The following is a 72,089-nucleotide window of genomic DNA, read 5'->3' on the forward strand; positions in this document are numbered from 1 at the left end:
ATTTAGGCATTTCCTAGACGAGAAAAGAAATTTTCTAGAACATGTAAAATCGTTTACTCAGAAAGAGGCCAAAATTTTGCAGAAGATTGCCCGTGCTGAGACCGCTGATTCCAAATTACCGTTTTATGTGGTGCGGTCCTATTACGAAACTATCTTCTACACCATTCTGGACCCCACTGACAGCGTCTGGGGCCATCGCCTCAGACTAGGATGCTACAATGTAATAATGTGACCAATTCAGTGGAGCGTATTTCTGAGTCTCACCGTTGCCTTTCGCATAACATCTGTGTAGGGTTTACTGGTAATCCTCGGGATATGTCCGATAGATATCGTCATACGTTCAGCACCGATTAGCCTGAGCCGTGAGCAGTATCATCGTGTGCATGAAATCATAGGAACATATATTACTGATAAACGACATTAAGAGCCTAGAAGTTAGTTGAATGGCAGTCCGACTGGGGCACTAGGAACACAGCAAGGCGTGTTAACACCATATTCCAAAGCAGGAACAGGATCAAACCCCGCGACGCTGCTCCTACTCGCGGTATGATGCAGGTATTAACAGGTCGCGATCCGTACCACAACCATCTGAATCGGGATCTGCAATCTGTGAATGCGGAGAGAGAGGTTCGGCTGGTTAAGTCGTTCTGATATGCCCCCTCTTTCAGGTAGAGAGAGAGAGAGAGAGAGAGAGAGAGAGAGAGAGAGAGAGAGAACAGAAATGTGACCTGTTGTTGATTACTGATTGAGTGTTTGGGAAACTCACCAGCTGGAATTAAACGAAATCATCGAAGTAGTCCCTAGGCTTGCTGCTAGGTTTGTTATTAGTAGGTTCGATCAACAAGGAAGCGTTACGGAGATGCCTTGTAAAGGCCGTGGGAATTCCTGGAGAAAGGACGACGTTCTTTTCACCAAGCACTGTTGTGACAATTTAGAGAACAGGTATTTTCAACTGACTGCAGAACGATTCAACTGCCACAAATGTGCATTTCGCGTAAGGACCGCGAAGGCAAGATAATTTAGGGCTCATGCAGAGCCATACAGGTAGCCTTTTTCTCGCAGCTCAGTTTGCGAATGTAACAGGAAGGGAAATACTTAGCAGTCGCGCACGGTATTTTCCACCAAACGAGTGCATGTGCTGTACCTGTGTGAATGTACGTAAATGTATATGCAAAAGATTTCTGTTGCAGTCTTGAGTCCAGAGACTACTCTGATGCAGTTTTCCATGCTACGCCATCGTGGGCAAGCATCTCTGAAGAACCACTGCAACTTACTTACTTTGAACTTGCTTACTATATTCATCTCTTTGTTTGCTTCTGTAATGTTACTTGATTTTTAGTTCATGTCTCGAAGTGTGTCCTGTCAACCGATCCCTCCTTCAAGTTACGGCACGATTATCTTTTCACCCAATTTCGATTCAGTACTTCCTCATTAGCTACGCGATCTACCCACTGAATTCTCAGCATTCTTCTAAAGCGACACATTTTAAAGGCTGTACTCTCTTCTTTTCAGAATTGTTTATCGCCCACAGTTCATTTTCGTACAAGGCTACATTCCAGACAGATACCATCAGAACAGACTTTCTTACACTTAAATGTACATGGGATGTTAACAAATTTGTCTTCTTCACACACTCCTTTATTACCATTGCGATTATACATTTAAATCCTTCCTTTTTCGGTCATCATCAGTTATGTCACAGCCCTAATAGCAAAAGTCATATACTATTTTTTGTGAAGCAGTTGGTATTTCCCTAAGCGTGGCTGATTTAATTCGCCTGCGTTTCATTAACCTTGTTTTGCTTTTCTTGACGTTCATCGTAAAGCCACTTTTTGACACATTGTCCATTCCAAAAAAATGGCTCTGCGCACTATGGGACTTAACATCTGAGGTCATCAGTCCCCTAGAACTTAGAACTACTTAAACCTAACTTACCTAAGGGCATCACACACATCCATGTCCAAGGCAGGATTCGAGCCTGCTACCGTAGCAGTCGCACGGTTCCGGACTGAGCGCCTAGAACCGCTTGACCACAGCGGCCGGCTGCCCATTCCTTTCAGTTACGTTTCCAAGAAGTTTGCCGTCTCCGACAAATATCTTCGCCATACCATATCTCCCATGTCATATTCATATATTTCCTCATCTCTTTCTACAGTATTAACTTCAAGTTCGCTTCCCTTGTATAGACCCTCTATATATTCCTTCCACCTTTCAGCTTTCCCTTCCTTGCTTCCCCATCTGAGCTACTGGTTTCATACAGCTGATATTCTTATCTTCAAACCTCTCTTTAATTTTCCTATAGGCGTTATCTACCTTTCCCCTAGTTACACACGTTTCTATGGGCTTGCATTTGTCCTCTAGCCATTCGTGCTTAACCATTTCACACTATCTGTCCATCTCATTCGTTACACGTCTGTATTCCCTTTTGAGAACATTTTCTTCTTTTTTATTTTGTCGTTTCATCATGTAAGTGGAATATCTCCTGTGATATCGAACGTTTTGTACTATCCCATGTCTTTTTAGCTATTTTATATAACATCGGAGAAATCGATTGGCCTAAGTCCCACCTCCACACAATGGATCACCGTTAGGATAGAAAGTCGATTTTGATCAACACTTTAGCGGCCAACATCAATTCTCCATATGGTTTCGTCTCCAGATGGAGAACAGGCAGCTGTTCCTACACAGAAATTCAGACACCTTATTGAAAGTGATGTCATCAGAGTTCAAGTCGTCATAAAGTTGAGGGATGGACACACGACATGTTAACGTCCACCAACAGGTGATAGGTAGTGTGTATTCCATGTACACATTGATGACATGCTTATTCTGATACGACTGAAAAAGAGCCTAATTGAATGCTTTAAAAGTAACTATTTTCATTGATTCGTAGATGGTGACTACCACACATTTCTGATTACTATAAGAGTTTGACTTCTCTTTCGATTTTGGCATCTAATATACGCTCTAAGACACAAAAAAGACTCAAATTGATCAAAAATTGATATTCATATAGGTCTCGAAGGAAAATGAAAACTTGGAAACTTTGGCAACCAATGGATGAGTGTGGGACGCTGGAGCACAATTTCACCTCACAGCTGACAAGGACAGCAAACAAGGGTAATGCTCATCTCAGGGCATAAAATATATGCGAATTTAGTTAGTGAACAATATCATCAGATGTCAGCATTTGAATGAAGAAGTGTAGTTTAGTTCAGAGAAACCGGATGGAGTAATCGACCCGTTGCGCGACATTTGAATAGGATCCAGGCAATTGTTCAACGATGCTAGCGAGAATGGGCACACCATGGACGAACACAGCGTCAAAAACGAAGGGTGAGCTACAGAGACGAAAGAGGGCTGAGCCCATGGCGCCTCTTAAGCTGACTGCTATCGACCAATGTACAAAACAAGTCCGTCTGCACCGGTGTTTGGCGCATTCGGTCTGGGATCACATTGGCTGGAGTGGAATTGTCTTCAGTCATGACTTTGGCTTCGAACGGAGCCCCGATAATAGTGATGATGTGTCTGCAGACGCCCCAGACAGCATTGGGCTTCAATACGGCCCGACAACCACAAGTGATAGACTGGGGTGGCATTTCTTTTCGTAGCATAACCCCTTCGGTTGGCACCTGCAGCATCTTTACAGCACAGAAGTACGTTGACTATTTTCTACGTCGCGTTTTCTCGCCCTTAATGGCAAACCATTCTTGCTTTTCAGCAAGATAAAGTCCCTTCGCAGACAGCGAGATTATCTTCGTGGTTACCATACCATACCTTGTTCAGGAAGGTCGCCGGGTCTCTCCCATATCGAGAACATTTGGAGCATTGTCGGCAGGGCCTCCGCCCATCCATGAATTTTGCCTATCTAAAGAGTTAGAAAGAATTTGTCACGATATCCCTCAGGATTACATACAACAACTCTATCAATCAGTACCAGCCGAATAGCTACTTGCATAAGGGCGGGACATAGACCAAGTCCTTATGGACTTCCTCAATTCTTAAGTTCTTTCTCGTGAACAAACTGTGCAGTTTTCTGAAACTGTACTCCTTCGCTTGTCTGTACATGTGCATCATATCTACCAATTTCCGTCCATTTCGTGGTGCGTCGTTATTTCTTTTTCGTTTTTGTTGTTATAGTGCACCTAATATTTTGAATTTTTACAGATGAAACTGGTGCAATCATTGCGTCGCCACACACTGCTTCTTCGCAGCAACTATAACATGCTTTTTCCGACAGCAACATCTGAGAAAGAAAAATATTGTTCTCCCTTTAGGTGACAGATACTGTATTTTGTGTCGGTGTATATCTCGGACTGGTTGATAGTATCCTTCCTGAGAAAACAGCAGCTTCTTCTGGATGTGGGCTGCAGTAGTTTTCAATCCATGATTTGGTTATAACAGCTGGGAGAGCAGCATCAAAACAGTCTTCGGACTGAAGACCGCAACAGCAACAAGAACGACAACAATATTTCTTGTGCTACAGATTTAATAGTTTTAGGGAATAGAGGATAAGAAGTAAAGTTTTTGTGTATGCTTTCCAGAGCATTATCCATAGCACAATCCCGTTCTATGATTTTATCATTGTTTCCATAAAAAAGGAAAGTTTGTTTAGTGTATTTTTATTCCATTGCTCTGACGGGTACTGTTAGGTTGAAAGGAGTTTATGTTCCACAAATCATTCAAATGTATTTAAAAATATTTCCGAAATGTACAAGGGAAATCTATTTAATGTATAAATGTAATAATGAAACTGTCATCAACATGAAAGTTCGTTCTAACACCGCAGTAATTTACTAGGCATGGTCTTGTTGCTTCCTCGTCCTTGTAACGGATTTAGCGAGTCTTACAAGTGGCCCTGCAGTATGACATAGAATACAAACCATGGACTGACCTCGAATTTGTCACATTAAGGAATCATTGTCGAACGTGAAAGAAGTGATAAGTGTAAAAAAAGTCTTTAGCCCAACCGGCATTGAACCGGTGGACCTTTGACATGTATAGGCTGATACTTACCCTCTGAAATGCCGAACAAATTTGAAACGATAAATTACTTATACTTTTATTAGTTACCTAAAGAGACAGTCTAACATTAATAATATTAAAAATAATGTGTTGCCTTTCCAAAGTGATATATGCATGTTATTTTTATGATCATAGTGAAGCTCTTCATTGCACGGCACTTTACTTTCGAGCGTCCCCGTGTAAGTTAGTAATAGGATGGTATGCGTACGGTGACAATGGAGAGGGAGCAGAATAATTGGAGCTTAACTAACTTTAATATTTTGCTATATACCACTGTTGTTGAGATGTAGACTTTTCTATTCTTATCTAACTGCAGGTACGATTTGCATCAGCTGCGTAGGTAATTTCACTTTTTAGTAATTTCTTAGTTTGATAGTTACAAAATCGTCTTATTATCTTAGAAGTTACATGACGAAGTAATTTTTGTTCCGATTTTCGAGGAATGCGATTAATTATCTGCTTCACTGTTCTGTACAAGGGGCCTCATTAACGATCTTATAAAGAGCACATTTACGCGACGTTATTCCTACATAACTGAATGTTTAGCTTTTTTCCATTATTTCGTAGTATTTGAATTGCGTCTGTAGAACTGACCATGTGACAGTAAGGATATTGAGACACCTGGCTCGACATCACAGGGGTGACCTTACGGAGAATCTACGCAGCTTTCTGGCTAATATTCGCAAACCTGAGAACCCAAGGAAAAGTTCCAAGACGCAAGAGGCCATTTCAGAGCGACATATTAGTCATTTGTTCTCTAAGCCAGCCTGGCTTAGTTGGGCAATGAAAGTTTACCGTCTAAAATGGTTCTTTTCAGGAGAACACAAGTTAAAGGATATAAAAGGCATTACAGAATACTTTTATGCGTTAAATGTATTGATGAAGTAATAAAATACATGGATGAGGCCAATAAAGCACTTATCGCTCATTTGATCCGTCGCATTGACAAGTCTTCAATTTTTACGATGAAGGGATTAATCAAAAGATATAGGAAATTTATAAACCGTGATACAGGTTAGTGGTACCAAACAAACATCGAAGTCAGGTGAAAGTCACATGCGCTGAGGGAATCAATTTCTCTGCAGTGTAGAAATATTTCAACATATGAGTAAGTGCGAGATCTAAGGTACGAGCATTCGACGTCGTTATGATTCGATGTCATTCTCTGAAAACCTGAAGTATAACTTTAACTATTATAAAATTTTATATCCGCGGTCGTTTAACCATTGAAATCGACGTTGCTAAATAATGGATGCTGTACATTTACTGGGGTTGCTGTTTAATACAGATCACGGTGTATGCTAACAACAATGACACCGCACGAAAACCGTCATATACCGTTGCCTAGCAATTACTTCTCTATTCTCTCGAGTACCAGAAGTGCCTATACGAATTCGCTGTCTGAGTTACTGAGTGTCAGAAACTTTAGTTGTGAACTAAGTATTGAAGTGTTGAATTTTCTGTTTCGAGAACATCTAGCGAAACATTTGAAAGTTCTTGAGGAGCTTTAGAAGCTTTCAGTGAAGCGAACGCCAGGCTTTAGAGGCGAGGAGCGTTGTGCTAGCAAGAGGTATGAGACATTAATTTAAGCATCACCTATTTATTTATGGTAAAGAATCGTTTGCTGTTAGAATATCGTATAAGCTTGTAAATGGCTGAGTATGTAGTGGAGAAGAACTGGCAAATTGACGCGTGTGGTGGAGAGTAGTGTGATTTCAGAAGATGTAGTTGTTAACGGCAACTTCTTTATGCGATTTCAAAGGTTGGATGTTTACTTGTAGAGGCAGATTTCTGTACTTAGTTTTTGGCGATGTTCATGGTCTGGCATCATTTATTATAAAATTAATTGGTTCAAATGGCTCTGAGTACTATGGGACTTAAATTCTGAGGTCATGAGTCCCCTAGAACTTAGAACTATTTATACCTAGCTAACCTAAGGACATCACACACATCCATGCCCGAGGCAGGATTCGAACCTGCGACCGTTGTGGTCGCGAGGTTCCGGACGGAAGCGCCTACAATCCCTCGGCCACACCGGCTGGCATGTATTTCACAAGAGAACACATGATCGACCTAATCGTCGGTCTCAGTAGCTGAAGGTCTCCCTGAACAAGGTTCATCTCAAAGTGTTCTCAGCTTTCCAGAAATGATTTTTGCCCCCAAGAAACTTGGACTATTAATAAGGAATGTTCCCCTTAGGATTGCTTCAGCTTTTCAACCGTCACACTCGATGGCGTAACATTGTTCTGAATTCTGCTCTTCCACAGTTGTAACACACTACATCACTTTCGTAACACTCAAACAAAAAAACAATCATAACTTTCCTGATGGCGCTTTCAAAAACGGCTGTACTGATCTGAAACCCGTACTCACCACATAGAAGAGATGACAAACAGCTCTACACAAGTGTAACAACAAGGCGATGCCAGATCGCTCGGTTTGTTGTCAGTCTCATTACTTTTCTCACGCGCTTCACAATGTTAACTATTAAATCCATTGGGAGTTTATCGGCTGTTTGGGCCTTTTCATTATTTAGATACATCTGGATATCTTTCAATCTCAATAATTATATTTCGTCTTACATAGATTAAAATTGTTTAAAATTTAACTCCAGTGCTTGTTTGACTATTGATATCGACGTCCCTAAACAATAATGCGCTCTGCAGTTACCGGGTTTGCTGCTTAATGTTCATCACAGGGTATGCTAACAACAATGCCATGTCATCTAAATCGTCGAGGACCGTTGCCTAGCAATTACTTCCGTATTCTCTGGAGTACTCGAAGTGTTCATACGATTTCGTTCTGCTAGTTATTGAGTGTAAGAAGCTTTAGTTGTGAGTTAAGTACTGCTTTGTTTTATTTTGTGTTTCGAGCACATCTAGCGAAACATTTTAAAGTTCTTGAGGAGCTTTAGAAGCTTTCAGCGAAGCGAACGCCCAGCTTCAGAGAGAGGTATATGCTATTGACTTAACTGTTGCATATTTATTGACCATAAACAATCATCTGGAGTCAGAATATCGTAAAAGCTTATAAATGGCTGAGTATGTAGTGGAGAAGTACTGGAAAATTGAAGCGTGCGGAGGAGTGTAGTGTTACATCAGTACATGCAGTTATTAATGGAATATAACGTGAAATAGCACTTTGTTTTAAATTTCATGGAGTTTCAGACGTCATTGATTACTTGTAGAGGTAGATATCTATACCTAATTTTTCTTAAAGTTCATAAAATTTCGTTCTGTATTCCCAAATTAATTGCTTAGTTTAACAATGACAACAATATCAAGTGCTCTGTCCTATTCTATTCGTCTAGTTTTATCCTAGATGTCGTGTGTGACGTCATGACTTTACGCTGCGAAAGGTGTGAGCGGCCTGTTATTAAATGTTCTCTGCGTTTGTGTTAGTTACTAGTGTAATCTACAGATTTTGTAAAATATGCTGTTTATACCAAACATGACATACGACGGTGTTGTTTGTTGGATAAGTTGGGGGAAGGGAGGGATGGGGAAACTTGAGACCACAGGTTAAATTGTCGATGCAGAAATTAGTTGCGATTATATTTTTGTTTTGTTTGCTGACATTTACTTGTTTCTCTCTGTATTCTGCACGATTTCCGAGTGTGTGGGTAGGCATAACCTTAAGAGCGGAATACAATCTTTCGCAACTAAAGTGATTAGATATAATTATTACCATGATGATCGTTTCAATTACTTAGCTGTATTTGCAATGTCGGAGACTTGTGTGTGGAGAGGTTGGCAAGGAACCTAAGTTCATTGCTGTAATGGTCTTGAGATGAACGAGTGGTAATGTTATTCGTAGTATTGAACTTATTAATAATTGGCCGGTTTTTTCTTCGAATATGACGTCGCTGAGGGTCTGCGTATATAGAGTCGACTCTTTTATAGCGTTCGTTTTATTGTTACCGTTGGCTCACCCTGTCGATGTATTATTGTTTTGGTGCTGTGGTGATTGTAATTGTTTAGGTGAATGGGATCGAGTCTTTGGTATTTATTAGTCACTTACATGTTTTCGGTTTTTCACCTGTTTATTTTCGTTTATAGTGTGATTCCAAATTTTAGTGTTTATTTTCTCACTGTTTATTCTGGAAGAATCTGTGTGGGTTACTTTTCGATTAAGTCGTTGCAATGTGGAGTTTTTTCTTGTATCACTGTTCTCGCTTAAGCAATAGAGTTTACTCGAAATTTACTTTCTCTTTCGCTTTTTTCGGCTTATTCCCAAGAAATTCATGTGCGTCTTGTTCTTTGTGTGTGTGTGTGTGTGTGTGTGTGTGTGTGTGTGTGTGTGTGTGTGTGTGTGTGTGTGGTATAGCTGTTCTCCATTGATATGCAGGGTGATTCACGAAGATATGCAAATATTTTAATATATTATTCTACAAGTAAACTTAAGAAAAATGTTCATGTAAACATAGGTCCGCAGATGTCTAGTTACGGAGTTACGGCTAAAAAAAGATTTTTCCTGAAATTTAGCAACTTCGCTAATATGTACCCATCGCAAACTGTACGAGGTTAAAGTAAAGCACGATGTCCACTTATTTTGTCGTTATTGATACGGTGAATGTAATGAAACATGTCCCAGACATGTATCTACAGTAGTTTTCCAGAACATCCAGAAAAGCAAAGAAGTAATTTCGTTAAATTTTTAATTCATTAACTACTTGACCAAAATTCTTTTTTTTAAATTCCAGGCAATTGCACGAAGTTTTCGACAAAAGTAGTAGCGAATTTAATTTTGAAAAGTGATGGTAATAATGTTAACTGGAACGGTATTAATTTTTCAGATAATCTGCTTGAATTAATACCACAGCACACGTAAATTCATGTTAAACTTGCAACAACAAAGCTCAGTGTTAAGGAAGTTGTACAGCGTACGTACAAGATTAGAAAACGACTGAAACAACTGACTAATGGTTGTCAATAATGACAAACTTTTCTATATTCTTAATGAAAAGTAAACAAATTAGCTTCTATAATAATCTTTGCTTCTCTGCATGTTCTGGAAAACTATTGCTAATGCACGTGTGGAACATGTTTTATTAGATTCACCAGACCACCAACAACAAAATAAATGGAAATGGTGCTTTACTTTAACCTCATACTGTTTTGCGATGGCTTCATATTAGCAAGTTGCTAAATTTCAGGCAAAATCCTTTATTAGCCGTAGCTCCGTAACTAAACGTCTGCGAACCTATGATAAACTTCTTTCTTTCGGCTGCATATCTTCGTGAATCACCTTGTGTATAGGTTCATTGTACACTGTGATACCACTTATGTGATATTTTTTAGTTTTTTTGTAGGTTTGTTGTGGTATGGTTCCTGTCTTCTCCGAAAGAATTAGTGTGCGTGTTTTTTGTATTATGTTGTTGTTTTGTGGATGTGTGTCTGGCATCTCTGACTTCGTTTGTTCTGCGTAGATCAAGCGAATTATTCGAATCCAATTTTTTGTTTTCCTTATCTTTTCGTCGGGCTTATTCTAGATGAATTCGTGTGAGATATTATTAGATTTTTTGGTTAGAATGATCTTAGCGTTATCAAACTTTTTGTTTTTAGTCTGTTGCTGTCCAAAACTCTCTCATTCCTGCAGCTGTCCCGTTACTTTGATTTTATGTGCTCTTCCAATAACTTTGAGTGCTTTTTTATGTTTGTAAAGAACTGCATTATGAAATGCGCAACTGTAGCAGTACATTTTATTAGAAAGTATCGATTCCGATGGGGATCAGGCCGGCATCAAGTTCAAAAACGATTTCAGCTATGAACTTACGTAACTGAAACAGCGGTTTCGGACTTACATTGTTCTAATGTCGATATTAACTGTATGTACTTTACATTACGTCCATTTAACATAATAGACCTTTTTCCCAGTTTTATGTATATACTGATAATATCAATGGTCGAGTTATGTACCTTTGATAACTGCTATTGGAATCCTATGACACCTTAACCGTGGTGGACCGTTGCTTAGCAGTTACTTCCGTATTCTCCCGAGTACTTAAAAATATCGAAACGAATTCGTTCTGTGAGTTATTGAGTAAAGGAACTTTTAAGTTTGACTGAAGCGTTACAGTGTTGATTCCGTGTTTCTAGAATAACTGACAAAATATTTTTAAGTTCTTGAGATGCTTTAGAAGCTTTTAACGGAGCGAATTCCCTGCTTCAAAAGCGAGGTACAATGTACTTGCATTTGTCACCGAATTATTTACCGTATACTTTTTCATTTAGAATATCGAATAATTTTTTGTCGAATGAGTATGTAGTGGAGAAGTTCTGGGAAACTGAAGCATAACGATGTAGGCTGATGTGATTTCGCAACATGTTATTAGCAATAGTGCTGCCTTTGAAAAGGAAAACCCTCTTCGATTTACATTCGAGGACTTGTTTCAATATTTCATGCAGCTTCAAAGGTTCCTATAATGCTTGACTTTTAGAGACGGATTTCTCTATTGAGTTCTTGTGAATGTTCAGGTGCTACATTAATGTATTCTAAAATTTAGAGCTTAGTTTCACAGTGAGAACGGCGTCACCTCTCTCTCGTTTTCTGTTAAATATGCACATGGTATGTGTCATTGTTGGTTCGTGCTACTGTAATTTTCTGCCGCCTGTGAAAAATACTGAGTTGACATGGCAGTATAGCAAAAATATTATCTTTTCCTCTTACTCAAGGAAATAGCATGAATATCTTTGAGCACTGTTAAACATTAAAGCTATTAGGTGCTTATAAGCAATTCTTCTGTTATCTTTCTTTTGAAGTCACCGTTGCGTAGCAGGTTTCAGTCGCAAAAGTTGTTCATCTGTAATACAGATTATTGTTTACCTCGCATGATGATAAACAATGCTTTTTTTTAGGGTTACACATAAGTAGTTGATGACTGACAAAAAGAAGGATCAGTGCAGCAAGGTGAGAATACATTGACTCGGTAACATGGATAGCCGTAAAAATCGTATTCTCGTCATAAACCGCGGAAGAGTTTTTGATTTAAGCCGCGAAATTGTAGCGTAGTTTAGTAATTAGTAACTTTATTCCACGGCCAACACAATGAAGTACATACATGTAAAACAAATTTATGTTCTTTCCTCAGAGTCAGATAGTTGTGAAATCAAACTATAATAACTGACCAAATCCAAAGTTGTAAAAACTAAACTAGGTGCATATGTGAAACTAATGGAGTGTTGTACTTCTGGCTAATTACTGTTCCGTCTAATATCTATGCTTTCAGATAGTTGCTATGAAAAGAAATTTATCCTCTCCAAATAAGAGTACCGCGTAATTAGCACGCCTTTGCATGACTGCGAAGAACTGTTACAGGTCTGCAACTTTGCTTCCACCGTTTTCTTCATGAAGTTCGGGGCTTTGTTTTGAAAACCTTACAAAAAATTATAATTCTTAGTATTGCCCATCCCTGGCCACAACATTCTCCCGTCTTTTGGATGGCATACGAATCCTGTGGCGGAAGCACTGGGCGTCTTTTGTGGGGATACATGAATCAATTCAATGTTGCACTAGTTCATACGATCAGAAGTGCTGGTCAGCCAGACTGTATGCCACTGATCAAAAAAGGTGGTAGTCAGAGACAGCAATGTATGGAGAATACGGGGAGAGGGGTAGGACTTCTCGTTTCAACGGGTTTTGCGACATGGGGTCGAGCACTGACCTGCTGCAAAATTACCTTTACGTGTCTGTCGCTGTAAAGTGGCCGTTTGTGTTCAGTGCTGGGCTGGAACGCATCAATTGCTTTCGATAATGATGTCCTGTGACTGCCTTCGTCTGTTTCAGTAGCTACGGAAACGTTCTGTCTTCCACCGACATGCCGGTCTTTGACATCAATATCAATGTTTTAAAGTCGTTGAAAACATTCTCTGCACGTTCTTCCACTAAAAGTTCCCTCACCATAGCATTTTAAGAGCCACAGCCGCATATTTCTTCATGTTAAAGTAGAAAATTAAGACTTCCCACAAATGGCGAGAAATGAGTACGTAAGTTGACGTTCTTAATCGAGAATGACTTTATGATGCAATCACAAATTGACTAATATTTTTATGGCATTATGTTTAGATATGCGTAAGCTTATTGTATTACACCTATGACCAAGCACCCGAACCCCACTTGAAGCTACTGCCGCCTATTGAAGAACGGCAGAAGCAAAGTTGTAGACCTAATATTTTGATTCATCCACTACGTATTTTAGAAAAAGAATTAAAATAACTAATTCTCGACTAGTACCCAATGTATAGGCTTAATCAAATATATGGACTGTATATGTCGGTTATTTCACTAAAAGCTGCATATATTTCAAAAGCTAAGATTACAGAGGTGTCGTCACGGACCCAGGTTTTTCTTGCGATCCAGTTGTGAGAGACTGCTGTAAAACTTACTCATGTACACTGTCTGGCCATATCTAACTTGCTGTTTGTTATCGTTACAGCAATGTTCCGACGCATGAAGAAGTTTTTCTCCCGGTGTGTGGGAGGGGAGAAGAACTTGGTCGCTGTCCGGGGTACTGTACAGGTGAGCCACGTCACGTTTCATCACTGATAACGTAACACGGAAAGCAGTAAAGTCTGAGGGCTACCTGATTGTACGTAACATGGTCAGTAGATACTGCAGACTGACACGATTTACTGTAAATGAATATTTGATTTTCTAGAAACATCCCATGTGTCTCGAGATAGTAACTAACACGTCTTAGATAGGCGTCTCTGCTCGACTGATGATTGACACGATTATATGAAGTACCAGCTAACTACCTAACTCCGTCCAAACAGGCCTCTGAAGTTCCAAAGGTACCGATCGTCCGCCTCGTCATCGTCAGCCGATGGACGTCACTGTATGGAGGAATATGTGGTCAGCATACTGCTCTTCCGGGCGTTCTCAGTTTTCGTGATCAGTTATAAATACCGGCAACTATGAATGTCACTGGTGGATGGATGGATTTGTTGATCACTGGAGCTCATTAACGTCTTCATCCTAAAACTTGAGCTTGGTGCAGACCTACATAATTTTTTTTTAAACTTGCTATAGTCGTTTCGACTTCAAGTAAAACAAAGAGCTGTGGCCCTTTCGGATGGGAGACAGGGTGACTTTAGCGTGTGAAAGCGACGTGTATGAGACTTTGCCGCATGCTTGACTATTCATACCATCTTCCAAACCCGTATGTTCTCTGTGTCTCTCTGTGTTCCCTACAGGCCTCCTTGGCTACATTATCCGCTTGCTCTTTCCCCTAGATCCCACTGGCCCTAGCTCCTCTCCTCCGTGTTATTAGCACATTATATTCGCATCAGGTAAGATAATGTTGATAATCTACACCGAACGCTGAATGAACAATTTTAACAACTGTAATAAAAATACCGTGTCTCAGGTGGTTCCACTGTAGCCCTCTCTCGTACCAGTTTAACTCATCGTACGTAGGATAATGGTAGTGAATGTCGGAAGAACAGAATTCTAGCTGATACTACAGCCAATCAGTGAATGCTCACTATCGCTAACACTAGGCCAAAAATTCGAAATAAATATAATAATTTGTGACACATGTGAATGTAAACAACTAGCGCCATCTCTAATATTCTAAACATGCTCTATATCATCGAACTGATAAATTCTTTCCCAACAGGAGCGTCAGTTCACCCTGGACTCGTTTCTTGAGGAGATACTGCAGAAGCGGCTGCAGGAAGAGAAAGAAGTCCTTTTTGTTTCGGTGAGTGTAAATTACAGCAGTATGAGAAATAGTAGCATTTGGTTTGAAAGCGAATTTTTCGTATTCCCCTTACATGATAACACTCTCGAATATGATACTAGTTACGGATCTGCTTCCGGGTATTAGGCCGAATTGTTGTGTTCATTTTATGCACAATACTTCGACGGACGTACCAGCGGTCAACTTAATGTGATGCCAACTTTGCGACAATGTGCAAAGCAGGAACAGCAACACGGCATAACCTCAGAAGCACTTCAATAACCAGTCGCACCCATAAAATGTTAAATATAATGGGGTATTAGTTATTTATTAGCATTAATTGTTGCTGAGACATCACACGACTGGAGTTCCTTGGATACTAAGGTGAACTACTATATGTTTAATACTGATACCTGGACACTGCCTAATTTGTGATAAATGAAACATTCCGTAACAGTTTTATGTGATAGGAACTAGCAAAAATTTTGAATTACTCCACATGTTGGATAACATGAATGTAATACGTTTTTTTCCAATAGGAGCGTCAGTTCACTTTGGACGCGTTTTTCGAGGAATTGCTGCAGAAGCGCCTGCAGGAAGAGAAAGAAGTCCGTCCTGCTCCGGTTAGTATCAATTCGAACAGCATAAGGAATAGTAGCATTTGGTGTCAAAGTGAATTTTTCGTATTCTCACTACATGATAACTTACTCTCGAATATGATACTAGTGCTGGGCTGCTTCCGGCTGTTACGCCGTATTGTTGTGTTCATTTTGTGCACAATACTTTGACGGACATACGTGCCATAAAGTTAATGTGCAGCGTACGTTGCGGTAATCGTACTTGCTGCTTCGATTCAAACCAGTCGGGGAACGTCACACTACATAAAGAAAATGTCTCGGTCAGTTATTGAAATATTGGGAATAAAAAAAGAACAACACGGCATAACTTCAGAAGCACATCATTAACAAGTCGTCCCCAGAAAAAGTTATAGATAATGGAATATCAGTTATCTGTTAGTATTAATAGTTGCTAAGACGTGAAACGTATTGTGCTACTTCCATACAAATTGAATTACTACGTACTTAATTTCGACATATATACTCTGCTAAATTTGTGATAAATTTAAACCATCGTAACGCTTTTATGTGGTAGGAACTAGCAAAAATTTTGAATAACTCCACGTGTTGGATAACATAAACGTAATAAGTTCTTTTCCAACAGGAGCGTCACTTCACGCTGGACGCCTTTTTCGTGGAGTTGCTGCAGCAACGGCTGCAGGAAGAGGATTAAAGTCGTGCTGTTACGGTGAGTGGTACTTCGATCTCTGCAGATAACAACAGATTTTGGTTTCTAAGGGTATTTCTCGTTAAATGGTCACATGGTTGCTCCCTTCATAAGCAGAATCTTCCTGGTTTTTTTCTCGTGTACGGTTTCACGATTTTTAATATTTCTGAAATGCTTTCAGCTTTGGTACATCGCCATGGCTACGAAATTCTTGGTAGCCCCAAAAATTTTGTCGGTACCCATAACCTGGTCTTCTTTTATACCAGTTGTGAACTGTGTTCAGATACGTAGTCGTTTCACGACATACATTTCTTTTCGTTCTAGTATTGGTAGGATACACTTAAACTCAAGAATCAGCAGTGCAATATGGTTGCTACACTTTCATGTCATGGAGACCGTTTCAGAAAACATTCTTCTATGTCCCCTTCCGCCCATAAAATAGCTAAGTTTTCATCACAGTTTCACCTTCGGTGTTCTACGATTATACTTGGTATTTTGATCCCATTTTTTATGTTGTACGATAGATTATTTTTCTGTCAAGTAATTATCAACGAAACTCTCCGAATTTAAACTGAACATTTCCACAACTTGTTTTAAGAAACTTTACTATTTTGGTATGGATACGTACACCAACAGCCACTGGTCTCTCCCTTCCATAATGAGTATAACTCAGTTCAGGATATTACATCAGTCTGCGTGAGATATCGACTATCACAGAAAGCAGAGGTTGAAAAAAACGCTTCAGTGTTAAAATCTTTTTTATTTTCACACGACCGGTTTCCTCAGGTGTCGAACTGGAAACAGCAAAAGACGGGAACTAATTTTCACACCCCACAACACACATAAAAAAGGAAAGTGATGTTTTCCAAAAATGTTGCAGAAACTTTTAAAAACAATATTCTGACACTTGTAACAACGATCTACTATAATGGTACAACAATTTTGTAGACCATTTCACCACAATAGACCACACTCAGGGAGGCAAACAGTTATTTCTGGTAATTTTCACGGATAAATAGTTAGTATCCTAGTGCTTTTGATTTGGGGCGACAGAAAGATCCCTTCTACAGATACAGAAAACCAATTCTTAGCATGCGGTCCTACGATAATGAACTTTTCTTTAAAGATGACATATCAACCCACCATAATGGGGTAACATTTTTAATTTTTAAATTTATATCTGTCGTCAGATCACTCCAGTGTCCTCCGCGCCCACCATGGAGGTCTGTACTTCACACTGAGCAGCCCTTGAGAGCCGCCTTGTCAGACGCCGGACGTGTGGAGGTGTCGCCGTCAACACGACGTCTGGAGAGAACCGTATGGCTGCCAAACTGTTCGAGCGAGATGCCGTGGCCAATACCACCTGAAACCACAGTTACCAATCCAATAAACCTTCGGATTATTGAGATAACATTCTCTCGTTATTTGTTTTATTTGGAGTAGCGGCGATGTGGTAATGCAGGGGACTCGCATTGGGTTGACTGCGGTTCAAGTTCTCTTCCGACCAGGAAGATCTAGACTCCGGAGGTTTCTCTTAGTAGATTAAGTCAAACACATGGATGGTTCCTTCGGACTGAAACTCGATCGATTTTGTCCCCAATGCGAGCTCCATCTGGCATTACTCCTCCGTCGATGGAGGTGGGTTAGACCCGAATAATTCCTTCTTATCTTTATTTGGCCAAGAAACTGATGTGAGCAACATTAACTAAAGAACAAGAAAACAAAAAATACACAAAAAATCCAGGACCTTTGTGCTGACGGTTCACCGCTGGAAAGATTTGGAGCCCACAGACTACCCTTTAAAAATTTGCTAAGTTTAACAACAATATCACTAGCACTCAGGATAGTACTTAAAACACTAGAGTGACTAAAAATCGGTGCTTTCAAGAATAACAAATCAGTTCATGTAAATTCACCTCAATGAGCCACATGTAATATAGCGCTACATAACACAGCAACTAAAACGTAATCAACATTTGACGCCCTCAGCAGTTGTATAGTATTCACTCGATAACGACTGTCTACACTTGTACTACACTGATCAGCCAGAACATTATGACCATCTACCTAACAGCCAGTACGTCAACCTTTGGCACGGATAACAGCGTTGACGTGTCACGGCATGGCTGCGATGGGGCCTTAGTAGGTCACAAGAGAGAGTTGGCACTACATGCGCACAAAAATATCACCTAATTCCAGGATATTCCGTGGTGGGGGGAAATGAGCTAGACACCACGTTGAAACACACCCCAGATTTATTAGATCGGGTTCAGCTGTGGCGAGATGGGGCGGCCAACATATCAACTCGAACTCAGCTCTGTGTTCCCCTCCTGTGCCTGAACTGATCGACAGTAGGTCGGTGGTCATAATAGTCTGGCTGATCAGCATACGTGAATATGATATGATAGGTACGTGGACACAGCATCTGCTAGTAACAGGAGCGTGACGAGTTGCATTGCAAGTGCCACACATAAACTGCTTCATTTCATTGAACTTCATTGGGTGGATAAGAGTTGATTATCATTTGGATGCAACATCATACCAGTAAACGAAGGAATTAATGGTACGAACGTATGCTCAAGATTGAGAACTACTCAGAATTCACAGAGAGTTCACGCCCACTGCTGATTATATCGTGGGCACTATCCCATAGTATTTGTTGTAAGACTTTCAGGACTATTGTAATGTTAGAGATGAATATGCTGTCACAGGAGGCACTTGTTTATTTAAAAAAAATTCTATTTTACAAAAAGTAAAGGAAAGCCTTTTGGGAGATATGTGGGGGCTATGATATGAGTCAAATGCGTGATATATGCGTCTGGATCATTTTGACGTTAGTTTTTTGTCACAGTCTGGAGTATTCCGTAACGTTCATGGCTGTATTGGTAACTACAAAATGAAAAAAAATAAGAATTTGTCCCATAAAAAATAATGAAAAAGATTAAGAATATTTGGGGAATTTTAGGATATTTCGTTAGGTAACAATGATAAATAATTTGCTGACCAACTTCCTAAGGACTACACATGAAACAATAACGCAAACACAAAAGAAGCAAACGTCACATAGTGATGGTTTGTTGCATAGTAAATATGAAGATATCAGGATTTGTGACTTAAGCCCAACAATATTGTTATTATTTGCAGCACTTTTCGTCAGTTGTAGCTGAGATTATGCTTTATTATAAGGAGAAAAACTGATTACAATTATATTTTATATCACACAGCTTTCAAGATACATAGCACGAATAGGCTAAACACTTTTTGATACACACATGTAAATTCAGTAATAAAAGATGGAATATTCTCTTACGTCTCTAATAAAGCACAGTTTAGTTCATGGTAGCTGCTAACTCTACAAAGAATGCTCAGAAAGTCTAAATGGCAGATAATAACTCCCGACCTACAACATAGAAGTCAAGAATAAGGCGATGTAACGTAAAATTAGTAGGCAATACATTACTACAGTTGATAGTTTACAAATATGGAAAAAATGTAAGGTGAAGCAAGTAATTCTTCTGACTAAAATGCGGTTGGTAATTTGCAATACGATAACGATATCGTAGTGTGAATTGATTCGTCACAATTTTCTAAATAACTTTCAGAATGCTCTTGGCAACACTGTGCTTAAGGTCTTGCAAACCTGAAAATACTTTTCGACTATTATGGCGTAGCAAAACTATCTACTACTTAATACAAATAAACTTTCTCTCATACTCTATACACGTTTTGTACCGTGAATGCCATTTGACTTACACATTTCAATAACTCTCTTCCGTATAGTTACAAAAACTTACGTACACAGTTTCTAGATTTATTTTTTCTTGTAGTTTCGTTGAGTAGAGTGCTATGTACGCACCACTTTAACGTAATATCTAAAAAGTTTACCACCAGAACACATAAGCTGACGGATTTTAGCTTATTATTTATTTGATACTCTTAAAATTTAATAAGCTCGACTCGAAACACGTGCGGGCTAACCTAAGAGTCTAACCTATCGGGAGGACTCTGATGTCTTACTTCAAAAGTGGAAATTGGTGATGGTAATATAACACAGCACACGAAGAAGTAGAATTTGAAAGGTACTGAATGCCCTATTTGTTCAACAGATGGACGAACATAGGTATCCAATATTCCGAAGATGTACAAGTTCTTTGAATTTCTGAACAGTTGATTTACGATAATTGAAGGCTAATGAAACGACATAGAAATGAAAACTTAAGAAGACTTAAGCGGAAGTTTAACTTTTATGGGAGTGCTACTATGGGCACAAGAATCAGCAAAGCAATCTAAAGTGCAGTAAAGTAGCTGAAATGAATCCAAAATCATGGTTCACACATCTATATTGCTATTGTAATTATTCATATAACGATTCATCACCACTTTGTGGTGTCTCAGGTAGATTCGAAACAGGGTTGTTATTCGGCAGCTCTCAGAACTCGTTACCTGAGATAGCATCAGAGTTGCTTGAGAACGTGCCGTCTCTGGATTAATGAACTCAAATACAGTCTTAGTTTCAGAATGGCTACACTTATTTGTATTACTTCACCAGAATCAGAAAAGATCTCCTGCAGCATTGTCACTTAACAACACTATGCTCTCATAGTACTTCGATAATTATGTTATATACAACTGCCTTTCAAACAAAAAGTTCATATTTCCTTCACAATAAATGTATTGTTGAGACGTCTTGCAGTCAAGTGTCAAAGTATTTCGAATTATAGAGTAATTTCCAAATCAACTGCATTCTGGAGCACTGCTATATGTAGTAGTCGGATACTCTCAGAGAAACTCTGAGCGTGTTGCAAGGAAAGTTTTTGCTACCTAACCGCAAATTGTAAAAATGCATCTACTGAAATAAATACAATTCGCCAGTATCACATAAAACACATCATGACCAAAACCGAAGTAATCGCTAACAGTATTTGTAGTTATTTCACTTTCTGTAGCAGTGATTCCCAAAGCATATTCTTTAACCCATAAAGGGGCTAAAATAAAACTCAGTTCTATCGTCAGCTGACATCCAACGAAGACCGTGTTTTTCCTCATCGTACTGCTTTTATAAATTCATACAATGTAACTAAAACGGGAGATCAACGTCGGTCGTTTTGTAAAAACATTTTCACACACGTCTTCCGGCGACAATCCACGAAATTACCTTCAAAGCCCAAATCACTTTCCACAGTATACGCTCTCGTAAGTAACTCGTCCCAGGTGGGAGTAGAGCAAGTCGACAACGCTTCTACTTCTCACTCGTCTGTAGAGCGCTGTCGACAGTATTCATTATTACATCGCTGTAAACGCAAGCTAACTAGTCGATATCTGGTGCCATGGCTTCCACGCTCTCAACATTTATTGCTTGCAGATGATCTTGGAAAACACCAAGTGGAGCGAGCTGATGTTTGCCTATATAATTTAACAGTGATGCTAAAATCTGGGGCAATAACTGTGAGCTTCTATATCGTTACAGCACCACAGTACACCGCTCGAGAATTTCAACCGATAAATTTACCTCACTTGTTTAAATTATTGGCAACCTGCGACATAATAACGCATTACGTCTTTACTAAAATGATTAACAGCGGCGCCCGGCCGTGACGTGGTCTGGAGATGACAGTCGTCGCTGTGTCAGCCCCTCCCCTGTTTTTAGCTGTATTCTATTAAGTCAATTGGGACTGACGTACAGTCGTTTTTTAAGTCCTCTCCACCTTCGTATTCTATAGCTTCCACTTGGGCGCGTATGACCGCAGTTGTTTTCAGCGCCATAAAGCAAAACCAAACCAAACTCTCCCCTCGTAAGGCCAAACAGGAGCGCACTGTCTCGGCCAGATGTACTGCACTGTGTCACAAATGTGGTGAATTACTAGGGTAAACGAGAGCCTCCGATAACACCTGTCCACTTTGACCGATGACATCATCACAAGTATCAAAATGCAACACAAATATTATTTAAAAATCGCTATCACGACGTCATACTTACCAGTTCCCATAAACCGAAACATAAAAATCGAATTCGGAAACATAGAAATTCGGAATAATAAATATTGGGCCTGACGAGGAAACTACGGCAAATTGGGAGAGAAATTCTCATATGAAAGCCACGGTATCGTGGAAATATTAAAGTATACAAACCAGAACAACAAGAAGAATACGATGAAGAATAGGATGCAGAGGTTGGCAACGAAAAAAGCAAAAATAAACCACCAAATTAGAGAGATTAAACTGGTATCGAAGACAACACACTACGTATAAAACTAAATGAAAAGCCAGACACCAACACAAGAAACCTAAATGTAATATCGTACAGAAGGCGGAAAAGTAATGCCAAAACAGATCGCGAAGGTTAACGAAATGTGGCAACAAACATATCACTTACCTATATAGCCCGACCGAATACTCCAGTATCGATAAAGAGAGCAAGAAATTGCAGAAATGGACAAAACGTAGTAACATGTATTCACCAATATAGCTCAACAGAAAATCGCAGAATCCCTGAAACTACTTATAAATACTCTTTGTATTACTTAGACGTGAGTTGGTACGCACTAGCCTGGATCTGGCCACTTTATTCTGCCGTCTACCCAAATGAACTAACTGTGGTACATCTTTGTACATTAATTTCAATTACTGACATTGCGTTCTTCAGAGTGTACGTTAAAACAACCGGTCTTCATTTACAATAACCTTCTGAATATTTACGTTTTTCGTAATCGTCGAAATATCAGCTTTCCTTATTTCAGTGATATTACTATTACTATTCACTAAGTTATTAATTTCATACCATTACAAGCTGGGTTACCTTTGAAAAAATTTGTGTCGACGTTCACATAAGTTGTAATCACTGTGTACTCACGTTACCAAGACAACCAAAGATAACGTTTTAACTCTAGTCGATTAGGAGCATAAGCGGAGGACAGCGTAAACTCATCTTTCTCTTAAGTAATAAAACTTGTGGATGCAATAGCATCCCCACTCCATCAAAAACTGAAACGGTCTCTATAAATGTAATGCAAACAACAAACGTAGCTTAGGCTGACACTACCAGCGCCACCTAAGGAAAACAAACCAACGCTCCGCACACGTATGACGTCACCCGCCACAACACCAGTACATCATAGCTCAAGCCTGACAGGCGATATCTAAGTCGCAGGTTGAGCCAGTTACTGTTTGTCATATTACCTGCATTCTATCTTTCACAAATCAGTTTATTCTACTTGTTAATTCTGCAGCTCTGCACATCAATGACTTCTGATCATTATCTCGTGCCGACAGAAGTTTGTCACCTGAAACAACCACCAGTATTTGCAGCTGAATCACTTTTCCGTTCAACCTGCTGGCGATACACATCTCCATGATTGTAGTATGGGATGCATCTCATGGGAAATATGCGTCCCGCTGAATCTCATAGGGCGACCCACGCAATTTTTGTGACTCTAGTAATTTTCGCATTGGTTACACGTTGTCGGAAGGCTCTGCACGAATAATCTAATGTCTGTATACCCCGTACAGAGTTTAGACCTAAATTTTTTGGCTTTTGCGCAAACTGCTGCTGTTTCTCAATCCTGGTGTTAACAACTTACTAACAAGTGAATAATTCAAGAAACAATAGTCCAAATTAACTTCCCAGTCTAACATAATTACTCACTTCCAATATAAGCTTCCCCATTGAACCAGTTCCTTACCACAGTGCAGAGCGATGAGAAGTTACGTGTAGGGGAGACATATAATACCTTTACTGCATGTAGATTTCTTATACTTCTTGAACGGAAGTCACATGCACCAATACATTCAGCCGAAGAATGAAGAACTGGCCATAGCTCCTGTTTTATCAGCACCTTCTCGTAAGAAGCTGACGCAACCGAAGGTGCTAAGCGACTGGTTAAAGGGGCAGGTCACTCTCGTTTCCAACAAACATACGTAGGTATTTGCCTGTATCACAGATGGCGTTCGGTTCTAGAAATCTTGAACATGTTTCATGATGACGCATTACGGCCATCTTCGAGATCGAGGAAGATTTTCTACAATAACCATTATGGGTTCCACAAATAGACATCCAGCGACATTCAGTTCGGTATCATCGTCCATAAGACCCAGAGCAGTAGCGAATGGTACGCGGGCTAACGCTGTTTTCCTTGACGTCACACTGGCGCACTCTCCTTTAGTGAACAAGTACGAGCCAGCGGTGGTTCATTCTGTTGCGAACGGAGCAGTGGTTCACATAGAAGTGTTAAACAAACAGAATTTTACAGTGCATACAGATTTTAAATAATCCATTCTCCTGCCTCTATGACAATAATTATTTAGTTATATAATGAAACTCACCGACGACGTGCACAGTCATCCTTGAAACTAATGGTCACCTGTCACGTGCTCCGTTCAGCGCATGCTAAAATCCGGTTCTGCACAACCGAAGGCTGCCTTCCACCGCTTAGTTCGTCTGCGATGGGTGGAGAAGGGAGCAGGAGCAGTAGGTGTCCCCGCCTCGTGTGCGCCGTGACCCTCCCACCGTTGAACTTCGCCGAAGAGCGGCACCTGTTCCTCCCCAGTAGTTCCTCCAAGCTGACGTTTCTCTAACTTATGACATCTGTTTTGTCAATGATCTCTATGGATAATTGTATTTCTGAAACTAAACTAACAACAGGATTCTAGTCACGAAGACAGGTAGGAGTTTTCTCGTTTTTGTTGCAGATAAATAACAAATATTCTAAGCATTGTCATGAGGGAAGATTCGATGTGTAGTGGTAAGTTTGAAGACGTAAGTTCTCAGACGTGCAGTGTCAACAATTAAAAATCATACATCTAATTTTCCGTTGCAGAGACGTAGGGAAACAAATTTGCTTTTCCTTTTGCTTGAATATAAGCTCTGTATCAAGGACTTATAGACACAGACATCGAAAATCAAGTTATTCAAGGAAATTAAGAACAAAGATACAGAAACTATAAGAATGTACGAGACAGTATATTGGTTATGTGGATGTGGTATCACAAATAAATTTGATTGTTTTCCGTGTTACTTGTTGTAAAAGAAAATGCTGTATGCGAAACGATTTGGGTGCTATTATGCGTTGATGATCGCAGACATTACTGAAAACAAAAAAGCGGTCCAGATCTCAGATGACTGCACAACTAGAACATAACATTTTAACGAAACGGGGTAATACACAAAACTGGATAGTGTTTGTAGGCAGCCAATTGAAAGACATAATGATTAAATTCGCTAATGTGGTTACACAATCTCTAAAACTGCGTTGTCTATTGTAATTTGTGATGTTTGCTAGCTCGCATTTCGTAGACCTTACAGATGCAGTGACTCATCATATCCAGGGATTTCCCGTCGTCTGCTAGGTTTCATCTAGATTCTTTGCTGGATAAGATACCGTGCTTAGCGAACATCTTTCGAAGGCTACTGTTTTCAAAGTCATATGTAAACATATTCAAAAGTTTATTCCTTCCTGTATGCTGCAGGTATACCATGAGCGTCTAAAAAAGATAGTTACTGCCATTGATTCTGCAGCAGTTATGTCTGATAAGACAGTGAAAGTTCAACAATCCCACTGTTTGTCATAATAATCACATATGTTTCCTCTTAGGATAACCCCTTAGTAGGGTTTTGCACTTCCCTCACGCCTCGTGAAAAGGATCAAAATCGCTTAGAGAAACTTTGCTGGCTATTGTTGATAATCCAAATACAGTTATTCCTCACATCTACAGTTTTACAGGTATTATCAGTGGTCGGCGTTCAGGTGTTCAGGCTTTTCTAAATGAACATTGGACCTGATTGTAACCGAAGCGAAGAGTCAGAATATGAACCTTAGAATTTTTTGTTTGCCATAATGATATTCGTAGATATACCCATACGTCTTCACAGCGAATAACGATGCTAATTGAAATAGTGAACAGGACTGTGCAAGTCATGTATGAAAATAAGGACTCGTAGAATTAATGGAGGAAACTGAGCTTCCATCACGACAAATCACTACAATTACAATTACATAAACAACAGATCTCTGTCTGAAATTAAGGCATTCACATCACTACAATTTTGGTTGCCTGTATTTATAATCATACTGTGACAGCGTTGCTATATTGTACTGACAATTACAAAAATCAGTAGCTGACCCACTGAGTTTACAACAAGGAGTTGAACATTGCAAAAATATACCAGAGGTAACATCTCTGACATAATTTGGACGTGCTGAGAGCCACTGCATCCTGCGAACAGATAGGGACAGGGAAATGAATTCCAAAAACTGTTATTTCAAAAGAAGTGTGAGATAAAATTATCGCTCAAGTTGCTGAAAGCTTTGAATTTAGCGGATATATTTTCCCGGGAAAATTAATTTAATTCCGAAAACTGTGTTTGGTGAGCAAATCATTTTCTGCAAAGATTGCCGCTGAGATCTTGCAAAATATATCCCATCCTTCGATGCAATAAGCTGAGAACAGAACTTCAGATACTAAACACGAGAAATGAGTTTAGAAATTTCAGCAATTCCTGTTCGAAAATAATTTCCAGATACGTTTTAGTCAAACTCCTGAAATCATTGTTACAAGACCGGCTATTTCGTCTGACGCGGATCGGTCTTCTCCCACTCTGAAGCGAATAAAAGCTTTACCTGCGAAATACTATGTGTCAACACAACAGCCAACTGCCAGTAGCTATAGCAGCGCTATCTATCGAGAAGGACTTCGTACGCAGAATCGTATAATTAAGTGAATGCTTCATTGATAGAATCTCTGCTCTTATTGAGTGGAGAATGGATTTTTCGTGCAAACATTCATCGTAAGATGGGTGTATGTACATAGAGCAGTTATTTATTATTCATTATTAAATCATATATGTTAGTCGCCTCAAACTTTGTAGAGCATCTTCCAGTAAACCCCCTAGAAACATGTCTGCGAACCACAGGCGAAGTGCAAGCTTACCGAGCAGCAGACCAAATGACTGGTTTCAGGACATTCTAGCAAACAGAAATCATAAGGTGTAATTTAAGAGGACAAAATCGATACGTGTAAAGGTAATTTTGGGTGTAAGAAAAAGGGCTTCTATAGGGCTATTAATGTTTGCAATACTCTCTGTGTAAATGACATAGCGGATAATGTCAAAAGATCAACGCGGTTGTTCGCAGACGTTGCTCTTGTCTATAGAAAGGCTGAAACGCCAGACTACTGGTTAGAAATGCAGGAAGATCTGCAAGTAGTCAAGATTGGACTAGTTTACCCTAAACGTAAGTAAATGCAACGTATTACACTGACATGGAGTGAACAGATTGTCGAGAAAACATTTGATACAATAATTATCTGAAAATGCCTTAGAATGTCCATCCCATGCGGACTAAAGAGGCAAGACCACAAAGATATACTGGAAAGGTCTGAAGAGAATTACCTCATCCACAAGAGAAGAGGCTTTTAAAACACTAATTCGGCAATTGCTTGAGTATTTGTCACGAATCTTGGACGATTATCGGTAGTATTACTAGAAGACGGACAGAAGATGCGATGAAGAGCGTTTCATCCCGGGGTCGTTGGTAAGCGAGAGCGTTACTGCAGTACTCAAAAAAACAGTCATCACAGGCGCTGTAAGAGAGGTTGTGCATCGCGGAGAGGTTCACTGTTGAAAATTTAGAGAATGGACTTCCAAGAAGAGCCGGGCGTAACATTACTTTCTCTCGGAGAAGAGTCTCGAAATGATCGCAACTAGAAATATATGTACCACAAGTACCCTCTGCCACACAACATGACGTAGCTTAATTGCAGGTGTTCCATGGTTTATAAAGTGCTGTCAAACGGAGGGATGATGTGGGTTCAGTGTGACCCTGCTTGGCAAGTAAATGATATATCCTGTCCATCGTTGTCTGTGGCAGGGATCTACTTCCGTGATGTTTACTGCCGCCGGCTGAATAGCCGGATCAGGAGCTTATTGCCAGTAGTCCGTTACGTTCTTGTTATGTTAGGTCATAATGCTGTTTCGATGTTTGCGATCATGGGTACCTGGGAGGAAGTCAGTATAAAGCTTGAATAATAAAACGAGAATTTCATATGAATAAGTCTTGACGTTTCAGGCAGACATTGAACCCGTTTGTTGCCAGGAATGTACTGCAAATAGATTTCATGTATTTCATAACGGCTTTAGTCGCATCAGTTCTTGTATTTGGATCGTAATCGGGAAAACACAGGCACTGCATTATCGTATTTATCCGCCGATGCCGAGCAAGCGACTTTCAAGTAAAAAGTCTCATACGTACTGGATTATACATAGTAAATGTAGACATGTAGTTGACGATATGTGGAGATTTGGGCCTGGCCATGAGTAGTACTCGCATAGCCAATTGCGATAAGCGTAAAATCCGGATTCGAGCTCCGTTCAGGGAGAGATTTTCATTGTCGTCATTCCATTATACAGCTGATGGTTATCCATATTCGCAACTGCGAATACATTCCTTCTAAAGTGAGAATCGTCTAGCGCGGTTTGTGAGTAACCCGTTGGGCAAACTTATGGACGAAAGTAACTTCCACATGATGCGTCGCTACCGAGTGACAAACCTCAATGAAACTTCACCCGCACATAGAAAGCACAGCTTTAGTATAGAGCAAAAGGGAACTGTACAAAACATGGAATGAGGTGAACAGAAAAGACACTGTTATTCAAAGGCAATAATTACACTGGAGTCTCCGCGATTTCTGGTTGTCCCTTGGACATTACAAAAGGTGGAACAAGCTTTTTACTAGTGTGTATGATCAACACGGGACAGAAACGCGCAGCCATGTTGCGGACGAGGATGGTAAGACGTTCTTGTGGTAGGATATTCCAATACTCCAGCAGCGCAGACACAAAAACTGAATGGTCGTTGGTGCGCGCGGACGTGTAGCAGTGTGCCTCACCAACTCATCCCACACGTGCTCCATGCCATTTAAGACGGAGGAACGGGCAGATCAGTTCATTCGACGAACATCCTCTCATTCCAAGAGCTCTTCCACCCGCGCAGTTCGATGCAGTTGCCGCATTGTCCATCAACGAAAATGAAGTCAGCCGAATGCACCCCTGAAAAGATTCACGCCGGGAAGGAGTACAGTGACACTCTAACTTTGCTGGTGAGTATGCCATGACCAAATATTTCGAGGTCAGTAAGCTGATGCAACATCATGCCTTTGCACACCTTAATACCTGGACTCCAAACTATCACATTCGACAAAGTTCCTCGGTGCACTGCATAGTCCCATATGCCGCAGTATGAGAATGTGTGCAGAATTACTACTCAGACTGAACTTGCTCTCACTGTAGACCAGCTCGCCAGGCAACTGCTCGTCGGTACTATGGACTTGGCGCAGTCGCACACGGTGCTGCCGGTGCGTTCATGTCAACGGAACACAACATGCTGGTTGCCGGGCACACACACCACCCCCATGCAGCCGCTGTGCCATAGAACATAGTGGGATTCTGTCCACATCAGTCCAGTTGAATGTGGTTACAACTGCAACCGCTGTTTGACATGGGTCCTTACTTGCACATTACACAATGTAGCGGTCACCTGCTGCTGTATTTGACCGTGGTAAAATACTTCTGTGGTTCAGTCAGTAGTGGTTCGGTACGCTCATTTCCCAAGCGAAACAGCGCTTTGAGCAATACCAAATTCATGGGCTACACTCGTCACAGTTCGTTCTTCTTTCACTTTGCTTATGGTTCTTTCTCGTGTGTACTCATATAGATATTGTCTCTGAGCCACTTTTTGGTGAAGAACACCACTACCTTACACAGTAACTGCTCACTGATTGACACACACTGTCGTTTCTCGTTCTTTCAGCTGTGTACTTGCACCGTGAACGCCTCCACGTACGGCTGGTCCCGGCAGACGTTCGAGTCCTCCCTCGAGCGTGGGTGTGTGTGTTTGTTCTTAGGATAATTTAGTTTAAGTAGTGTGTAAGCTTAGGGACTGATGACCTTAGCAGTTAAGTCCCATAAGATTTCACACACATTTGAAAATTTTTTGCCTTCGCGTATGTCGCTACGTTGAAGTTCTGTCTCATCATGTTCCGTTCCCACTAGTTGAAAACGGCTCGGTGTGAGCACAGTGATACATGTGTCTCGTCTCAGCTCAGCACACACATCTGAGATAAAGCTCGACACGTCTGTAACACGTAGCAGTGATCAAAAATGGCCGGCCGCGGTGGTCTAGCGGTTCTAGACATGCAGTCAGAAACCGCGTGACTGCTACTGTCGCAGGTTCGAATCCTGCCTCTGGCATGGCTGTGTGTGATATCCTTAGATTAGTTAGGTTTAAGTAGTTTTAAGTTCTAGGGGACTGATGACCAGAGTAGTTAAGTCCCAAAGTGCTCAGAGCCAATTGATCAAGAATGGTTCAGATGGCTGTAAGCACTATCGGACTTAACGTCTGACGTCATCGATCCCATAGATTTAGAATCACTTAAACCTAACTAACCTGTGGTAATCACACACATTCATGCCCGCGGCAGGATCTGCTACCGTAGCAGTAGCGCGGTTGCGGACTGAAGCGCCCAGAACCGCTCGGCCACAGCGGCTTCCTCACCGTGATAAATTCGAGTCTGAAGCTTACGTTAGTATCGTAGCACCAGAAGTTGGCAGTAATGGTCGCACTCTAAATGAAACGCATTGTAGAAATTCCTAGGGGTCTTGCTGGATAACAAGTTACAAATGGTCATCACATAGGTAATTAAAATGCTCAGTTCATTTTGTTTTGCCCTTCGAAGAATATCTCATTGAGCTGCCAAAAAGAAAAGTGTGTCGTCTCATTCCCATTGCTCTTCTTTTACGAAACTACCAGTAAACCTCCCATAGCTTAAGGAATCAAACTTTCGTATATAAAACATCTTGGAAACCCTATTTTACAAATAATTTAATCTTTTAAATATTTGATTTTAAGCATCTAACTGCAAAACAGTTAAGGAAAGGTTTCACATTGCTCTTACAGATATTGGAAGTCGCTAAGTTGTAGCACTCTCGAATACTGGACCAAAGTAATCTGGATAAGTCTACACCGTCAGCTAAGCTGCCTCAAGATTAATACGCTATTTCCATTAACTGCTTTTGTTTTGTTAACTTGTACTGTGTACTGTTTCACATCCCTGAATATTCTAATTATTTACGAGATATGAACGGTGAACAAAAAATTTCACTGTGACACTGGATTTAAGCGACGAACCAAATAAGGAAACAAGCAGTCACGTCACGCACAGCGAGTCTTGTGGCTTGTCACAGGTGGAGAACGACAATGATCCTGCTACGCCGATATCTACGTTCTGCTGAGGAAAACAAAGGGTTTCATATAAACTTTTGTTTTACAAACAAAAAGTACTAGTCGCGGGATAACTTTTCAAAATGAAATCGTGCTGCAGAATTTAGAGGAACCATTAAATCATGCTACAGCAAGAAGTTCACTGTAGTATCCTAAGGAAGTGAATTCGCTGTTGTGTCTGTGTGGTATATTTGGGAAGGGTCAGCGCATATTAAAGGTTGTCCAGTAACAGGTCAACCATTTTTTAGTGGAACAAGTTGACCATAAGTGTGCTCGAAGGCGCGCGTGCCTGTTGGCTAGCAGCGCGTCTGCCTAAAATGGCACGCGGGATAAGTTCTGTGGAAATCTGTTTGTTGGCTTGCTCTTCTTCAAGTCCTAATGTTCAGAACAAATTAGCTGTACTGTCGTCTTTGCTGTTGAGAGATGCATCTGTCTCACCTGTGCTGGTAGTATTCTTCAAGGGTTATTAAAAGGGAAACAACGCCGAATCTGACATCCGAAACCGTGCGAAGCTACGTGCAGGCAGGCAGCTTATCAGTCAGCTACGCCAGCTTGGGAGCCATAGTGCGTAAAATCGAGAAAAGCTACTGCAGATCTCACTGCGGGTGACATGGGCTTTCTAGACGTTAAGAAGAAAGCTTTCTCTCTTATTTCGTCTCGACGTCACAGGAATATGGTGAAATCCATGCTACTGTGGTGCCTGCTAAATGAATATGCTGCCACAGTGATTCTCGGACGAGTCATAAAAAACTCTCACGCATGTAGTTTTAGAAGCAGTCATTTCTTATAGAATGAGTAGATGTATTTATCCACCTAACCTCTTTTAGTTCTTTTCACGATTACTTACTAGGACACAGCTGCTAATATCAACAGTTTACCAATAAACAAGATGTATGAATTTATCTTGTACTTTAAAAGAGACGTTTTATAACTTAAGCGTTACTATCGGCTTTTAAATTTCGATTTATCATGACCATTAGAAACCTACACAACTGCGGAGACATCGTCTGTATATGAAGCAATCAAACTGAGAAATAAAGCACACTCTAACCCGTCGTGAAATTATTCCTGCGCTACTAACCGAAGTGATTTTGATATGTCTGGATCAAACTTGCCCCATATCATACGCACGGTAGGTTGATGAGCCTCACCGTTACTTTATTTTACTACAATGGTTTGAAGTCTTCTATATCAACCCATTGTCAGTATTCGAAACGATCAAAAAAGAAATATTTTTTGGCTCTCAGCACTATGGGACTTAACATCTGAGGCCATCAGTCCCCTAGAACCTAGAACTACTTAAACCTAAGGACATCACACACATCGATGCCCGAGGCAGGAGTCGAACTTGCGACCGTTGCGGTCGCACGGTTCCAGACTGAAGCGCCTAGAACCGCTCGGCCACTCTGCCCGGCTAAGAAATATTTAGCGTAGGCGATTGGCATCTGTTCATTCCGTCTCCCAAACTATCGCCTCAGTCCAAGAAGTTTCGAGACTGGCTAGAAAAAAAAAAGTCCATGGGCTTTCTATCAGTTTTTTAAATTAAATATCGTTGAGTTACTTGAAAGAACACATCTTTGTCTCTTTTGAACTTAAGAATGGACTTGGTTTTGAGCTCGCCATTGTGTAACATTTAGATACGTCTCTAGGAGGCTGTTCGTGTTTGGCAGCCGGGCGAACTGCCATGGCCCTTTTCTTGTGCAGAATATACTAGTGTGTTGGACTGAGGTGTCAGAGACATGGATAAAGACATGCATATATATGCAGAAGGTGGTAGTATCGCACACACAAGATATAAAACGGCACTGCACGGGCAGAGCTGTCATTGGTGCTCAATTAACAAATGTGAAAAGGTGTCTGACGAACTTATGGCTGCACTGCGGGAATTAACAGACTTTGAACGTGGAGTGGTAGTTGGTGTTAGACGCACTGAAAATTATATTTCGGATATCATTAGGGAATTCAACATTGCGAGATCTAAAGTGTCGAGAGTGTGCTGAGAAGACTAAACTTCAGTCATTATATCTCACAGCGCATAACCGAGAACAAAGGCGTTTGCGTAGAGTTGTCAGTGCTAAGAGACAAGCAACACTTTGCGAAATAACAGTAAAAATGAGTGTGTGAACGTATACATTAGGACAGTTCGATGTCCTTAGGTTAGTTAGGTTTAAGTAGTTCCAAGTTTTAGGGGACTGATGACCTGAGATGTGTTAAGTCCCATAGTGCTCAGAGCCATTTGAAACATTTTGCTGAAGTTGAGATTACATAGTGCATCTAATCTTCTCTTGCACCCTCCTTACACAACAATCTCTTCGTCAGTAGCGAAAACGTCATCGATTGTAACGCAAGAACTTACCTTAAAACGTAATGTTGATGCCACAGGAGGCGATTGGTTTGAAGAACGTTCTGAATAGTTCGGGCGAATGATTGGGGCGTCCAAATTTCTCGACATAAATCCTATCGAACATTTGTGGGACACAATCGAGATACTCCACGCACACAATCCTACAATGGTAACTTCTGCTGTTACGAACGGCTATAGAGGCAGCATGGCTCAATATTTCTGCAATGGACTTTCAACGACTTACTGTGTCCATGCCACGTGGAGTTACTCCACTACACCAGGCAAAAGAAGCTGCGACACGGTATTAGGAGATATGCAATGACTTTTGTCACATCAGTGTATGTATCCGTGTATAACTCTTAGAATATTAGTGGCACATATTCTTCAAAAAAAAAAAAAAGAAATTAATAATTGTCAGGTAGTATGTCTTGCGGAAATAAGACGGAAACGTTGAAATATATCCTTTTTAGGTATCTCCCGGCATGATTGTCAACTGCCAGGCATCACAGACCTTGTCTCAATCCGGCAAACAGTATCGTGCCGTCATCTTAGGTTTGATCACTCGTTGCCTATGCAGCCCGCACATTAAGAAGAGAATATCAGAATCATATTCAGCCGATACAGATTACAGCAGCTATACAGTACGTCTGTTCGCAAAATCCCGTAAGACACTCTAATTTCAAAGTTGGATAGAGATATAGGAAAAATAGACAGTGAATTCCAAACTTATTTGAAGTTCGTTACAAGTGTTGTGTGTTGAGCTTTTATGAACTGGGTGGAGAATGAAACATTGTATGGTGAACACTGAATCTAAATTAGTGGTAAGAATAATTAACAACTATAAACTGGTGGAAATTGCAGAAACATTTGGAATTAGATAAATTAATCGAAACAGTAATGTGGTTTTGGTCGTAATATTTACGGTTATGTAACCTTCTTATGCTAAGTGGTATTAGGAGACACTAATACAGACATTATTCGATTTCCTTCAAAGATTAAATTTAAAAAATCGGCACAGAAAATAATCTCCTGCAGGTGGCAGAGGATTAATTAAGACATACAAAACCTAAGCTACTTGATTTAATACCACAAAAACATGATGCAGTGGCGGAAGAATTTCAGGCTACAAGCGATAAACTAGAGCGAAATCACGAAACAGAAAAGCAGTTCGATGAACAAAGCTGCAGTGTCAAAAATCTGGGGTTGAAACTTTTAATTTTACTTACAGCCCAATTTCGAAGTTGCTTCAGTAAAATGACAATGCAGTGACAATGCGAGTGATGTAACTGAGGCGCTTTGAGGCGTGCAAGGTCTTGGTACAGAGCCTGAAATAAAATTTTACGACATCAGGGTAAGATATGCAATTACTCCGACCATGCATGGAAATCTGGTTGCATATTTTTGAAGAATAAGCGTAATAAAGTGAATGGTGTGGCGAATGTATTGTTACCACTTCCGGACTTAACTAACCACAGTTGTAATATGAGAATCCCGGGATTCTAACCAGTTCATGACACACATTCGCTGACTTTAATGAATTTCTAAATGATTCTTACTAAACTTACCTAGTCAGGAAATTGATGCACATGTGAACCACTTAAAAATAAGATCACTGTTGTCAGGCAAATAAGCGTCGCAAAACTATCAAACTTTTAAATAAACTGACACAGTTTCTTAACGAATATTTGTCACAATACCGTCAATGAGACATTAAATCATGATTCTCGACACCACCAAATTACACAAGGAATGAGTTAAGCTGGTGCTAATACTTACAAACTCACACTGATGTAATTGCAAATACTGAACGATGCAGTTAAAATTAAATGATATTTTAATTCAAAGGGCCACGTTGTGGTACAGGAAAGACTGGTTTGGTTTTTGCATCATGAAATGGAAGAAATGTGATTGATATTAGATTACTTACAGCATACTAATAGAGAATGTGCTTTAATAACTTTTTTTATGTCTTCACCACATTACTTTATTTCCAAAAACACATTACGCATGACGACTTTCCGTCGTTATCAAAGGCTACAAAATACAAGACAAAATTGGTATTAGAAGATATGGAAATACGTTACATTTCACCTCTGGTGAGAGACATAGTACATCGACTAGAATATTGCTTTCTAGCTTAACAATGTTATGTCAATCGTCTCGACGTCAAGTAAAACAAAGAGCTGGAGTAGTCATAAATTTACTTCTGCCTTCGCCTCAAAAGATAAAGTATCCTAACTTATGGAGTGTAAGAATTCTAAAACCACATGCGTCACCGACCAAGTGGTCGTTTAACAAAAGTATGAAGCCATTAGAAATGTGTCCTATTAAGATGAGAGACAGCGTGACTTCAGCATGTCAAAGTCTTACATTCTCTGTGTAACCTCCCAACAGAAAAATAATATGATAGTATTCACATTTAGTGTAGCCTCTCAAAAGTAAAAGTTCCGAAACCTCCCAACAGTAAAAACTATAACCTTGACATTGACATATAGCGTAACCTACCAACAGATAAATTCCGTAACCTACCAATAATACAATGTGATTAACCTCTCAATAAAATTGTCGCTCACTTATAACCTTTCAGTAATGACTGGTAAATTTAGAACGGTAAATTTTGGACGTCAGCAGTGTTGCGTCACGGCCCTGACACATCATTCTCAATAAACTGAAAAATCTTACCTTAATTACACTCCTGGAAATTGAAATAAGAACACCGTGAATTCATTGTCCCAGGAAGGGGAAACTTTATTGACACATTCCTGGGGTCAGATACATCACATGATCACACTGACAGAACCACAGGCACATAGACACAGGCAACAGAGCATGCACAATATCGGCACTAGTACAGTGTATATCCACCTTTCGCAGCAATGCAGGCTGCTATTGTCCCATGGAGACGATCGAAGAGATGCTGAATGTAGTCCTGTAGAACGGCTTGCCATGCCATTTCCACCTGGCGCCTCAGTTGGACCAGCGTTCGTGCTGGACGTGCAGACCGCGTGAGACGACGCTTCATCCAGTCCCAAACATGCTCAATGGGGGACACATCCGGAGATCTTGCTGGCCAGGGTAGTTGACTTACACCTTCTAGAGCACGTTGGGTGGCACGGGATACATGTGGACGTGCATTGTCCTGTTGGAACAGCAAGTTCCCTTGCTGGTCTAGGAATGGTAGAACGACGAGTGCGATGACGGTTAGGATGTACCGTGCATTATTCAGTATCCTCTCGACGATCACCAGAGGTGTACGGCCAGTGTAGGAGATCGCTCCCATGATGCCGGGTGTTGGCCCTATGTGCCTCGGTCGTATGCAGTCCTGATTGTGGCGCTCACCTGCACGGCGCCAAACACGCATACGACCATCATTGGGACCAAGGCAGAAGCGACTCTCATCGCTGAAGACGACACGTCTCCATTCGTCCCTCCATTCACGCCTGTCGCGACACCACTGGAGGCGGGCTGCACGATGTTGGGGCGTGAGCGGAAGACGGCCTAACGGTGTGCGGGACCGTAGCCCAGCTTCATGGAGACGGTTGCGAATGGTCCTCGCCGATACCCCAGGAGCAACAGTGTCCCTAATTTGCTGGGAAGTGGCGGTGCGGTCCCCTACGGGACTGCGTAGGATCCTACGGTCTTGGCGTGCATCCGTACGTCGCTGCGGTCCGGTCCCAGGTCGACGGGCACGTGCACCTTCCTCCGACCACTGGCGACAACATAGATGTACTGTGGAGACCTGACGCCCCACGTGTTGAGCAATTCGGCGGTACGTCCACCCGGCCTCCCGCATGCCCACTATACGCCCTCGCCCAAAGTCCGTCAACTGCACATACAGTTCACGTCGACGCTGTCGCGGCATGCTACCAGTGTTAAAGACTGCGATGGAGCTCCGTATGCCACGGCAAACTGGCTGACACTGACGGCGGCGGTGCACAAATGCTCCGCAGCTAGCGCCATTCGACGGCCAACACCGCGGTTCCTGGTGTGTCCGCTGTGCCGTGCGTGTGATCATTGCTTGCACAGCCCTCTCGCAGTGTCCGGAGCAAGTATGGTGGGTCTGACACACCGGTGTCAGTGTGTTCTTTTTTCCATTTCCAGGAGTGTAGGTCGGCGGATAACGCGTATATATCTGCTCCAATAAGAAATTTTTCTGGTGCAGCTAAGTGCAATGCTGGCCGATAGATTTGTCTTATAAAAAAGGAAAGAACTGATTTTTCTTTTCAATAATCGGGATGACCAAGGATCGGAGAAATTAGTAAATTCTTTAAATTGAAATGAATGATTGTCAAAAGTTACTTTTTATGAGGAAGATTATTACTAAGCGATTTTTTTTAAACATTTACATGGGACGTGATTTAACAATACTACATATGCGCGAGGCTGCTTTTACCTTATACTACAACGCTCATGGTCCGCCATCGCTGCACACGACCGGCCCAGCCAACACGATACACCAGACTGCTAGCAACAACTTACTGCTACTGCCACACAGTTCCTACTGCAGTCAACACTGCTCTTTGGTCTCAGATTCTCTTACAGCTTACATATCGCAGGCAGCGCGTGAGCAATACATCGAAATTACATCAGCTCGAGTGCGCTAGCAACTAATTCTTTCGTCAGGGACTTGCAGGGTGACTTCAGCGTGTAAAAGCGATGTGTATGAAGCGATACTTTGCCGGATGCTTGGCCATTCACACCATCTTCCACAGTCGTATGTTCTCTGACCTCCAGGGTAATTTAACGCTGTGTGCCGCTGTGTTCCTGCAGGCCTCCTTCGCTACATGTCTGCTGGCTCTTTCCCCCAGATCCCACTGGTCCTAGCTCCTCTCCTCCGTGTTATCACCACATTATATCCGGACTTGTCGCATTAGGTAAGACGATGTTGATAATCGAACCTGAATGCTAATTAAACGATTCTGACAACTGTATTGAGGCCCATTAAATGTAACACTGACGTAAAACATGGACAGTTGATTCTAACCAAATCATTTATCAATCCGGGAAATTGGGTGTGCTATTTGTTAACTGAACAAATAACAATGTGAAAGGCTTCAGAATGGTAACACCTCTCTTAAGTGGTAGAGAATTATGCTGAAAAATATTTTAGGAGCAGAGCTTCACTTTATATGCTACCAACACGAGGGACTGGTTGAAGACGACGTTGTAGACCATCTGGTTGCTCATCCAGAATGCTGTTGAACATGGTTAATATGAGACTGACCAAAGGACATGTGGAGTCAGAGAACAGAGAAATAGGAACTGTTAGCAAAATTTCTTATAGTCCCATAAACTTCCAGTCCAGAGGACGGACAAAGAGGAGCTCGTAATAAAAGACGGTGGCTTAAGTAGTTACATTGTAGGCCTCTGTCACTCCAGATTAACTCGTCGTACGTAGGACAATGGTAGTGATTGTCTGAAGAACAGAATTGTAACTGATTAAAACTGTGTGCCCGACTGAGACTCGAACTCGGGACCTTTGCCTTTCGCGGGCAAGTGCTCTACCAACTGAGCTACAGAAACACGACTCACGTCAAGTACTCACAGTTTTACTTCTGGCAGTATCCGTCTCCTACCTTCCAAACTTTACAGAAGCTCTTCTGCGAACCTTGCAGAACTAGCACTCCTGAAAGAAAGGATACTGCGGAGACATGGCTTAGCCACAGCCTGGGGGATGTTTCCAGAATGAAATTTTCACTCTGCAGCTGAGTGTGCGCTGATATGACACTTCCTGGCAGATTAAAACTGTGTGCCCGACCGAGACTCGAACTCGGGACCTTTGCCTTTTGCGGGCAAGTGCTCTACCAACTGAGCTACCGAAGCACGACTCACGACTGGTACTCACAGCTTTACTTCTGCCAGTATCCGTCTCCTACCTTCCAAACTTTACAGAAGCTCTTCTGCGAACCTTGCAGAACTAGCACTCCTGAAAGAAAGGATATTGTGGAGACATGGCTTAGCCACAGCCTGGGGGATGTTTCCAGAATGAGATTTTCACTGTGCAGCGGAGTGTGCGCTGATATGAAACTTCCTGGCAGATTAAAACTGTGTGCCCGACCGAGACTCGAACTCGGGACCTTTGCCTTTCGCGCGCAAGTGCTCTACCAACTGGGCTACCGAAGCACGACTCACGTCCGGTACTCACAGCTTTACTTCTGCCAGTATACGTCTCCTACCTTCCAAACTTTACAGAAGCTCTTCTGCGAACCTTGCAGAACTAGCACTCCTGAAAGAAAGGATTTCATATCAGCGCACACTCCGCTGCAGAGTGAAAAATCTCATTCTGGAAACATCCCCCAGGTTGTGGCTAAGCCATGTCTCCGCAGTATCCTTTCTTTCAGGAGTGCTAGTTCTGCAAGGTTCGCAGAAGAGCTTCTGTAAAGTTTTGAAGGTAGGAGGCGGATACTGGCAGAAGTAAAGCTGTGAGTACCAGACGTGAGTCGTGTTTCGGTAGCTCAGTTGGTAGAGCACTTGCCCGCGAAAGGCAAAGGTCCCGAGTTCGAGTCTCGGTCGGGCACACAGTTTTAATCTGCCAGGAAGTTTCATATCAGCGCACACTCCGCTGCACAGTGAAAATCTCATTCTAGAATTGTAACTGATACTACAGGCTATAAGTGATTTCTCACTATCACTAACTCTAGGTCAAAAATTCGAAATAAAAGTAATAATTTACAACATATATATGTGTAAAGAACTAGCGATATCTCTTAGTTACTAACAATACTCTACCACTCATCGAACTAATAAGTTCTTTCCAACAGTAACGTCAGTTCACCCTGGACTCGTTTTTTGAGGAGATACTGCAGAAGCGTCTGCAGGAAGAGAAAGAACTTCTTTCAGTTATGGTGAGTGTAAATTACAACAGTAGAAAGAATACTAGCATTTGGTTTCAAAGCGAATTTTTCATTTTCTCATTACATGATATCTTACTCTCGAATATGATACTAGTTACTGGTCTGCTTTCGGGTATTATGCTGAATTGTTGTGTTTATTTTGTGTTCAATACTTGCACGGACAACCCAGCGACCAACTTCATGTGTTGCGAACTTATCGGTAATGTGTATTCGGTGCCTGGACTGAAACCAGTCAGGGATCCTCACACGACCTGAAGGATATGACTCGGTCATTTGTTGAAATGTTGACCATAAAGTAGGAACAACAATACGGCATAACCTCAGGAGCACAGCATTAACCAGTCGTACCAAAATAGTGTAAAGATAATGTGATATTGGTTATTTGTAAGTATGATTAGTTGCTGAGAAGTGAAACGACAAAGTTAGTTGGATAATAAATTGAATTATTATATTCTTAATATCGACATCTACACTCCCGGAAATTGAAATAAGAACACCGTGAATTCATTGTCCCAGGAAGGGGAAACTTTATTGACACATTCCTGGGGTCAGATACATCACATGATCACACTGACAGAACCACAGGCACATAGACACAGGCAACAGAGCATGCACAATGTCGGCACTAGTACAGTGTACATCACCTTTCGCAGCAATGCAGGCTGCTATTCTCCCATTGAGACGATCGTAGAGATGCTGGATGTAGTCCTATGGAACGGCTTGCCATGCCATTTCCACCTGGCGCCTCAGTTTGACCAGCGTTCGTGCTGGACGTGCAGACCGCGTGAGACGACGCTTCATCCAGTCCCAAACATGCTCAATGGGGGACAGATCCGGAGATCTTGCTGGCCAGGGTAGTTGACTTACACCTTCTAGAGCACGTTGGGTGGCACAGGATACATGCGGCCGTGCATTGTCATGTTGGAACAGCAAGTTCCCTTGCCGGTCTAGGAATGGTAGAACGATGGGTTCGATGACGTTTTGTATGTACCGTGCACTATTCAGTGTCCCCTCGACAATCACCAGAGGTGTATGGCCAGTGAAGGAGATCGCTCTTCACACAATGATGCCGGGTGTTGGCCCTGTGTGCCTCGGTCGTATGCAGTCCTGATTGTGGTGCTCACCTGCACGGCGCCAAACACGCATACGACCATCATTGGCACCAAGGCAGAAGCCACTCTCATCGCTGAAGACGACACGTCTCCATTCGTCCCTCCATTCACGCCTGTCGCGACACCACTGGAGGCGGGCTGCACGATGTTGGGGCGTGAGCGGAAGACGGCCCAACGGTGTGCGGGACCGTAGCCCAGCTTCATGGAGACGATTGCGAATGGTCCTCGCCGATACCTCAGGAGCAACAGTGTCCCTAATTTGCTGGGAAGTGGCGGTGCGGTCCCCTACGGCACTGCGTAGGATCCTACAGTCTTGGCGTGCATCCGTGCGTCGCTGCGGTCCGGTCCCAGGTCGACGGGCACGTGCACCTTCCGCCGACCACTGGCGACAACATCGATATACTGTGGAGACCTGACGCCCCACGTGTTGAGCAATTCGGCGGTACGTCCACCCGGCCTCCCGCATGCCCACTATACGCCCTCGCTCAAAGTCCGTCAACTGCACATACGGTTCACGTCCACGCTGTCGCGGCATGCTACCAGTGTTAAAGACTGCGATGGAGCTCCGTATGCCACAGCAAACTGGCTGACACTGATGGCGGCGGTGCACAAATGTTGCGCAGCTAGCCCCATTCGACGGCCAACACCGCGGTTCCTGGTGTGTCCGCTGTGCCGTGCGTGTGATCATTGCTTGTACAGCCCTCTCGCAGTGTCCGGAGCAAGTATGGTGGGTCTGACACACCGGTGTCAATGTGTTCTTTTTTCCATTTCCAGGAGTGTATATCCTGCTAACTTTGGATAAATGTTACAATTCGTTACACTTTTCTATGAGAGTAACCAGTACAAATCCTGAATCACTTAACATGTTACATAACATGAAAGTAATAAGATCTTTTCCAACAGGAGGCCGTGCGCTTCTAAGCGTTTCAGTCCGGAACCGCGTGACTGCTACGGTCGCAGGTTCGAATCCTGCCTCGGGCATAGATGTGTGTGATGTCCTTAGGTTAGTTAGGTTTAAGTACTTTTAAGTTATAGGGGACTGATGACTTCAGAAGTTAAGTCCCATAGTGCTGACCCATTTTTTCCAACAGGAGCGTCAGTTCACGCTGGACGCTCTCTTTGTGCAGTTGATGCAGAAACGGCTGCAGGAGGAGGATTAAAGCCGTGCTGTTACGGTGTGTGGTACTTCGATCTTGGTAGAGAACTACAGATTTTTGTTTCTAAGTGTATTTCTCATTTCATGACCACGTGGTAACTCCCTTCAGAAGGGGAATCTTCATGTTTTTCTCTAATCTACAGTTATATGATTTTAAATATAACTGAAATACTATCACCTTAGATAAATCTCCATGCCTACAAAGTTCTTTGTAGCCCCATAAACTTTGTCAGTACCCGTAGTCTGCTCTTCTTTTATACCAGTTGTGAACTGTGTTCAGATACATAGTCCTTTCGTGACATACGTTTCGTTTTGCTCCAGTATAGGTAGGATACACTTAAACTCAAGAATCAGTGCTACAACATGGTTTCCTACTCTTTCACATCATGTACAGCCATTCAGAAAACATTCTCCTGTGTCATCTCGGGCCCATAAAACAGTTATCAAGTTTACAGCACAGCTTCACCTTCAGCGTCTCATGATTATACTTGGTACTTTGATCCTATTTTTTATACTGCATGATAGTTTATTTTTCTGTTACGTAATTTTCCACGAAGCTCTCCTAATTTGAAATGAACATTTGCACAACTTGTATTAAGAAATTCTAGTATTTTGCTATTGATGCATTTGCTCAAAGCCTGAATTCTCCCCGTTCCTTAATGGGTATAGTTCAGGTAAGGATAATACATCAGTCTGCGTGAGGTTTAGACTAACTCTGAAATATTCTGATACTTGTAACAACTATCTACCACCATGATGCAATAATTCTGTAGACCATTAGACCACAGTAGACCGCACCCCGGGACGAGTATACAGGTAAACATTCACTGTCGGTAGTTTTCATTTGCGATGATTAGTGTTCTAGGGTTCATGAGATGGGGCGATAGAAACACCGCTTCTATGGATACAGAAAACGACCATGGGGTCCTACAATAATTTAGAACTTTTCTTTACTGACGTCTTGTCAACCCACCATAATAGGGCGACGTTTTTAATTTTGAAATATATATTTGTCGGCAGATCACTCCAGCGTCTTCCGCGCCCACCTTGGAGGTATGTACTTCACACCGCGCACCTCCTGAGAGCCGCCATGCCAGACACTGGATGTGTTCACGCATGGCCACCAACACGACGTCTGGAGAAGACCGTCTGGCTGCTAAAATGTGCGACCGCGATACCGCGGCCAATACCACCTGAAACCACAGTTACCAATCCAATAAATCTTTGGATTAATGATATAACACGTCTCGTTATTTGTTTTATTTGCAACAGACGGCGGTGTGATAATGCAGGGGACTCGCATAACGGTGGTTGAAGTTCTCTCTCGACCACCTAGCTAAAGGTGTCGATGGCTTCTCTATGTAGATGAAGGTAAACGCAAGAATGGTTCCTTAGGAATAAAACTCTTTTGATTTTCTCTCCAATGCGAGTCCCATCTGCCATTATCCGTTCGTCAATGAAAGTGGAAGTTAGAAGTGAGTAATTCCTACTTCTTATTTTTATTCGTGTAACAAAATGAATATAAGCAATAATAGTAATAAAAAACTGTTGTGCCAATGGTACACGAATGGAAAATTTGGAATACACTGGACTTCTCATTCAAAATTTGTGTATGAAGTTTAACAGTAAAATCATTGACACTAATGATAACACTCAAAATACTGCACTGACTACAAAATCTCTGCTTCGAAGGAGAAGACATTAGTCGCTATAATCCCAAAATTTACTATTCAACTCAGTGAGCCACATGTAATACGGGCCTACACACGCAGCAAGTAAAATGCAATCAACATAATGTCGCCCTCAGCATACAGTGCTCACTGTCTGATTACATTATGACCATCTACCTAATAACCGGTATGTCCACCTCTGGGACGGATATCAACGGCAACGTGTTCGTGGTATGGATGAAATGAGGCCTTGGTAGGACGCTGGAGGGTGTGAGACCACATCTGCACACACAAGTCACTTAATTACCGTAAATTACGGAGAGGGGTGCGATGAGCTGTGACGCCACATTCCGAGATGTCTTCGATCGGGTTGGGACGGCCAACACATCAACTGTAATTCAGGACTGTGTTCGTCGAACCACTCCACACACTCCACTCCATCAGACTCCTGGCCTTGTGACATGTCACCTTCTCTTGTCGAAAATTGCCAGTGCCATCGGGAAACACGATCGTCATGAAGGGGTGTCCTTGGTCTGCAACCAGTACACGGTAATCCTTGGCCGTCATGGTACCTTGCACAAGCTCCACTGGTCTCATGGATGTTCGCCAGAGCATAATGGAGTCGCGTTCAGTTTGTCTCCATCTCACAGTACAGGCGTCTAGTAGCTGTTGCCCTCCAAGAGACGGGTTCTCGCCCTCCCATCCGCGTGATGAAGAAAGTGCCGAGATTAATCAGACCACACAACGCTCTGCCACTGCGCCAATGACCAGTGCCTATGGTCACGAGACCACTTTTGTCGTAGTTGCCGATGTCGTGGTGTTAATACTGACCCATATATGTGTCGTCGGCTACGGAGGCGCTTCGTTACGAGTGTTCGGTACGATGCGTTCACATACACTTCTTGCACTCTGTCCAGCATTAAGCTCTAATATTCATTCTGCCATAGTTCGTGGCCTGTCCTGCTTTACCAGTCTGCCCAGATTACGACGTCCGACATCTGTGATCAGGGGTGGTCGCGACAAGTCATGCAGTCTTCGGAAATGCCATCACAATCGGCCTTCGGTCAAACTGAGATACATCGCGGGCTTCTGCCATTCTACACACGGACGGCAGGCTCACACTCACAGATACTACATGCACCGTGCGTTTGTCTGATTAGCAGTCATTCCGCGTCATGTGTCGCCTGGACGGGTTTATATCGACAGTAGGTCGGTGGCCATAACATTCTGGCTGATCAGTATTGGGACATATAAATCAAAGCACACTTAGTATAATCAAACTGATACTGCAATTCACTGTACTGCATAGGGCAAATATCAATTGATTAGCATGTGGATGTGACCTCAAGCGCGTAAACAAAGGTATTAATGAGGTATTAATGTTGCGAACATATTGCTCAGTCTTAAGATCGACTGAGAATTCAGAGACAGTTCATGACCGCTGCTTCTTATACTGTGGCCCCTACCACCTATAATTTGTTATGACCTTAAATTTTACCTTCAGGACTAACGTTACAGAGGCAAATGCTTTTCCAGAAGACAGGTTTTTTAGTTATTTCACCAAAAGTAAAGAAGGTCGTTTGGAAGATTTATGGGGGGTACGACATGCGCTAGATGCATAGCGTTTACATATGGACCACCTTGACGTTAGGATTTTGTCACAGACTGGAGGGTTCCGCAATGTTCATGGCTGTACAGGTAACTTCAACCTGAAGAGATTGATACAGTTATAATGTCCCAAAAATAAAGTAATGAAAACGTTTAAGAATATCTGGGTAATTTTAAGATGTTTCGTTAAATAAGAATGATAAGTAACTTCCTTTACACCTCCCTAAGGACTTTTGTGTTCAATAATAACGCAAAAACAAAAGAAGCAAACGTGATGCAGTAGTTGTTTGTTCTATATAAATATGACGATATCAGGATGTGTGATTGATGCCCAGTAATGATTTCATGATAATGTTGATAATATTTGCACCATTTTACATCGGTTTCAGTTTAGATTTTGCTTTATTATATCAATAAAAACTAATTACAGATATACTGTATATTATAGACCTCTGAAACACCTAGCACGATTAGGTGAAAACGTTTCGTACACACACGTAAATTCATTTGTGACGGAAGGAATATTTTCTTATCACTATGATAAGGCACATTAAGGTTGTTTGCAGACGATGCTGTTATTTACCATCTTGTAAAGTCATCAGATGACCAAAACGAATTGCAAAATGATTTAAATAAGATATCTGTATGCTGCGAAAAGTTGCAACTGACGCTGAATAAAGAAAAGTGTGAAGTAACTCACATGAACACTAAAAGTAATCCGCTAAATTTCGATTACGCGGTAAGTCACACAAATCTGAAGGCTGCAAATTCAGCTAAATACTTAGGAATTACAATTACAGATAACCTAAATTAAAACGATCACATAGATAATGTTGTGGGTATAGCAAACCAAAGACTGTGTTTCACTGGCAGGCCACTCACAAGGTGCAATAGGGCTACTAAAGAGACCAGGAGAGATAGTGACACAGAAATGATACGTGAGTTGGAGTGGCAATCATTAAAACAAAGGCGTTTCTTGTTGGGAGGGAATCTTCTCATGAAATTTCTATCACTAGTTCTCTCCTCCAATTGCGAGAAGGTTCTGTTGGCAGCCACGTACATAGGGAGAAATCATCATCACGATAAAATAAGAGAAATCAGGGCTCGCAAAGAAAATTTTAACTGCTTGTTTTTCCGCGCACCGTTCGAGAGTGGAACGGTAGAGAAACTGGTGGTTCATTGAACAATCTGTCAGGGTCTTTATTGTAAATGGCAGAGTTATCACGTTGACGTAGACGTCGAGGTAGACAATTTAGTTAATGCTTACAATAGAAGGAATATACAAGAAATCTAAATGGCAGGTAATAACTCACGACCTACAACACAAAAGATTAGGATAAGGTGACATAACATAAAATGACTTGGTAATTCAGTAATGTCCTTGATGGTTTATAGATACGGAAAAAAGTAAGGTTAAACAAGTAATTTTTCTTCCTAAAATGTGTCGGTGTTATGCAGTACGATAATGGAATAGTAATGGAATAGTAATGTGAATTGTATTCATCACAATTTTCTAAATAACGTTCAATATATTCTTTTTTACACTTTGCTTAAGGTCGGCCACTCCGCAATATCTTTTTTTCTAGAATAATGCGATAGCAAATCCGTCTAATGCTGAATACAAACAAACATAGTCTCCTACTCCAAAAACTTTTATTTTACTTTGAGCAGCACCATGACTTGTACACTTCAACAACTCTCTTCCACACAGTTATGAAAAGTTAGGTATGAAGCTCCTAAATTTATTTATCCTTGTGATTTCGTTCAGTATGTACCATTTTAAAATTTTTCTAAATATATCACCACCACAACAAATAAACTGATGCATTTTAACATATTCTTTATTCGATGCTCTTAGAATTTAATACGCCCCACTAGAAACATGTGCCGGCCACAAGAAATTCAGGTCCGCTAGGAATAAAACTTCACCGATCCCCTCAGTTTGCAAACATTACCTGGGAAGACACTAACCCATCCGGAGGACTCTGATCGGTTGATTTACTGTAACTGATGGATAATGAAACGAAATAAAAATCAAATCTGAAGAAAACTTAAGCGAAAGTTTAAATTCTATGAGAATGTTACTATGGACATTTGCTATCTCTCACAGAAACTGTGAGCGACTCACAAGGAAAATTTTGGCCTCCTAAGCCAAACTGTGAAAATACAGCCACTGCATTTTGTAAAATTCACAACAATCACATTACACATCTCACAGCAAAAATCAAAATAATCGCTAACAGTAATTGTAGTTATACAGCTTTCTGTAGCAGTGACTACTAACGTATATTCTCTAACCCAGCAAGGAAGCAAAATAATACTCTGTTGTATCGTCAGTTGACATATAACGAACTACGTGTTTTTCCTGCTCGTTCTGGTTTCGTACATTTCGTACTATATAACTAAAACGGTAAATCAACATTGGTCGTTTTTAAAAGAGTTCCACACACGTCTCCCACTGACAATCCACAAAATTCCCATAAGAAGTCTAAATGACATTCCGCAGTACACAATCTCGTAAGTAAATCAGCCCAGGTAAGAGTAGTCCAATACTCTGGCTTCATCTCGCTCATCTGTAGAACACCTCCCACAGCATTCACTATTGCAAGGTATTCAGTTATCATCGCTCCAAACAGAATCAAACTAATCAACATGTTTGCCATGGAAGTAGCGCTCTATATAATACAGAATGTAGAGAACTGATGTTTGGCTGCTACTGTGTAACAGCAATGCTTATATCTGGGGCGAAAACTATGTGCTGCTGCAGGCCGGAGTGGCTATACGGTTCTAGGCGCTACAGTCTGGAACCGAGCGACCGCTACGGTGGCAGGTTCGTATCCTGCCTCTGTCATGCATGTGTATGATGTCCTTAGGTTAGTTAGATTTAATTAGTTCTAAGTTATAGGCGACTGATGACCTCAGAAGTTAAGTCGCATAGCGCTCACAGGCATTTGAACCATTTTGTGAGCTGCTATGTCGTTACAGCATCACAGCACATCGCTCGAGCATTTCAACCGATACATTTAACTCACCAGTCCAATAATTATCAGCCTGCGACGTAAAAACGCATCACATCTTACTAAACTGATTAGCAGGTGTTACCGGCCGTGATCTCTTCAGGAGGTGACAGCGGGCGCTGTGTGCCCTTCTCCTCTGATTTTAGCTGTCTTCTATTATGTCAGTTGCGACTGACGCACAGTCTTTTTTTAACTGATGTCTGTCTTCGTGTTCTATAATTTTTCATTTGGCCCGTACGACCCCAGACGTTTTCTGCACCTAAACAAAGCAAAACCAAACCAAACCCTCCCCCTAAGGCTTAATAGGGGCGCACCGTCCCGGCCAGATGTACGGCACTGTGTTTCAAGTATGGTGAATCATTGGGGTGAACAAGAGCCTTCGATAACACCTGTCCAATTTCACCAATGACGTCATGGCAAGCCTCAAAATGCAACAAAAAATTTGATCTAAGAATGGAGATTAGGATGTCATAATCACCAGTTCCTATAAAACCAAAATATAAAAATCAAATTCAGAAATGTAAAAATTCTGAATAACAAATATTGCACCTGAGAGGGAAATTGCGCCAATTTTCGAAGATATATTTCAATTAAAAACCATAAATCCCAAAAATACTGAAGCATTCAAAACAAAACAACCAGAAGAATACGGTGAAGAATAGGATGCAGAGGTTGGCATCGAAAATGCAGAAATACTGCATCAGATTATAGAAATTCAACTGGTATTGATAACATAACTCCATGAAGCTTGTTCCCCACAGATAAGTAGGATTCTCAGCCATGTATGTAATAGCTCTTTGGAGCAGGGTGTTTTCCCCGATAGACTGAAATATGCCATTGTAAAACCATTGCATAAAAAGGGGGATACGTCGGATGTCAACAACTATCGCCCAATCTCTCTTCTGACAGCTCTATCAAAAAATTTTGAGAAAGTAATGTATTCAAGAGTAGCCTCCCATATTTGTAAAAATAAAGTACTAACAAAATGTCAGTTTGGTTTTCAGAAAGGCTTTTCAACAGAAAATGCTATAAACGCTTTCACTGATCAAATATTAAATGCTCTGAATAACCGGACATCACCCACTGGTATTTTTTGTGATCTCTCAAAGGCCTTTGACTGTGTAAATCATAGAATTCTTTTAGATAAGCGAAATCATTATGTGTAACCGTAGGCTTCTGCGGCCGTTGTCAATGTCAATAAAATTCTTCTGGGTTAGAGACCGCATTGTCATTTATAAAATTCCAACGTTTCGGCGTCTGTTGCAAGACGCCTTCCTCAGGGTGTTAGCAACACCCCCTGAGGAAGGCGTCTTGCAACAGACGCCGAAACGTTGGAATTTTATAAATGACAATGCGGTCTCTAACCCAGAAGAATTTTATTGACATAAATCATTATTGTTTGAAGGGGGGCAGCGCACAAATGGTTTAATTCATACGTAACTGGAAGAATGCAGAAAGTTGAAATAAGTGGTTCATGTAATATTAATACAACAGCTGATTCCTCAAACTGGGGGGGGCTATCAAGTACGGGGACCCAAAGGGTTCGGTCTTAGGTCCTTTACTGTTCTTGATATACATTAATGACTTACCATTCCATCTTGATGAAGATGCTAAGTTAGTTCTTTTTGCTGATGATACAAGTATAGTAATAACATCCAAAAACAAAGAACTAAGTGATGCAATTGTAAATGATGTTTTTCACAAAATTATTAAGTGGTTCTCAGCAAACGGACTCTCTTTAAATTTTGATAAAACACAGTATATACAGTTCCGTACAGTAAATGGCACAACTCAAGTAATAAATATAGACTTTGAACAGAAGTCTGTAGCTAAGGTAGAATTTTCAAAATTTTTAGGTGTGTCCGTTGATGAGAGGTTAAACTGGAAGCAACACATTGATGGTGTGCTGAAACGTCTGAGTTCGGTTACGTATGCTGTTAGGGTTATTGCAAATTTTGGTGATAAGAATCTCAGTAAATTAGCTTACTATGCCTACTTGCATTCACTGCTTTCGTATGGTATCATATTCTGGGGTAATTCACCGTTGAGTAGAAAAGTATTCATTGCTCAAAAACGTATAACCAGAATAATTGCTGGAGTCCACCCACGGCCATCCTGCAGACATCTATTTAAGGATCTAGGGATCCTCACAGTAACCTCACAGTATATATATTCACTTATGAAATTTGTTGTTAATAATCCAGCCCAGTTCAAGAGTAATAGCAGTGTGCATAGCTATAACACCAGGAGAAAGGATGATCTTAACTATGCAGGGTTAAATCTGACTTTGGCACAGAAGGGGGTAAATTGTGCTGCCACAAAAGTTTTTGGTCACCTACCAAACAGCATCAAAAGCCTGTCAGATAGTCAACCAACATTTAAAAATAAATTAAAAGAATTTGTAGAGGACAACTCCGTCTACTCATTGGCTGAATTTTTTGATATAAAGTAAGGGAGGGGAAATAAACTAACTTAAGCATTAGTGTCATGCAATATTTTGTGTAATGTAATATCTTGTACAGACATCTTTCATTAACCTGACACGTTCCACATCATTACGAAGTGTCGTATTCAAGATCTATGGAACAAGTATTAATCTAATCTGAATATAACTCAACAGCCAGACACCAATACAAAAAAACCAAAAAGAAATGTCAGTACAGAAAGCGACAAAGTAATACCTGTACAGGTAGCCAATGTCACGAAAGTTAGTGGAATACGGTAACAAGCACATCACTTACCTACATAGCTCGACCGAATACTCCAATACCGGTAATTTCCAATAATGTTGGCCTATCGAAGCCGGGGGCTCAAACTCCAAACGATAGATATCGAAATTGCTTTTCTAAATCGGTCACGCGTCTGTGGTGGCGGGCGTTATGAGCATGTTTATAATGGTCGCCACTGCAACGACAAAAGAAGAGCGTTCCCTAAATACTTGTAATTACAAAGGCAACGACTTACCTCCCTCGTCGTCATGAGAAAGTCCATTTTGTGAGTATGCTACGGGAAGCATTTGCTTTTTTGCCGTAACATGGCTAGACTCTGCCAGTGTCACACAAAAATATTTCTATAGTGTGACATACGTCAACTTTGCCTTGCAACCGCAAGTTATGGAAATACAGATATTGGAAGAAGTTGAGTTGGTCTCTTCCTCCGGGACGTCCTTCTATTTTAATGAAGATTTCACTGATTTCCAGAGCCGCTCGATGTTTTGCGTGTGCACACTGGCGACATCGGAATACACGAACTCTACAGAGTGGTTGACCAACTGGTGGTTGAATCCTTCTGCTTTCAGTGTCTTGTAGGACTTAAAACCGTCTGTAACCACTTTGCTACCGGGTAGTATAAAGTTCTATCTTAAACTGACGAAAGTTAACTTGTCTCTGGGCAACACTTTTACCTCCAAGCACATTCGGAACTCTCGTTCTGTACCACCGAATACCAAAACATATTTGACTTCATTCTTTAAGGGTCGTCCTCTCTAGTTTTTCCTACTTTCTGTGTGCGACTCGTCCACTTTAACAACTTTATTTGGTCCACCGATCGGTACACGGTCGTTCGTTACTATTACATAACACACTTCTCTGCAAAACCAGAAATAATAGCCACACGGTATTAGTAGATAAGTCAGTTTTCGGTACTGTTGTTTGCAGGGTGTAGTCCCAAGTCCAGCAAGCTACAAGAATTATGCTGGTCTGGATTGATCTTTGGAGTAGTCAAACTATGTACTCTTCCTGTTAGTCGTTCGTTTACTACAGTTTCTGAAAGGAAATTGTAAAGGTATTTCACTATTAGAACTCTTCTTACGAACTTTTATAGACTTCGCCCCATCACAGTGTACACAGTCCCTTCTTGTGTCATCTGGTATTATTTGTCCATATTTCGACAAATTCAAACATTTTTTTACAAAGCTTGGAATTAGATTCTTCCACCTGAGACAATCGGCTGAAGAAACGTCTACAATACCATACATCCCACTCACTATCGACTTAAATCGTTTAGGTTTTCTTAGAAAGTCACAAATAATTTATCATAACGCGTGGCACCACAGTCGCTTTGGTCGATTTAGAATCGCACGTTCGATATCTATCGTTTGGAGCCCGCGGTTTCTATAGATGGTAATTTCCAAGAAAGATAGCCTCTTGAAGTCTCGGCGTCTAAACGATACATTTTGAATGTGCGATCATATATCGATCACGCGACTCTGTTTGCGGGCGTTATGAGCAATTATTTGTGATTGTTATTTTTATCTGTTTTCTGGCGTTCCGTTAGTTGCTCTAAGTTACACACCTGCGCGAATTAATAGCAAAAATAAATTGTTCGCGTAGCGTATACATATAAAAGTCTTTCACATGATAACAATAGCGACAAGGAGTAAGGTAAGTCGTCTCCTTCGTAATTAAAAGTATTTTTTTAACGCTCTGCTTTTGTCGTTGCTGTAGAGACCACCGTAAAAATACTCATAACGCCCGACACCACAGACGCGTGATCGATTTAGGATCGTAAATTCCATTCGTATCGTTTGGACGCCGCGACTACGAGAGGTAATAGTCCTTGGACATTACCGGCTCACCTTTGAAAAAAATATGTGTAGAAGGTCACATATTTTATAATTACTGTGTACTCACGTTACCAAGACAACCAAAGATAACAAGTAAACTCCTGTTCATTAGGAGTGTAAGCGGAGTACAGCGCAAACTCGTCTTTTTCCTAAGTAACTAAATTTATGGATTCAGTAACATGCCCACACCATCAAAATTTGCAACGCTATGTATACATTATTTTGGGACACTCAGTATATATCCAATATAAACTACAAACGCAGCATAAGGTGACAATACAAGCGCCCCTAAGGAAAACAAACCAACGTTCCGCACACGTATTACGTCACCCGCCGCAACACCAATAGTTTACAGCTCAAGCTTGACAGGCGATATCGAAGTTTCAGTTTGAGCCAATTACTATTTTCTCATATCGCTTCCATTCTCTCTTTCCCAAGTCAGTTAATTGTACTTGTTAAATTAACGCCATAATATTGCAACTAAGCACTGCAGTAACTGGGGATGACTGTCTCGTGCAGACAGAATGATGTCTGCTGAAATAAACACCAGTCTCTGCAGTTGATACACTTTTCCGTTTCATCCTGTTGCGGTAGACATCTCCAAGCTTGTAATACGGGAGACAACTGATGAGGAAAACGTGTCCGCCGAGACTCAAGCAGTTTTGTCGTTCCCATAGTTTTCGCTTTGGGTTCATGTTGTCGGAAGACGCTATGCGGACAATCTAGTTTCTCTATTCACCACACAGTACTAAGACCTGAATTTTATTGGTTTTGTGCAAAATGCTGCTGTTTCTGCAACGATTCCTGGTGTCTCCAACTTACTAACAAGTGAGTACTTCAAGAAGCAGTAGCCAAAATTATCTTTTCCAGTCTAACATAAATGACAGTTTTCAATGGCACCAGTTCCTGACCATCGTGAAGAGCGATGAGAACTTACATATGATGAGCCATGGGATAACTTGTACTGTATGCAGATTTCTTGAACAGAAATCACACACAGGAATACAGTCAGCCGAAGAAAGAAGCACTGGTCATAGTGCCTCTTTTAACAGCACCTTCTCGTAGGTATGTGACGCAACGACAGGCACTAAGCGTCTGGAAAAAAGTCAGGTCAGCCACGTTTTCAACAAAACACACATAGTTGTTGGCCTATATCATTGACTCCGTTCGGTTCTAGAAATGTGGAACACGTTTTATGATCACACATTACGACCTGCTATGAGATCGAGAAAGCTTTTCAACAAAAATTATTATGGATTCCACAAACAGACATCCAGCGACATTCACTTCAATTTCATGGTCGAAGAGATCTAGAGCAGAAGAGAACGAGACCCAGGTTAATGCTGTTTTCGTTGAATTCGCACTGTCGCACACTCGTTTAGAGAAAAAATTACGAGCAACGGCGGTTTGTCGTGTGGTGAGCGGAACAGTGGATCCCACAGAGATATTCACCTGGCAGAATTTTACAGTGCGTAAAAATTTTAAATTTAAATTAATCCATTCTCCTGCCTCTACGATAGATGAATACTTAGTTATATAATGAACCTCTTCGACGACGTCCGCGGTCTTGCTTGAAACTAGTGGTCAGCTCTCATGTGTTCGGCTCGGCGCATGCGCAAAATCCGATTCTGCACTACCGAAGACCACATTCCAGCAACTGAGTTGGTCTGCTAGGGGCGGAGAAGGGAGTGTGGGCAGCAGGTGTCTGCTGTACTCAGCACTGGAGCAACGCTCCGCCATGTACGCACGAGGACAATCCAACCGTTGAACCTCGCTGAAGAATGGTTCCTCTTCCGATTCAGTCGTTCCACTAATGTGACACATAAATTGCAGATTTTGAATCTAATTCATGTCTCCGCTATTCTGTAACTTATGATGCCTGTTCTGTCTCTGAACACTGTCGAAAATGAAAGTTTTGAAACTGAAGTAACAACAGGATTCAAGTCAGGTAGGAAATTTGTCTCGTTTGCAACAGTTAATATACTGTGACCAGGTTTTACTGTTTGTCACGCTGTAAGATTCCATGTGCAGTTGTAAGTCTGAAGATTCCAGTTCTCAGACGTGGAGCTTCTGCAACAATAAATCCATATTAGTACTTTTCAAGGGCAGAGACTTAGGGTACAGAATAGTTTTTCCAGTTTCTTGAATATAAGTTCTGTATCAAGGACTTATGGAGACTGACGACGAAATTCAAGTTAGGCAAGACTACTAACAATAGAAAAAAAAAGAAATTGTAAGGATTTTCAGACCGGACAGTTACAGGATAATAAATTGGGAATCTGGTTGTGGAATCGCAAATTTTTTTATTGTTTCTCGTGTTTGTCGTTTGCAAAAGAAAATTCTGGGCGAGAAACGTTTCGGATGCTACTAAAAAAAAGGATTTGTCCAGGTCTCAATTTTTAGGGAAAGGGGTTTTACACAACAACTGGATAGAGCCTGGAGGCATCCAATGGGAAGACACTGCGGCGGCGCGGCTCCTTCCGTCCTTTATCTGCACCTACCTTACTGCAACTCGCACCAGGCTGCATACAACGTAGCTATTCCAAAAGTCGGGAAAAGTTCTTAATTTTGAATGAAAGGTGGAAAAACTTTGCTATATTCTTAACCTTGATATTTTACACGTTTACTTCCAAGCCCGTCCTAATCTCAACAGAGTATGCACAAACGTTTTCATGCACGTTAGCACTTTTATGGTAACGTATTTCCCGAAATATGAACAGCTACTAAGCAGGGATTGATCTTAAATGAATATGCTAGCCATGCTATTAAGTTGTCGGTGTCTAATGCACTCAAGATTTTAGACACCGATCCGCTCAATAAACCACGAGGAATTGCTGTATATTCTCGTACAAATAATTGCTTAAAAAAGGGACTTAAAAAAACACATTGCCTTCAAGGTTGGGCTCCGACTACTCTAGACAGCTGTAAGCTTGCTCTATCTCCAAGAGAAAAGACGCGCGAAGAATACTCCGTCCTGATTGGTGAGTTTTCTTTAAGGCCAATAGAAAAACATTATTCTCACTTGTTAGTACGCGCTTTTTATGAGCAAGAAATCAACAAATAACATGGATGCGAACTGTACTGTTCATTAAATAAATTATTAGCATTACGATTTTTTTGTTTATACTTTACGTTATTTACTATTTTCATTTGCATTCGAATTAGCTTTCCTTTTAACACAAACGTACTTAACATATCACGTTACAAAATTCCACGTCGTCCAACGTTCATCAGTAGAAGAATGACCTACATATTTAATTTAGACCACATTCACGCATCATTCACACTGCTAAAGACGTTTACAAAATTGTACAGAGATAAATAAACAAAAAATCCATCATGAAATAAACAGAACAAATCGCAGAAACATGATCTTGACCTGTTTATTGAATGTCTCTGTGCACTACTGGACTATGGTGGATGAAAATTAGAAGTACGTACTTGAGTGAACCTGCTTCAGACCATCTGTCACTGTGCATACATGAGTCATTCTCCCGATACACAGGTTCTAGACACAATGGTCAGATTCGCCATTATAGTTACACACTCTCTAAGACTGAGTCATCTGTTGAAGTTTGTAGTGTTTCTGAGCTTGCAATTCGTGGAAATTATGGATGTAGCAACTCATCAAATCCAGGAATTTCCCAACTTCTTCTAGATTTAATTTAGGTTTCATTGCTGGATCTGATACTGTATTTAATGATCATCTTTGGAAGGTTGCTGTTTTCAAAAGCACATGTAAACATTTTCAAAATTTTATTCTTTCTTGTATGATGCAGGTTTACTATGGCAGAGTAGAAAAGAAAATTGCTGTCACTGATTCTGTACCAGTTATCGCAGATAAGACAATGACATTTCAAAAATTTCACTGTTTATCATGATAGTCAGATATGTTTCCTCTAAGGGGAATTCTGTAACAAGGTCTTTGACATTCCTGGCACCTCGAGAACAGGGCCCAAAAACTTTAGGATAATCGCTTAGAGAAATCGAAATATAATTATTTCTCAGAGCTACAATTGCAGAGGTGTCATGAGTGGTCGTCTTTTAGGTGCACAGACTCTGGTGTTGAACATTTTGAACATGCCTATGTAGTTCATTTTTATGTCGAAACGCAAGATCTGATTTTAATCTGTGCAGAGGGTCGGAATAGGGACGTCAGAAGATATTGCGTTGACCTTAGTGAGATTCTTAGTTGTTACTCATGTTCTTCACAGTGTGTAAGTGATAGTCTGAGCAGGAAAGTCTGCCATGTTTCCTACTCAAGGTGATATTTTAAATCAAGAACTGTGCAAGTTGTGTATGAAAACAGTGACTTGTAGAATGCCTGGAGAAAACTGAAATTTCATCTCGACAAACCACTATAATTATTTAACCAACAGTGCACCGTCTGACTGAAGGTACACAGCATTTCAATTTTCGTTGTCTCTATTTACAACCACAGTGTGCCAACATTGCTGCATTGTACAGCCAATTAAAAAAAATGAGTAGTTGACCCAATGCGTGTACAACAAGGAGTAGAACACTGCAAAAATATATTCAAGCTAACGTATCTGACATAATTTCCACGTGTAGAGAGGTGCTGCATCTTGCGCAGAGTTACGGGCAGGAATATAAATTAAAAACGGTTCTTTCAAAAGAAGTGGGAAATAAAAGTTGCTGAAAGCTTAGAATTTACCGGATATCTCGTAGCTGCAAATTTATTTAATCCTGAAAAGTGTGTGTTGTAGGCAGGTCACTTTCTGCAAACATTGCTACAGGCGTCTTGCAAAATAAAACCCATCCTTGAAGGCAATAAACTGTGAACAGAAGTTCAGATATTAAACACGAGGAATGAGTTTAGAAATTTCTGCAATTCCTATTCGAAAATAATTTGCAGAAACATTGTAGTGGTGTATAAAATGCTCTCAAATGGTGGGATGACGTGGGCCCAGTGCTACGCAGGTAGATGACATCTACTGTCTATCGTTGTCTGTGCCATGGATCTACTTCGATCATTTCTATTGTCGCTAGCTATATAGCCATATCGGGAGCTTATTACCAAGAGTCCGTTACGTTATTACTATTTAGGTCTTAATGCTGTTCCGAATTAGCTATCGTGTCTACCTGGCTGTAATTCTCTGTAATGCTTCAATAAAAAAACGAGTATTTGATGTGAATACATCTTGACGTTTCAGACAGCCATTGAACCTGTCTGTTGCCGAGAATATACTGCGAGTATATTTCATGTATTTCATAACGGCTGTAGTCGCCGCAGTTCGTGTATCTTCGGACATGGATGCGTGCTTGTCTGTTGGAACTTCGCATCGTAGTTGCGAATGACACAGGCAATGCAATATCTTATTTATCCTCCGGCACCGAGCCACTGACTTGCAAGGAAAACGTCTCCCTTGTATGGTATTAGTCGAGGGTCATTGAATATTAAATAGGCAAAATGGTCTGAAGAAAGAACACTTATTTTTACAAAACAATTTTTTTTTCTACATTTCAACATGATCCCCGTGAACATTTATGCACTTACTCCAACGGGCTACAAGCGTTTTTCATTTCGGCTGCAAAGACTCTTTATCTTGAAGTTTGAACCAATTTCCCACAAAATTTTTCACGTCGTCGTTGTCCTGGATCCTCTTCGCACGTAACGCCTCCTTCAGTGCACCAAACAAATGGAAATCACTAGCTGCTAAATCAGGACTGTAAGGGGGAGGAGGCAGTAATTCCCAACCCATTTTGTCGATGGTTTCACAGGTTTAGATGGACAATATGAGGACGTGCGTGATCTCGCCGGAGAATCACACCTCTCCTCTCAGATCCATTACGTTTCTCTCTCATAGCTGGCTTCACTTTGTTTAAAAGCTCATACGAGTAATGTTAAAATTTTGTTGAAGAAGTGCTCACCTTTTCTTTCATAACGTTGCTTTAACGCTGTGGACACTATCAACCCCGTTTCCTTGTGTAGCCTCAACTCCTTTGGGACACATTTTGCACATGTTTTGCGGTACTTCAGTTCGTTACAGATAATGTTTTGAGATGTACTACTACTAATTTTAACCTTATCAACTGTCATTTCCACAGTCACACGGCGGTCGGCACAAATAATGTAATCAATTCAACTTTCAAGTGAGGGAGTTGAAACTGCTACTGGTCGGTCAGAACGGTGTTCATCAGTCACTGAGTCGCGTCCATTTTTTTAGCTGCTCTACGCACTTGTAAAAATTTCTACGATGTATACAACCTTCATCATAAACTTAAGACATTCTAAGTATACATTCACCGGTTTCTTGACTTAAGCAGTAAAAAACGATAACAGAACGTTGTTCAACTAATGTGGACTTTTCAAGCGTACTCGCCATCTTGAAAGGTATTTTTGAGGTTGTAAACCAAACAGTGTTGATACATCAGCTGATCAGCGCTCATCCTAGTGATGTCAACTTAAAGCCAAAAAAGGATCAAACTTGCCCCACTAACAGTTTTTCCCCAGACCAATTTTTTTCTTTCATTACTGAATGACCCTCGTACATAGTGGACGTACGAGTTCAGGATTTAGACATGTGGCTGACGACATACGGAATATTGCTTTTGTGTGTGCATCCTATTGGCAGGAGGTCTTTGGGACGAAGGACGTTTACTGTTGTGACAAAATAATACACCTACAGCCGTCCTTATGATTTTATTTTATTTTGATGCAAAGGGTTTCAACGCTTCAATGCGCCATCTTCAGGCTGTTGTTGATGTAGTACGGATTGATATGATCCGTATATATATCACATCAGTTGCCAGCATAACTAGATAAGCAGATAATGTGTCAGCGCTCCAACCATCAACTGCCAACTGACTGTAGAAACATGTTTTAAGTTGATAAACCAGAATAACTCGGAAAATAAGCTTCACAGAAAAAAACGTGTGCAATCCAAAGTTGATTATTATCGAGGGGGACATCTGCTGGTGCTAAAATTAGCCCGCCACCCCAGCTCCTTGGAGGGTGGGGTGGGAGTCAACTTAAAAATTTCAAATGGGAACCCACATTTTTTAGTGTAGAATCAGATCCTGCATAAAAATCTACGTACATTTTGTCATAACCATTTATTTTGATTTTTGGTAGCTGGCGCTGGGATTCAAGCAAATCGGTGTACTCATTTCTGCATGGAAACCGGTTACGCATAAATAAAAAATACTTATTTAATTTCTAAATTTTGATCCGCTAAAACTAAAACTCTCCCTCCCTCCACATAGAGTGGGGTTTGAGAGAGAGCAATTAGAGATTCCGATATGTTTTGTTTGTTTCGTGGTAAAAATCTAATTCCTCTCTTTCAAACTCCACTCTATGGGAAGAGAGGGAGAGTTTTAGTTTTAGCGAATCAAAGTTTACGAAGAAAATAAGTATTTTTTATTTATCCGTAATCATTTTCCACGCAAAAATGACGACACGGATTTTCTTGAATTAAAGCGCCAACTACCAAGAATCAAAACAAACGTTTATGACAAAATGTATGAATTTTTTAAAATGTAGAATCTGATTCTACAATAAAAAACGAGGGTTCCCATTTGAAGTTTTAAAGTTGCCTCCCTCGCCACCCCCAAGGGCATGGGGTGAAATTGGTTCAAATGGATCTGAGCATTATGGGACTTAACTTCTGAGGTCATCAGCCCCCTAGAACTTAGGACTACTTAAACCTAACTAACCTAAGGACACCACACATATCCATGCCCGGGGCAGGATTCGAACCTGCGACAGCAGTGGTAGCGCGGTTCCAGACTGTAGCGCCTAGAACCGCTCGGCCACAGAGGCCAACTTGGCTGGGGTGGCTGGCTAATTTTAAGACCAGAAGATGTCCCCCTCGAAAATAGTCAACTTTAGTTTCCATAGATTTTTTCGTGTGAACCTTATTTTTCCAGTTATTCTGGTTTGTCAAATTAAAATTTACACCTTGTATATAGGGATTATACCAGCCAATACCACATCAACAACAGCCTGAAGATAGCGCATTGAATCGTTGGAACTGGTTAAAAAAAATCGTAAGGGCGGCTATACGTGTTTCATTGTGTCACAATACGGAATATTGCGTCTGGCCATGAGTCATGGTCGGACAGCAGTCGGCCATTGGCTCCGTGTCGCATTTCCTTGTATGTTGCCGTTTGTCGCGCCACCGCGTTAGTGTTGAGTGCCAGAGTTACATTCCTGACGTACGATGGGTCTTCCGTATCGGAAAGCCACGATCAAGCTCCAGTTTGACGCAACATACTCTAGACTGAAGTCCCTCGAAACAGAGAGATTTTTACCAAACACGATACACGTTGACGCAAAAAGCTGCTGGGTATCCACTTCTCTGTCGTTGTCAGCGTTGTACATATTAAGTTCACTGAGCCTTGTGAAAAAATCTCAGACGCTCGTAGTTAGGTAACGGGTTCTACCAATCTGACGGAAACATGGATGTGGTAACAATTCAACGTACTGGTCTGAGAACACAAAATGGGCACGTGTTTGAGGTACTATTTGAAGTTCCAGCGGATTTGGTCACCATTGCTCTTCGATCCTATGTCTCAGTCCTCGGCGATACGGCCGAAAATAGGAAGACTTTCGAAACTTACCGTGTCCTTAACGATGTGCGATAGGCGTGCTGGTTGCTGGTTGAAGAGTGATCATTATTACGACGATCAACCGAGGACCTGCTCAGGATGTGGACAGGTAGAACACGTCCGTACAGAATACCTGGACGATCGGTTTCGACCGTCGACTGTGACCTCTATGGCGATTACGTATGTTGCGGCGGCGAGACGGGAGACGACAGCTGTGTGTGACGACCCTTCTTTGTCGGTGCAAAGCTTGGAAGCTCGTGCAACAGTTCTTGAGGAGCCCCCAGAGTCTTCTAGCGCCGATGCCTGACTCTCGTCGAGCCTAGGCGGGACACATGCACCGCTGCAACGACATGACGACTTTGCGGTGGAAGTTGAAGAACAGCATGCCGCATCCACCCGCTGACCTGCGCCGGACACAGAGACGAGAGAGCGTGAACAGAAATTGCTGAGATGCCATAAGAAGCGGCACGTAACTACTGAGGCAGTAGAACGGCCCGAGGAAGGAACGAAGTATGATGAAATGCGTCAGCCGATACACCGATCCGACACGGCCGATCCTAACGTACCACATGGTTCTATGTCTTCCGCCGCTAACGGATGCAGCCACGACCACTGCTTCTCGAGGTCCAGTGTTATCGACCTCCCTGGGAGGCTGGGCGCAGGAGATAAGAGATGCAGGGTGCGTTTCAGGGCTCTGACGATACACTGATGCCGTTGGCCGCATGTACTTTGATGCCGACAGACGGCTAGGCCGGCATCACTTACACCCGCCGCTTCCTATCTCTTTTCACTGAAGACGCTTCAAACAGGGACTACTGTCCCTCTGTAATACCAGTTACATCCCCTCTGACCTGATGGCAAAGGCATGACGGCTCGCCAAGGTCAATGACAACGCCTTTACTTCTGCTCTCAAAACCCGTATGTTGCAAGATACATTAAGAGCTGCGGATCTTAAGTCTCTTTATCTCTGTTGTGCTACCTTAATTACATTGGAAACCTTTCTACATGAAGCACTTGAGTTGAAATGATAGCGCCTCCAACGCCTTGCGCTTTAATAATCTGTGTACGCGAGACTACCGTAATCTGTATATGTGCATATCGCTATCCATTGCTCTTGTCACTGCAGTGTATCTACAAATGTAGATAATAAATTTCTTTAAATAATAGCAATGTGTTGAAATAAATGCGAAGCTTCCGAGAGGAAAATAAGAATAGCTATTTGCTATAACTCAAGCAACATGAGATTCTTTTTCGTAGCAGCAGCTTTCTTTCTGTTTTCCAGTTACAATTTTTTGTTAATACCGTGGCGGACGATGTTTCTATTAACTGTTTTTGCCTTGTTATTGTGTGCCTTGTCTTGTTCCGCATCCCTGAATGTTCTCCTCCTTTCCGTTATCTTCACTTGGACTGATTCACGCGTCTTGCCACATTTACTGTGACACTGGACTTACGCGACGAACAAATAAACCTACGAGCAGTCAGGTCTCGGAGACACGTGTCTCCTGGCGTGTTAGAAGGTGGAGGACAACGGAGATGCTGCAACGCCATAGACGTGTGCTGAGGAAAACAACGGATTTCATAAAACTTTGCTTTATGTATCAAAATGACTGTTGGCTGGGTTATTCATCAAATGGTAATCATACTGGACAATCTTCAACTGTTAAATCACACTACAATAAAAAATTCTCTTCATGTACATATTATCTAGCAAAGTTCTTTCTCTCTTGGGTTTCTGCGGTAAATCTGCGAGTGCTAACGGTTGTTTATTATCTCATCAGGCCTCTTTGACAAGAACTCAGATGTCATCAAGTCTGCTCCAGGGCGCAACGTGGCTGTTGGCTACCAGGTGGCGGGGACGGGCAGCTCGTCTGCCTAAGCCAGGGCCGCACAAGGTGCATGCACCGGTGCATCGCACAGTGCAGAGTGCAGAAGACGGCTGCACTATGTTGACGACGGTGCCGACCCACCACTCCTCGGCCTTGCACAACAGCGCTGCCTCTCACTTCCTTAGCTTGTGTCGCTCGCGCCGCCTGTCTCGACCTGTTTCAAAGCTTTTACCCCGTTGTCCTCTTCATTGCCATATACTAATGTACACTAGGTGGAGAGCTTAGACTGGTGTACCGGTACAAATGAGATTTATATAATAACTGTAATGGTAACAATTTTAAATTTGGCTTCGACACAAATGCCGGCCGGTGTGACCGTGCGCTTCTAGGCGCAAAGTGATACCATTCCAGCTCGATACCGGAGCTGCTGTTTCACTGATCAATCAAGACACTTACAAACTGCTGGGAACACCTCCGTTGCGTGCCGATAATGTTATGTTAACTACCTATTCGGGTCGAGAGATCCCTGTGTTAGGACAGTGCAGCCTTCTTGCAACATACAAAGGACAAACAGAACTTGTGTCATTTTATGTCCTTCGTTCTTCTTCAGCAGTGAACTTGTTTGGTTTCGATTTATTTCAGTTGTTTAACTTGTCTATAGTAAATCAAGTCCTATCAGTGAACCAGACTGTGCCTTCAGACAGTGTTTCTCGTCTATGTGAAGAATTTGCAGAGATTTTTGCACCGCGCCTCGGTTGCGCTAAGAACTATAAAGCACATTTGGAACTGAATGTAAACGCGCACCCGAAATTTTTCAGAGCGCGCAATGTTCCCGACGCATTGTGTGATGAGGTCGCAAAAACATTACACGATTTGGAATCACAAGGTGTAATTGAACGTGTGCAGACTTCTCTCTGGGCATCACCCTTAGTAATTTTGCCAAAACCTTCCGGAAAGTTGAGACTTTGTGTGGACTTCAAGGCAACAGTGAATCCACAACTAGTGATTGCAACTTCTCCTTTACCACGCCCGGAAGATCTTTTGAAAAACTGTGCCCGGGTAAATATTTTTCGAAGTTGGACCTTGCAAATGAGTACTTGCAAATACCGGTGGACAAAGAATCCCAGCGCGGTTTGGTGGTTAACACGCATCTTGGGTTGTATCAACTCAAATGACTGCCACTCGGGTGTGCATCTGCCCCTGAATTGTTTCAGCAATATCTCCAAACTGTTTGTGTGTCGGTCCATAGTGCAGCAAATTATCTGGACGATATTGTGATCTCCGGAAAGACGGAAGAAGAACATTTGGCCAATGTCAGAACATTATTTCAGGTCTTGCGACAAAATGGTCTTCGCTTGCGGAAAGACAAATGTGTGTTTTTTGCTCGTGACTTGCCGTACTTGGGACATGTACTCATTGCCCAAGGCATACATCTCAGTCCAACGCACCTCCATGCCATAAAAGACTTGCCTTCGCCGCAGAATTTGAAGCAGCTACAGTGTGTGCTGGGAGAAATTAATTATTATAGCCGTTATATACAACACGCCTCTTCCATTTCAGCTCCGCTTCATCGCTTACGGCGTAAGGGTGTTCCGTTCGTCTGGACGACAGAATGCGACCGCGCCTTTCGCCAGTTGAAATCGGCGTTGCTTTCCAATACTTGCCTTACGCCATTCGATCCCCAGAAGCCCCTTTTGTTGATGGTGGATACATCGGATTTAGGGATCGGTGATGTGCTTGCGCACAAAGATGGATCGCACGATGGCACTAATGCCTTTGCGTCCAACTTGCTCTCGTCTGCTCAAAGAAATTATTGACAGATCGAGAAAGAAGCATTGGCTCTAGTATTTGGTGTTACAAAGTTTCATGATTTCTTGTATGGTCGTCACTTTACCATAATTACAGACCACAAACCTTTGACATCGCTTTTTCATCCGACCAAGCCTGTACCTCCACATATAGCGCAGAAATTCATTCACTGGTCTATTTTCCTCTCGCAGTACCGCTACGATATCTTGTATCGGTCCACTGCTAAGCACGGAAACGCCGATGCGTTGTCCCGCTTGGCTGTTGCTGAGGATAGGGCATTCGATTCCGCCGAACTTGCTTGCATGTTCATTGATGCGGAAATCGATGACGTGGTCGAATCGTTTCCGATTGATTTTCGTCGTGTAGCTACCCGTGGTCTAGGGGTTGCCGGCTCGGTAGCTCAGCGTGTTCGGTCAGAGGTTTAGCTGCTCTCTATAATAAAAAAACTGAATGAACGGATCAATAACGAACTTCAACGGGCATCAGGGGACGTCCGCCACAAACAATTGCAACGAACTATAACGAACAAAATGAGATTAAGAAAAGAAAAAGGGGTAGCGTCTTTGATTCTTAATCAAAACGTCTTCGGTCTCGGGTTCGATCCCCGCCACTGCCTAAATTTTGATAAAAAAGCAGCATTGGCGGCCGAAGACTTCCTGCATAAGAAGTCAGCCTCATTCTGCCAACGGCCTTTTCAAATAGGGCGGAGGAGCGGATAGAGGTTCAGGACACTCTCTTGTCCTAGGGGTGGGAAATTGCCCCTAAAGGCGGAAGAATCAGCAATGATCAAAGACATGATGATGCAGAAGGCAATGGAAACCACTGCATTAAAGACACGTAACGTGTATCCGCAGGACATGTGGCCTGTAGTTGAAGAAGTGTCATGATGATCTCTCCATTGGCAAAAGATTCCGGAATAGTCCCCCATTCGGATCTCCGGGAGGGGACGGCCAAGGGGGAGGTTACCATGAGAAAAAGATTGAATAATCAACGAAAGGATAATGTTCTACGAGTCGGGGCGTGGAATGTTAGGAGCTTGAACGTGGTAGGGAAGCTAGAAAATCTGAAAAGGGAAATGCAAAGGCTCAATCTAGATATAGTAGGGGTCAGTGAAGTGAAGTGGAAGGAATACAAGGATTTCTGGTCAGATGAGTATCGGGTAATATCAACAGCAGCAGAAAATGGTATAACAGGTGTAGGATTCGTTATGAATAGGAAGGCAGGGCAGAGGGTGTGTTACTGTGAACAGTTCAGTGACCTTGTTGTTCTAATCAGAATCGACAGCAGACCAACACCGACAACGATAGTTCATATATACATGCCGACGTCGCAAGCTGAAGATGAACAGATAGAGAAAGTGTATGACGATATTGAAAGGGTAATGCAGTATGTAAAGGGGGACGAAAATCTAATAGTAATGGGTGACTAGAGTGAAGTTGTAGGGGAAGAAGTAGAAGAAAAGGTTACAGGAGAATATGGACTTGGGACAAGGAATGAAAGAGGAGAAAGACTAATTGAGTTCTGTGACAAGTTTCAGCTAGTAATAGCGAATACCCTGTTCAAGAATCACAGAAGGAGGAGGTATACTTGGAAAAGGCCGGGAGATATGGCAAGATTTCAATTAGATTACATCATGGTCAGACAGAGATTCCGAAATCAGATACTGGATTGTAAGGCGTACCCAGGAGCAGATATAGACTCAGATCACAATATAGTAGTGATGAAGAGTAGGCTGAAGTTCAAGACATTAGTCAGGAAGAATCAATACGCAAAGAAGTGCGATATGGAAGTTCTAAGGAATGACGAGATACGTTTGAAGTTCTCTAATGCTATAGATACAGCAATAAGGAATAGCGCAGTAGGCAGCACAGTTGAAGAGGAATGGACATCTCTAAAAAGGGCCATCACAGAAGTTGGGAAGGAAAACATAGGTACAAAGAAGGTAGATGCGAAGAAACCATGGGTAACAGAAGAAATACTTCAGTTGATTGATGGAAGGAGGAAGTACAAACATGTTCCGGGAAAATCAGGAATACAGAAATTTAAGTCGTTGAGGATTGAAATAAAGAGGAAGTGCAGGATAGCTAAGACGAAATGGCTGCAGGAAAAATGTGAAGACATCGAAAAAGATATGATTGTCGGAAGGGCAGACTCAGCATACAGGAAAGTAAAAACAACCTTTGGTGACATTAAAAACAACGGTGGTAACATTAAGAGTGCAACGGGAATTCCACTGTTAAATGCTGAGGAGAGAGCAGATAGGTGGAAAGACTACATTGAAAGCCTCTATGAGGGTGAAGATTTGTCTGTTGTGATAGAAGAAGAAACAGGAGTCGATTTAGAAGAGATAGGGGATCCAGTATTAGAATCGGAATTTAAAAGAACTTTGGAGAACTTACGGTAACATAAGGCAGAAGGGATAGATAACATTCCATCAGAATTTCTAAAATCATTAGGGCAAGTGGAAAGAAAACGACTATTCACGTTGGTGTGTAGAATATATGAGTCTGGCGACATACCATCTGGCTTTCGGAAAAGCATCATCCACACAATTCCGAAGACGGCAAGAGCTGAGAAGTGCGAGAATTATCGCACAATCAGCTTAACAGCTCATGCATCGAAGCTGCTTACAAGAATAATATACAGAAGAATGGAAAAGAAAATTGATAATGCGCTAGGTGACGATCAGTTTGGCTTTAGGAGAAGTAAAGGCACCAAAGAGGCAATTCTGACGTTACGGCTAATAATGGAAGCAAGGCTAAAGAAAAATCAAGACACGTTCATAGGACTTGTCGACCTGGAAAAGCGTTCGACAGTATAAAATGGTGCAAGCTGTTCGAGATTCTGAAAAAAGTAGGGGTAAGCTACAGGGAGAGACGGGTCATATACAATATGTATAACAGCCAAGAGGGAATAATAAGAGTGGACGATCAAGAACGAAGTGCTCGTATTAAGAAGGGTGTAAGACAAGGCTGTAGCCTTTCGCCTCTACTCTTCAATCTGTATATCGAGGAAGTAATTATGGAAATAAAAGAAAGGTTCAGGAGTGGAATTAAAATACAAGGCCAAAGGATATCAATGATACGATTCGCTGATGACATTGCTATCCTGAGTGAAAGTGAAGAAGAATTAAAAGATCTGCTGAACGGAATGAACAGTCTAATGAGTACACAGTATGGTTTGAGTGTAAATCGGAGAAAGACGAAGGTAATGAGAAGTAGTAGAAATGACAACAGCGAAAAACTTAACACCAGGATTGATGGTCACGAAGTCAATGAAGTTAAGGAATTCTGCTACCTAGGCAGTAAAATAACCAATGACGGACGGAGCAAGGAGGACATCAAAAGCAGACTCGCTATGGCAAAAAAGGCATTTCTGGCCAAGAGAAGTCTACTAATATCAAATACCGGCCTTAATTTGAGGAAGAAATTTCTGAGGATGTACGTCTGGAGTACAGCATTGTATGGTAGTGAAACATGGACTGTGGGAATACCGGAACAGAAGGGAATCGAAGCATTTGAGATGTGGTGCTATAGACGAATGTTGAAAATTAGATGGACTGATAAGGTAAGGAATGAGGAGTTTCTACGCAGAATCGGAGAGGAAAGGAATATGTGGAAAACATTTATAAGGAGAAGGGAGAGCATGATAGGACATCTGCTAAGACATGAGGGAATGACTTCCATGTTACTAGAGGGAGTTGTAGTGGGCAAAAACTGTAGAGGAAGACAGAGATTGGAATACGTCAAGCAAATAATTGAGGACGTAGGTTGCAAGTGCTACTCTGAGATGAAGAGGTTAGCACAGGAAAGGAATTCGTGGCGGGCCGCATCAAACCAGTCCGTAGACTGATGAAAAAAAAAAAGCTACAGCCACAGCTGCCGACCCTGTCCTTGCTCCCGTTCTGCGTTTTGTTGCTGCGCAATGGCCCTTGTCAAACTCACGGATCGGGGACCCGTTGGTTCGCCGATATTTTGCTCACAAGGAAAGACTTTCTGTACGACGTGGTGTTTTGCTGTTGCATTCTGATAATGATCAGTCGAGGGTCGTGGTACCACGTTCGTTACAGTCCTCTGTCTTACAGCTTCTCCACCAAGGACATTGGGGTATAGTGAGAACGAAACAACTTGCTCGTCAGCACTGCACGTGGTTCGGAATCGATGCCGCGATTACGAATATGTGCTCTTCTTGCATGGTGTGTGCCGAACAACAGTCAGCACCACCGCTGAAATTCCTTGCATGGTCAAAAGCCACTTCCCCTTGGCAACGCTTACACATCGATTTTGCTGGTCCATTCTGGAATGCTCGATGGTTGGTTGTGGTAGATTTATTCAGTAATTTTCCTTTTGTTGTCCGGATGTCTTCCACGACGTCATCTGCCATCATCCAAGCGTTATCCGCTAGCTTTTGCATTGAAGGTCTTCCACGGACTGTTGTTTCCGTCAATGGCCCACAATACATGTGCGCAGAATTTCAGTCCTTCTGCAAGGCCAATGGTGTTCAACATCTGACGTCAGCGCCGTTTTCGCCACAGTCAGACTGTGTCGCTGTATGATTGGTCAGGACTTTCAAGTCACAGATGTTGAAGTTGCAAGTGTCGCAATCTCGGGAGGACGCGTTATTGCTCTTTTTGTCCTCGTATCGCTCTCAGCCCCGAGATGGTCGCTCGCCGGCCTTAGTTGCTCCACGGTCGTCATCATCGAACCTTGATGTCTTTGCTACATCCGCCGCATCAGGTTCCTGTGCAGCGGCAGACATCTGCTTTTGCTCCAGGCGACGTTGTCTACTATCGCCACTATCGAGGTTCCCGGCAGCGCTATATATCTGGTGTTGGTCGCCTCTGGTGAGGTGCGTCGGCATCTCAATCAGCTGCGCCTCTATCGTCGCACGGGATCTGCCGTTCGCCGTCTGCTTCCAGCGACGGTGCCGTCCGGTCAGGGCCCCTGGGACCTATCTACTGTCTCGCCTCAGCCCCAGATGTTACCGACGCTGCCTTCCATTTTGCCCCATGGCGACGCGCCGCCGCCACCGCCGCCGCCGCCTGTTCTCCCGCCGGCGACGCCCGCAGTGGACGCGTCGCTGCAATCGCCGGGCGCTTCCCTGTGTCACGCGCTGCCGATCGCTTCCCGTGACCAGTTGTCCTCCGACATGGAACTCTTGCCCGCTCCGGACCATATGTCGTCTTCGCCGGTCGGGTGCCGCGGCCCGTTGGAGGTCGACCCTTCGGTCCCTCCTGTCTCTCTACGGGTACATACACCGCATGTGGGCGTGCAACCTGGAGCTGGTTTTCAGGCGTTTCCTAGCTCCCCGCGGTCCGAATGGCAGGGTGCGGATGGCACAGTCTCGCCTGTTGTTAGGCTCCCCACCTCGTCGGATACGTCAACATGCGGTCCTCACCACAGCGGGCGGAAGCCTTATGCCACAACTGTACGCCGATTTGCGGGGGAGGAATGTGGTGCCACCGCCAGACACCACACTTGCTAGGTGGTAGCCTTTAAATCGCCCGCGGTCCGTTAGTATACGTCGGACCCGTGTGGCGCCACTATCAATAATTGCAGACCGAGCACCGCAACACGGCAGGTGTAGAGAGACTTCCTAGCACTCGCCCCATTTGCACAGCAGACTTTGCTAGCGATGGTTCACTGCCTACTACGATCTCATTTGCTGAGAAGACAGTTTAGCATAGCCTTCAGCTACGTTATTTGCTACGACCTATCAAGGAGGATAATGGAACGTAGTCGAATTAAGTCGGGTGATGCTGAGGGAATTAGATTAGGAAATGGGACACTTAAAGTAGTAAGAGTTTTGCTATTTGGGGAGCAAAATAACTGACGATGGTCGAAGTAGAGAGGATATAAAATATAGACTGGCAATGGCAAGGAAAGCGTTTCTGAAGAAGAGAAATTTGTTAACATCGAGTATAGATTTAAGTGTCAGGAAGGCATTTCTGAAAGTATTTGTATAGAATGTAGCCATGTATTGAAGAGAAACGTAGACGATAAATAGTTTGGACAAGAAGAGAATAGAAGCTTTTGAAATGTGGTGCTACAGAAGAATGCTGAAGATTAGATGGATAGATCACATGACTAATGAGGAAGTATTGAATAGGATTGGGGAGAAGAGAAGTTTGTGGCACAACTAGATCAGAAGAAGGGATCGGTTGGTAGGATATGTTCTGAGTCATCAAGGGATCACCAATTTAGTATTGGAGGGCAGCGTGGAGGGTAAAAATCGTAGAGGGAGACCAAGAGACGACTACACTAAGCAGATTCAGAAGGATGTAGGTTGCAGTAGGTAC

General features: G+C 41.9%; 1 non-coding gene across 1 annotated transcript; it reads right to left on the minus strand.

Annotated features, from left to right (window-relative positions):
• Nucleotides 1-39,353: 39,353 nt before the first annotated feature.
• On the minus strand, nt 39,354-39,428 carry Trnal-caa (transfer RNA leucine (anticodon CAA)). The gene has a single exon. It is a non-coding gene; the product is annotated as a tRNA-Leu (tRNA).
• Between the last annotated feature and the right edge of the window lie 32,661 nt (nt 39,429-72,089).

This window comes from Schistocerca gregaria, chromosome 5, assembly GCF_023897955.1.
Source record: "Schistocerca gregaria isolate iqSchGreg1 chromosome 5, iqSchGreg1.2, whole genome shotgun sequence".
Lineage (NCBI taxonomy): Eukaryota > Metazoa > Arthropoda > Insecta > Orthoptera > Acrididae > Schistocerca > Schistocerca gregaria.